Below are 72,089 nucleotides of genomic sequence, written 5' to 3'. Positions count from 1 at the left end.
TATTCATTGCAAATTTGTGCTGGCTAGGTGACCATGTTCTTGAGCTTGCATGTCAAATTTATATGGTTCCAAGTAGTTCTAATGCATGATATAGGCTCTAGGCACTTGTAGGAGTAGTTGCTATCAATTTTGTTGAGCTTGGTTCACTTTTATTTGAAGTTACTAAAATTTTTAGAAATTTTTCAGAGGAAGAAATATGTTTAGGAAAATGTATCAAGGTGGTCCTTCAAGGAAGCAAGGACCCGGGCTTGCAATGCGTGATGCCGATGATGAACCACCAAGGGACGCTCCAGTGCGGCCTTGTGAATGGCCTTCAGAGGACTTCATGGATCAAGCAGGAATTAAGGAAGAATTTAACGCATATTTGCGTAACGCTGATCTTGTGAGCTTCGAGGCAGAAAAGTGCCATCAGTACCACTATCTCACTAGTTCCTTTGTGAGGAGGTTTGAATTTTCATCTTCACGCCATTCTCAAACTGTCCTGTTTGATCTTTATGAAAATTCTTATACTATGGACTTAGAGGATTTTACCACTGCTTGCAAACTTCCACAATGGGGTAGTACTAGTGAACCTCGCAAATATGAATTTAGAGATTTTCTTGCTAGTATAACTGTGGGGGAATCTAGAGACATAGCACAAGCTACCATAGGAAGCATTCATTTTCCTGCTTTACATTATTTTGCTCTCTTCATAGGTAGGTGCATAAATGGTAAGGATGAAGCATGTCACATGTGTGTCCCTGACCTCAGTATTCTCAGGAGTGCTGTGTTAGGAGATAAACATTATAATTTGGGAGCCATTGTTGCACGTAGGTTGAATCATAATAGATTTAATGGATATTTCTTTGGTGGAATTTATGCAACCCGTATAGCTAATTTCCTTGGCATAACTATACGTGAGGATGATATTGAGTTGCCTCCTGCTTATTTAGATTATGAGGCTATGGTGCGTCATCGTTTTGTTGAGAGGAACGATCAGTTCCTCCAGTACCGACTAATCTTTGACAGATGACGCACCTATCACGTCGCTCTCCCTGCTTCTACTTTCTTTGACTTTCAGGCAAAGGGGAGATATTACATAACCAGAGAGGAGGCGGATGAGTATAAGAGGAGGGCTGAGATAGCTCGCCTCCAAGCTGCAGCCCATGATGCAATGACTGTTGCATCTCAGTACGACCCCAACTACCACTATGGATACCCGTCAGGCCAGCCGTGGCAATAGACCAACTTAGGCCAAAAGCCTAAGCTTGGGGGAGTACGTATTTCTCACCGACATTACATTTATGTTTACACACTCATTGCTAGTTGTCGGTGCTCATACTCTTTCATTGTCACATCCATGCTAGTTTATTTTCCTTTTTATGCCTTCTTCTTGTGTGTTTAATAAACCTTAAGAAAAACAAAAAAAAATAGTAGTAGCTTTTAGCTTGTTTATTTTTCTTGTTGTAGTAGTAATAATTAAAATAAACCCTAAAAAGATTTCATGTTCTTCTTTTTGCCTGTTGGGAGCTTTCCCGTGTAAATAGTTTTATTTCTTTTCTTTTCTTTGGGGGTCGATAGGAGAAGATCATGATGAAATTGTTAAAATGGCTCTTATATGCATTATTGTTGATTTAACCAAGAGCCCATATTGCCTTGTCTTCTCCTGTTTATTGAATGCTTGCAGATTCCAGCTTAGTCCAATGCACGTGCATTATTATTATTATTCACATCATTCGGTCATGCAAGTGAAAGGCAATTATGACGATATATGATGGACAGTTTGAGATGAGAGAAGCTGGTATGAACTCGACCTCTCTTGTTTTTGTAAATATGATTAGTTCATCGTTCCTGATTCAGCCTATTATGAATAAACATGTTTGCAATGACAATTAGAGATTATAGTTACTTATGCCATGCTTAATTAGCTAGGAGCTTATAATGGTTTACCTTGCGTGCCAACATGCTATTAAAATGGTTGTGATGTGGTATGATAGGGTGGTATCCTCCTTTGAATGATTCAAGTGACTTGACTTGGCACATGTTCACACATGTAGTTGAAACAAAATCAACATAGCCTTCATGATATTTATGTTCATGGTGGATTATATCCTACTCATGCTTGCACTCCATTTTTATTAATTTTAATGCAGGTTCATGACTCTTGTCGCTCTCTAGTTGGTCGCTTCCCAGTCTTTTGCTAGCCTTCACTTGTACTAAGCGGGAATACTGCTTGTGCATCCAATCCCTTAAACCCCAAGGTTATGCCATATGAGTCCACTATACCTTCCTATATGCGGTATCTACCTGCCGTTCCAAGTAAATTTGTATGTGCCAAACTCTAAACCTTCAAATGAAATTCTGTTTTGTATGCTCGAATAGCTCATGTATCAACTAGGGTTGTCCGTATCTTCCATGTTAGGCGGGTTATTCTCCAGATGAGTGGACTCCGCTCCTCTCTCACGAGAAAATGGCTGGTCACCGGGATGCCCAGTCCCATGCTCTAAGCAAACCAAATCAAAATAGTTGCAAACAAAACTCCCTCGGGACTGTTGCTAGTTGGACGGTACCATTCTGTTTGGGAACCGCCTAATCGGATGGCTGTGGAGTGTGCTTGTTGGTGGAGGGGGAGTATAAACTTTACCATTCTGTTTGGGAACCGCCTATAATGTGTGTAGCATGGAAGATATCGCCATCTCTTGGTTGTTATGTTGACAATGAAAGTATGCCGCTCAAAATATTATTTATCTCTATTTCAAAATCGAGCTCTGGCACCTCTACAAATCCCTGCTTCCCTCTGCGAAGGGCCTATCTATTTACTTTTATGTTGAGTCATCACCCTCTTATTAAAAAGCACCAGCTGGAGAGCACCGCTGTCATTTGCATTAATTACTATTAATTTATATTGGGTATGACTATGACTGGATCTCTTTTACCATGAATTACAATGTCTAGTCAGTCCTTGATCTTTAAAGGTGCTCTGCATTTATGTTTTGCGGTCTCAGAAAGGGCTAGCGAGATACCATCTTGTTATATAATATCATGATTGTTTTGAGAAAGTGTTGTCATCCGAGATTTATTATTATTGCTCGCTAGTTGATTATGCCATTGATACGAGTAAACATGAGACCTAAGTGTTATTGTGAATATGGTTAGTCATAATCTTTGCTGAAAACTTGAATGCTGGCTTTATATATTTACAACAACAAGAGCAAACAGAGTTTGTAAAAGTTTTTCTTTATCACTTTCAGTTTATCAACTGAATTGCTTCAGGACAAGCAAAGGTTTAAGCTTGGGGGCATTGATACGTCTCCGTCGTATCTACTTTTCCAAAAACTTTTGCCCTTGTTTTGGACTCTAACTTGCATGATTTGAATGGAACTAACCTGGACTGACGCTGTTTTCAGCAGAATTGCCATGGTGTTATTTATGTGCAGAAACAAAAGTTCTCGGAATGACCTGAAACTCCACAGAGATTATTTTTGGAAATAATAAAAAATACTGGCGAAAGAATCAAGGCCAGGGGGCCCACACCCTTTCCACGAGGGTGGGGGGTCCGCCTGCCCCCCTGGGCGCGCCCCCTGCCTCGTGGGCCCCCTGGAGCTCCACCGACCTCAACTCCAACTCTATATATTCACGTTCGGGGAGAAAAAATCAAAGAGAAAGATTCATCACATTTTACGATACGGAGCCGCCGCCAAGCCCTAAACTCTCTCGGGAGGGCTGATCTGGAGTCTGTTCGGGGCTCCGGAGAGGGGAATCCGTCGCCATCATCATCATCAACCATCCTCCATCACCAATTTCATGATGCTCACCATCGTGCGTGAGTAATTCCATCGTAGGCTTGCTGGATGGTGATGGGTTGGATGAGATTTATCATGTAATCGAGTTAGTTTTGTTAGGGTTTGATCCCTAGTATCCACTATGTTCTAAGATTGATGTTGATATGACTTTGCTATGCTTAATGCTTGTCACTAGGGCCCGAGTGCCATGATTTCAGATCTGAACCTATTATGTTTTCATGAATATATGTGAGTTCTTGATCCTATCTTGCAAGTCTATAGTCACCTACTATGTGTTATGATCCGGCAACCCCGAAGTGACAATAATCGGGACCACTCCCGGTGATGACCATAGTTTGAGGAGTTCATGTATTCACTATGTGTTAATGCTTTGGTCCGGTACTCTATTAAAAGGACGCCTTAATATCCCTTAGTTTCCATTAGGACCCCGCTGCCACGGGAGGGTAGGACACAAGATGTCATGCAAGTTCTTCTCCATAAGCACGTATGACTATATTCGGAATACATGCCTACATTACATTGAGGAATTGGAGCTAGTTCTGTGTCACCCTATATTATGATTGTTACATGACGAACCGCATCCGGTATAATTCTCCATCACTGATCCAATGACGACGAGCTTTTCGCATATTGTTCTTCGCTTATTTACTTTTTCGTTGCTACTGTTACAATCACTACAAAACCCAAAAATATTACTTTTGCTACTGTTACCGTTACTTCCATACTGCTTTGCTACTAAATACTTTGATGCAGATACTAAGTTATCCAGGTGTGGTTGAATTGACAACTCAACTGCTAATACTTGAGAATATTCTTTGGCTCCCCTTGTGTCGAATCAATAAATTTGGGTTGAATACTCTACCCTCGAAAACTGTTGCGATCCCCTATACTTGTGGGTTATCAAGCTTGCACACTTTGTTAGCACCTTTAGGATCGAAAAAACCTTCTAGTTGCATCATATACAACTCTTCTTTAAGAAATCCATTAAGGAATACAGTTTTGACATCCATTTGCCAAATTTCATAATCATAAAATGTGGCAATTGCTAATATGACTCGGACAGACTTAAGCATCGCTACGGGTGAGAAGGTCTCATTGTAGTCAACTCCTTGAACTTTTCGAAAACCTTTTGCAACAAGTCGAGCTTTGTATACAGTAACATTACCGTCAGCGTCAGTCTTCTTCTCGAAGATCCATTTATTCTCTATGGCTTGCCGATCATCGGGCAAGTCAACCAAATTCCACACTTTGTTCTCATACATTGATCCCATCTCAGATTTCATGGCTTCAAGCCATTTTGCGGAATCTAGGCTCATCATTGCTTCGTCATAGTTTGTAGGTTCATCATGGTCTAGTAACATTACTTCCAGAACAGGATTACCGTACCACTCTGGTGCGGATTGTACTCTGGTTGACCTATGAGGTTCGGTAGTAACTTGATCTGAAGTTTCATGATCATCATCATTAGCTTCCTCACTAATTGGTGTAGGAATCACTAGAACTGATTTATGTGATGAACTACTTTCCAATTCGGGAGAACGTACAATTACCTCATCAAGTTCTACTTTCCTCCCACTCACTTCTTTCGAGAGAAACTCCTTCTCTAGAAAGGATCCATTCTTAGCAACGAATATCTTGCCTTCGGATCTGTGATAGAAGGTGTACCCAACAGTTTCATTTGGGTATCCTATGAAGACACATTTCTCCGATTTGGGTTCGAGCTTATCAGGTTGAAGCTTTTTCACATAAGCATCGCAGCCCCAAACTTTAAGAAACAACAACTTAGGTTTCTTGCCAAACCACAGTTCATATGGTGCGTCTCAACGGATTTAGATGCTGCCCTATTTAACGTGAATGCAGCCGTCTCTAAAGCATAACCCCAAAACGATAGTGGTAAATCGGTAAGAGACATCATAGATCGCACCATATCTAATAAAGTACTGTTACAACGTTCGGACACACCATTACGCTGTAGTGTTCCAGGTGGGGTGAGTTGCGAAACTATTCCACATTGTTTCAAATGAAGACCAAACTCATAACTCAAATATTCACCTCCATGATCAGATCGTAGAAATTTTATTTTCTTGTTATGAAGATTTTCCACTTCACTCTGAAATTCTTTGAACTTTTCAAATGTTTCAGACTTATGTTTCATTAAGTAGATATACACATATCTGCTCAAATCATCTGTGAAGGTCAGAAAATAACGATACCCGCCGCGAGCCTCAACACTCATCGGACCGCATACATCAGTATGTATTATTTCCAATAAGTCAGTTGCTCGCTCCATTGTTCCGGAGAACGGAGTCTTAGTCATCTTGCCCATGAGGCATGGTTCGCAAGCATCAAGTGATTCCAAAAGCCCATTAGCATGGAGTTTCTTCATGCGCTTTACACCAATATGACCTAAATGGCAATGCCACAAATAAGTTGCACTATCATTATTAACTTTGCATCTTTTGGCTTCAATATTATGAATATGTGTATCAATACAATCGAGATTCAACAAAAATAGACCACTCATCAAGGGTGCATGACCATAAAAGATATTACTCATATAAATAGAACAACCATTATTCTCTGATTTAAATGAATAACCATCTCGCATCAAACAAGATCCAGATATAATGTTCATGCTCAACGCTGGCACCAAATAACAATTATTTAGGTCTAAAACTAATCCCGAAGGTAGATGTAGAGGTAGCGTGCCGACGGCGATCACATCGACTTTGGAACCATTTCCCACGCGCATCGTCACCTCGTCCTTAGCCAATATTTGTTTAATTCGTAGCCCCTATTTCGAGTTGCAAATATGAGCAACAGAACCAGTATCAAATACCCAGGCGCTACTACGAGCATTAGTAAGGTACACATCAATAACATGTATATCAAATATACCTTTCACTTTGCCATCCTTCTTATCCGCCAAATACTTAGGGCAGTTCCGCTTCCAGTGACCAGTCCCTTTGCAGTAGAAGCACTCAGTGTCAGGCTTAGGTCCAGACTTGGGCTTCTTCCCTTGAGCGGCAACTTGCTTGCTGTTCTTCTTGAAGTTCCCCTTCTTCCCTTTGCCCTTTTTCTTGAAACTAGTGGTCTTGTTAACCATCAACACTTGATGCTCCTTCTTGATTTCTACCTCTGCAGCCTTTAGCATCGCGAAGAGCTTGGGAATTGTCTTTTCCATCCCTTGCATATTATAGTTCATCATGAAGCCTTTATAGCATGGTGGCAGTGATTGAAGAACTCTATCAAAGACACTATCATCAGGAAGATTAACTCCCAACTGAGTCAAGTGGTTATGGTACCCAGACACTCTGAGTATGTGTTCACTGACAGAACTATTCTCCTCCATCTTGCAGCTATAGAACTTGTTGGAGACTTCATATCTCTCAACTCGGGCATTTGCTTGAAATATCAACTTCAACTCCTGGAACATCTCATATGCGCCATGACATTCAAAACGTCTTTGAAGTCCCAATTCTAAGCCGTAAAGCATGGCACACTGAACTATCGAGTAGTCATCAGCTTTAGCTTGCCACACGTTCATAACGCCCGCAGTTGCTCCTGTAGCGGGCCTTGCACCTAGCGGTGCTTCCAGGACGTAATTCTCATGTGCAGCAATGAGGATAATCCTGAAGTTACGGACCCCGTCCGTGTAGTTGCTACCATCACCTTTCAACTTAGCTTTCTCTAGGAACGCATTAAAATTCAAGGGAACGGTAGCACGGGCCATTGATCTACAACAACATAGATATGCAAAAACTATCAGGTACTAAGTTCATGATAAATTAAAGTTCAATTAATCATATTACTTAAGAAATCCCACTTAGATAGACATCCCTCTAGTCATCTAAATGATCACATGATCCATATCAACTAAACCATGTCCGATCATCACGTGAGATGGAGTAGTTTTCAATGGTGAACATCTCTATGTTGATCATATCTACTATATGATTCACGTTCCACCTTTCGGTCTCAGTGTTCCGAGGCCATATCTGCATATGCTAGGCTCGTCAAGTTTAACCCGATATTCTGCATGTGCAAAACTGGCATGCACCCGTTGTATGTGAACGTAGAGCTTATCACACCCGATCATCACGTGGTGTCTCGGCACAATGAACTGTAGCAATGGTCCTTACTCAGGGAGAACACTTATACCTTGAAATTTAGTGAGGGATTATCTTATAATGCTACCGCCGTACTAAGCCAAATAAGATGCATAAAAGATAAACATCACATGCAATCAAAATATGTGACATGATATGGTCATCATCATCTTGTGCCTTTGATCACCATCTCCAAAGCACCGTCATGATCTCCATCATCACCAGCTTGACACCTTGATCTCCATCGTAGCGTCGTTGTCGTCTCGCCAACTATTGCTTTTACGACTATCGCTACCGCTTAGTGATAAAGTAAAGCAATTACATGGCGATTGCATTTCATACAATAAAGCGACAACCATAAGGCTCCTGCCAGTTGCCGATAACTTTTACAAAACATGATCATCTCATACAACAATTTATATCTCATCGCGTCTTGACCATATCACATCACAACATGCCCTGCAAAAACAAGTTAGACATCCTCTACTTTGTTGTTGCAAGTTTTACGTGGCTGCTATGGGCTTCTAGCAAGAAATGTTCTTACCTACACATCAAAACCACAACGATTTTTCGTCAAGTGTGCTGTTTTAACCTTCAACAAGGACCGGCCGTAGTCAAACTCGATTCAACTAAAGTTGGAGAAACAGACACCCGCCAGCCACCTGTGTGCAAAGCATGTCGGTAGAACCGGTCTCATGAACGTGGTCATGTAATGTTGGTCCGGGCCGCTTCATCCAACAATACCGCCGAATCAAAGTAAGACGTTGGCGGTAAGCAGTATGACTATTATCGCCCACAACTCTTTGTGTTCTACTCGTGCATATCATCTACGCATAGACCTGGCTCGGATGCCACTATTGGGGAACGTAGCATGCAATTTCAAAAAAATTCCTACGATCACGCAAGATCTATCTAAGAGATTGATAACCCACAAGTATAGGGGATCAATTGTAGCCTCTTTCGATAAGTAAGAGTGTCGAACCCAACGAGGATCTAAAGGTAGAACAAATATTCCCTCAAGTTCTATCGACCACCGATACAACTCTACGCACGCTTGACGTTCACTTTACCTAGAACAAGTATGAAACTAGAAGTACTTTGTAGGTGTTTTTGGATAGGTTTGCAAGATAATAAAGAGCATGTAAATAAAAACTAGGGGCTGTTTAGATAAAGAAGCAATAAATTAAATATGGCGAGTATGGAAAAGTGGTGGTAGGAGTTGCGAAATTGTCCCTCAGTAATTGACTACTTTACTAGACCGATAGCAAGTTTTATGTGGGAGAGGTCACTGCTAGCATGTCATCCCTGACTTGGAATTCTATGCACTTATGATTGGAACTATTAGCAAGCATCTGCAACTACTAACGTTCATTAAGGTAAAACCCAACCATAGCATTAAGATATATTGGTCCCCCTTCAATCCCATATGCATCAATTTCTATGCTAGGTTGAAGCTTCTGTCACTCTTGCCCTCCAATACATAGTCCTATCAACATACAACTAACCCTATGGTGTGTTCCACGCACGCGCTCATATGATGGGCACCAAAGGACAGCAACATAACCACAAGCAAATTAAACCAATCATAGCAATTCATCAATCACCGATAGGACAACAAAAATCTACTCAGACATCATAGGATGGCAACACATCATTGGATAATAATATGAAGAATAAAGCACCATGTTCAAGTAGAGGGTACAGCGGGTTGCGGGAGAGTGGAGCGCTGTAGATAGAAGGGGAAGGTGATGGAGATGTTGGTGAAGATGGCGGAGGTGTTGGTGAAGATCGCGGTGATGATGATGGCCCCGGTGGCGTTCTGGCGCCACCGGAAGCGAGGGGGAGAGAGCCCCCCTCCTTCTTCTTCTTCCTTGACCTTCTCCCTAGATAGGAGAAGGGTTTCCCCTCTGGTCCATGGTCTCCATGGCGTGGGAGGGGCAAGAGCCCCTCTGAGATTGGATCTGTCTCTCTGTCTCTCTCTGTTTCTGCGTTCTGTCCTTTCACCGTTTCGTATATATATGGAGATCCGTAACTCCGATTGGATTGAAACCTTCGCCGAGATTTTTTTTTCTGAAAATTAGCTTTCTTGCGGCCGAAGAAGAGCAGCAACCGCCTTACGGGTGGCCCACGAGGGGGGCAGGCGCGCCCCCCTGCCTCGTGGCCACCTCGGGCACCGTCTCGCGTTGATTCTTCCTCCTAGATTCTCCAAATATTCCAAAAATATTCTCCGTCCGTTTTTATCCCGTTTGGATTCCGTTTGATATGGGGTTTCTGCGAAACATAAAACATGCAACAAACAGGAACTGGTACTGGGCACTGGATCAATATGTTAGTCCCAAAAATAGTATAAAAAGTTGCCAAAAATATATGAAAGTTGTAGAATATTGGCATGGAACAATCAAAAATTATAGATACGACGGAGACGTATAAGAGATGCATAGGAACGAGACGGGGAGAGTGTGTCCACGTACCCTCGTAGACCGGAACCGTAAGCGTTAGGTTAACACGGTTGATGTAGTCGAACGTCTTCATGATCCAACCGTGTAACGCCCCGAGACCGACGCTCCAGAAGACTTCCAGATGCTCTGAGTTTCGTCGTGTGATTTGCTTTGTTTGTTGCATCTCTTGCATTGCATCATGTCATCATGCAACCTTTTTTTTTAAATATTGCATTGCATCATGTCATCATGCAACCTTTTTTTTAAATACTCAGATAAATAAATTGTATGGATCTTCGATCCATTTAAATCGAGGGAATTCACATGGTGTTTTCTCTTTATAACATATCCTCCCAATATTATTAGGGAGCTATAACAAAGTATTCCATTCTTTGGGAATCACCATAACACACTTGCAAAATAATTCCGTGCCTTTTCTGCTTCAAGTTTGGTCTCCAAACTCAGCCCTAAATTCTTTCTTCACTTTCCGGAGCTCCACCAAAAATCCGAACATTTTTGGACCTTCCCAACCCTCATTTCCTATGCAAATCATTTGAATTAAATTCAAATGCATTTGAATTTATATCTTTCAATCATGCCACTTCTATTTTTCCTGGATCAAGCGCATTTTTATTAGCCCGGGAAAATTAACCGCATGCGCAAATCCTTTCCCTAACCCTTCCTTTCTTTTCTTCTCTCTAATTTCTTTTCTATTAAAAGAAATATGAGGGAGAGAGAGAGAGCGCAGCCTTGCAGCCCAGCCGGCCTCTTGGGCCTAACCAACCAGCACAGGCCCAGCCACATGCCTATCTAACCCTAGCCCCTCACCACGCTCTCTCCCGATCCCCATCTCCTTCCCCTGCTCGCGCCGCTAGAGAGGAGTGAGAGCCTCTCGCTCGATCCCGCAAGCAGGAGCTCGCGCCCAACCTTCCCCTCGTCGCCTCCTCCCCCCGCTACACGCGAGGCCGTTCAGCCCCGTGCCCTTGATGACCCTGCCGTCGCCCGGTCATCTGTCCTCCCTCCGTTTGTTCCTGCTCCGCCGCCGGAGATCGCCAGGTCCGGTGACCCCTCGTCCAGCGTGCCCTCTCCTTCCTCGCCGGGTTTCTCCTCTGCCCGTGTCCGCACCTCACCGCTCCACTTGGTCTCCTGCGGCTGCTCTGTTGCCGTCTCCTTGCTACCCGCACTCCTCCTCTGCATGGAGCTCCACCACTTCCCTGGCCTCGGATCCGGCTGGTTCCCGCCGACCCGGTCACCGTCCCGTGGTCGCCGTCTTCATCTTCGGCGGATCTCGCGCCGCTGCAAGCCCCTGCCTCGCCTCTGCTTCGTTCGAGCGGGGTGGAGGACGCGTCTCTGCTCGCCCGCATCGACCAGCGCCAAGTCCCTGCTGCCGACCTCTGTTTTCTCTGCTCGTCGCGTGAGCATCAGCGCCCGCTCTCTTGCCCGTGCGTGAGTGCTCGCGTGGGTCACTTCGACTGTTGACTTCCTCAAGTTAAGGACCAAGACCCGAGACCCATGTACGATTACGCAACGAACGGTGAGTTACACGAGCTACAAGTACCGCGACGACCCCGGGGACTGGATTCTGTCATGTTCCTCTTTGATATGTGTACCACTACTTCCACAACATGTCGTGTACGACTACCGTCACTCGGATTCGACAAGACAACGTGTACCACTATCGTCGCCAAGTTCGACTACCGCACGGTTACGCCAAGTTCATCTACGAAACGTGTACAACTACTTCCCACGACGACCCGTGAAGGACTACTTCCTCTACATCGTACCGAACTTGATCCGTCCCGAAACGCACGCTTCAAAGGTATAACCCCGAGACGACGCCCATGAACGAATGCATGTGTGTTGTATGAGATGCTCGTGTTTGCACCGTGTCCGAGAGAGGTCTTTGCACGTTCCTCGATTGCCATGCCGCCGTACCGTGGGAACCCGGAATCCGGGAGCACCCCACCATCCTTGCATGACACGCTCACACCCACTTCTTTTGCACCGGTATCTCCGTGAGCTATCGGAACCGATATGTTGTCCTGGCATCATTTTCGGATTCATTGCCGTGGCACCCCTTTCTTCCACCACGGTGACAAATGCTTCATAACATGCTCATGTCAACATTTCCATAAAATTGCTTAAAACTTGCATATGTCATCCGCATCATGATAATAACATTTAAAACGTTTAAAATTGTTGTTTGCTTTAAATTGCTAATGACATGAGGATTTATCGGAACTGTTGTTTGATGTTTCCGGCCTTATTTAAATTGCCTAAAATGTGTAGTTTACTTATGTCTCACCTCTTGCCATGTTAATCAACATTTAATATTGTTGGGTACATAAACGGGAGAGAACTAAATAATCGTATGTGGTGTTTCGTCAATATGCAACTCGTTGCATATTGAGATCCACTTAATTTGTAGTATTGTTTGTTGCACTTTGCCATGCCATGCCTCATTAAACCGGACATGCATCATACTTGATTGTGCATCATGCCATGTGTATGTGGTGGTTGTTTACTATGTTGTTTGTTTCTTTCCGGGTTGCTTCTCTCGTTAGCTTCGGTTTCGTTCCGGAGTTGTGAGGATTTGTTCGACTACATCCGTTTGTCTTCTTCATGGACTCGTTCTTCTTCCTAGCGGGATTTCAGGCAAGATGACTATACCCTCGAAATCACTTCTATCTTTGCTTGCTAGTTGTTCGCTCTATTGCTATGCCACGCTACCTACCACTTGCTATATCATGCCTCCCATATTGCCATGTCAAGCCTCTAACCCACCTTTCCCAGCAAACCGTTGTTTGGCTATGTTATCGCTTTTGCTCATCCCCTCTTATAGCGTTGCTAGTTGCAGGTGAAGATGAAGTTTGTTCCATGTTGGAGCATGGATATGTTGGGATATCACAATATCTCTTATTTAATTAATGCATCTATATACTTGGTGAAGGGTGGAAGGCTCGGCCTTATGCCTGGTGTTTTGTTCCACTCTTGCCGCCCTAGTTTCCGTCATACCGGTGTTATGTTCCTTGATTTTGCGTTCCTTACGTGGTTGGGTGATTTATGGGACCCCCTTGACAATTCGATTTGAATAAAACTCCTCCAGCAAGGCCCGACCTTGATTTTACCATTTGCCTACCTAAGCCTTTTTCCCTTGGGTTCTGCAGACTCAAGGGTCATCTTTATTTACCCCCCGGGCCAGTGCTCCTTCGAGTGCTGGTCCAAACCGAGCGATGTCCGGCGCCCCCTGGGCAACCAGGGTCTATGCCAACCCGACGTCTTGCTCATCCGGTGTGCCCTGAGAACGAGATATGTGCAGCTCCTATCGGGATTTGTCGGCACATCGGGTGGCTTTGCTGGTCTTGTTTTACCATTATCGAAATGTCTTGTAAACCGGGATTCCGAGACTGATCGGGTCTTCCCGGGAGAAGTATTATCCTTCGTTGACCATGAGAGCTTATAATGGGCTAAGTTGGGACACCCCTGCAGGGTATTATCTTTCGAAAGCCGTGCCCGCGGTTATGTGGCAGATGGGAATTTGTTAATATCTGGTTGTAGAGAACTTGACACTTGACTTAATTAAAACGCATCAGCCGCGTGTGTAGCCGTGATGGTCTCTTTTCGGCGGAGTCCGGGAAGTGAACACGGCTTTTGGGTTATGTTTGACGTAAGTAGGAGTTCAGGATCACTTCTTGATCACTACTAGTTGACGACCGTTCCGTTGCTTCTCTTCTCGCTCTTATTTGCGTATGTTAGCCACCATATATGCATAGTGCTTGCTGCAGCTCCACCTCACTACCTTCTCCTACCCATAAGCTTAAATAGTCCTGATCTCGCGGGTGTGAGATTGCTGAGTCCTCGTGACTCACAGATTCTTCCAAACAGTTGCAGGTGCCGATGATACCAGTGCATGTGACGCAACTGAGCTCAAGTGGGAGTTCGACGAGGACCTTGGTCGTTACTATGTTTTCGTTTCCTGATGATCAGTAGTGGAGCCCAGTTGGGACGATAGGGGATCTAGCATTTGGGGTTGTCTTCTTTTCTTTTGGTTCCGTAGTCGGACCTATGTGTGTATTCTGAATGATGTATGAATTTATTTATGTATTGTGTGAAGTGGCGATTGTAAGCCAACTCTTTATCCCATTCTTGTTCATTACATGGGATTGTGTGAAGATGACCCTTCTTGCGACAATACCTACAATGCGGTTATGCCTCTAAGTCGTGCCTCGACACGTGGGAGATATAGCCGCATCGTGGGTGTTACAAACCGATCCTAGTACCGAACGTACGGCACCTCCGTGTTCAGCACACGTTCAGCTCGATGACGTCCCTCGAACTCTTGATCCAGCAGAGGGTCGAGGGAGACTTTCGTCAGCACGACGGCGTGGTGATGGTGATGTGATCCGCACAAGGCTTCGCCTAAGCACTACGACACTATGACCGGAGGTGTAAACTATGGAGAGGGGCACCGCACACGGCTAAGAGAACTTTGATGTGCCTTTGGGGTGCCCCCTGCCCCCGTATATAAAGGAGGGGAAGAGGAGGCCAGCGGCCAGGAGGGGCGCGCCATGGGGGGGAGTCCTACTAGGACTCCTAGTCCTGGTAGGATTTGCCCCCCCTTTTCCTTTCTCCACCGGAGGGAAAAGGAAGGAGAGGGGGAGGGGGAGGGAAAGGGGGTGCCGCCCCCTTCCCCTAGTCCAATTCGGATTGCCATGGGGGGGGGGGGCGCGGCCACCCCTTGCGTCCCTCCTCTCTCTCCACTAAGGCCCAATAAGGCCCAACATTCCCCCCCCCCCCGGGGGTTCCGGTAACCCCTCGGTACTCCGGTAAAATACCCGAATCACTCGGAACCATTCCGATGTCCGAATACTACCTTCCAATATATGAATCTTTACCTCTCTACCATTTCGAGACTCCTCGTCATGTCCGTGATCTCATACGGGACTCCAAACAAACTTCGGTCACCAAAACACATAACTCAGAATACATATCGTCATCGAACGTTAAGCGTGCGGACCCTACGGGTTCGAGAACTATGTATACATGACCGAGACACATCTCCGGTCAATAACCAATAGCGGAACCTGGATTCTCATATTGGTTCCTACATATTCTACGAAGATCTTTATCGGTCAAACCGCATAACAACATACGTCATTCCCTTTGTCATCGATATGTTACTTGCCCGAGATTCGATCATCGGTATCATCATACCTAGTTCAATCTCATTACCGGCAAGTCTTTTTACTCGTTCCGTAATGCATCATCCCGCAACTAACTCATTAGTCACATTGCTTGCAAGGCTTATAGTGATGTGCATTACCGAGAGGGCCCAGAGATACCTCTCCGATACACGGAGTGACAAATCCTAATCTTGATCTATGCCAACCCAACAAACACCTTCGGAGACACCTGTAGAGCATCTTTATAATCACCCAGTTACGTTGTGACGTTTGACAGCACACAAGGTGTTCCTCCGGTATTCGGGAGTTGCATAATCTCATAGTCAGAGGAATATGTATAAGTCCTGAAGAAAGCAATAGCAATAAAACTAAACGATCATAATGCTAAGCTAACGGATGGGTCTTGTCCATCACATCATTCTCTAATGATGTGATCCCGTTCATCAAATGACAACACGTGTCTATGGTCAGGAAACTTAACCATCTTTGATTAACGAGCTAGTCAAGTAGAGGCATAGTAGGGACACTCTGTTTTGTCTATGTATTCACACATGTACTAAGTTTCTGGTTAATACAATTCTAGCATGAATAATAAACATTTATCATGATATAAGGAAATATAAATAACAACTTTATTATTGCCTCTAGGGCATATTTCCTTCAACATGCAACAGCTCCATGAACTCCTTCCACTCAGCAGTCATCCTCTTCCCATTTGTCATCCAAGTCATGGTCCGCTTCTCATCCGTGTGGAAGTGGACAGAAGCAAAGTACCGAGCCACAATCTCCGGGTCAAAGTCAAGGTGGAACGTGAGGATCCCCTCAATGCCAAACTGCTCCACCAAATCCAGAGGCTCACCAAAATATGCCCGGTTCTTCTTCAGATGTTCCAGGTCAATCCACTAAACTGGTACATAGATGTTCTGCTTGGCCTTGATCACATCTAGGAAGATGAGATTTTGTTGCTTGGTCCAAAACAAGTCATTTCCCCTGCTAAGTTCCCTAGGTTTGATGTAGGGGTTGAGCTTTCTTCAAATCCATGCCAACAGTTGGCTCCTTGATCTTGGTAGTTGTGGTCTTGACATTGTTTTGTGGGGCACTGGAGCCCTCAGGAGCTTCTTGGTTGCGAAGACGCTTGGAGCTCGTGTCACGGCTAGTATTTGAGCGCCTTGCACCGGACCCGGAGCCACCACCTATGACACACAACACAAACACACGAGAAGAGCGAGAAGGATTATTGCAAAGACCAAGGCCAAAGCCGAACAAAACAAGTAGAAATGAGATTGGGTGTGACAAAACAAAGTAAGTTTTAGGTCTACGGTAGTACTGGACCAGGATGCGGAAGTAAAAATTTGCATCTGCTCTAGCCGCGGTAGTACTGCGCCGGGTTGGCACGGTAGTACCGCGCTTAGAGCGGAAGTAAATTTTTACTTCTACGCGCCGGGCGGTAGTACCACTCTAGCGGAGCGGTAGTACCGTACGAGGCCCACAACGGGCGGTAGTACCACTCCAGGCAGGCGGTAGTACCGCACGGGGCGGATCTAGCACAAAACGCATCTAAGAACATCTGTCTAGATGAAACGGTACTACCGTTGATCAAAACTATGTTGTTGTATCACACCAAATAGCATATCTACTGCACTAGCACTCTCCAACAATCTCCTCTTGCAAAGATTTAGCCAAAAATCACAAGAACTACACATGCATCTCCCAAAACCTAGAAGGACAACAACGGGGCAAAGAGAGAGGGACTAAGGGAGATACCGGGTTCCATGGCAAGAGGGCGAGGTGGGGATCGATCCCACCGATTGGAATGCATGGAGAGTGGCCGCAGACGGAGATCCGGTGAGGTCCTCCGATGGCGTTCTTGGGCAAGAGAGAGAGAGAGAGAGAGAGAGAGAGAGAGAGAGAGAGAGACGAAGTGAGGGGAAGGGATGAATGTGTATGGGGGAATTGGAACTCCCCCTGCCTCACTTAACCCCCACGCGCTCGCTACAGCACGGTAGTACCGCGGGTCATCGCGGTAATACCGCCCAGGCAGAAGTACCGCACCCAGGGCGGTGGTACTGCTCTATCAGCGGCAGTAAAAAATTATTGCGGTGATGGAAGCGGTAGTACCGTGCCATGGTCGCAGCTGTGCAAGCACAGATGCCACCCACCTCCAGCGGTAGTACCGTGGTGATCCACGGTAGTACTGTACACCCAAGAAAGTGCAAGTTTCGACAAAACAGAAGAACACGGCCTTTGCAATGCAAACTTCGAGCAACCGGACACGCAAAAGAGCACACACAAAGCAACTTAAACACAACCACGGCCCAAAAGAAAGAAAAAAGACAACGAGGACCAAACACGAAACACAACCTCTCAAGAAGAGAGGGCGGTGGCCAGAGCCACCTATGTTTGAGTCAATTGGTATGGCACCGCGAAGAATTATCCTTGGGCCCATGACCAAAACTCGTCTTTGAAGCACAAGTACCATCAACAATGGTGAATGTGAAAGAGTTGATCAATTTATGCATAATGGGGGGAGGGAGAGTTCATTGAGAGAACAACACTCCCCCTATGTCCATGCCTACACCTAAACAAGTCATCAAGATGAGTATGGTGGGGTGTGCAAAGGTTCAAGGCACATTGCTCAAATCAATGATATTTAGCTCATGCCTTAACTCGCGAAATCTTGCTTCATCCAAAGGCTTCGTGAAAATATGTGCAAGGTTATCATGAGTGTTGACATAGTTGAGCTCAATCTCCCCTCGCCTAATGTGATCCCGGATGAAGTGATACCGAATCTCAATATGCTTCGTCTTGAAGTGTTGCACCGGGTTGAGAGAAATCTTGATGGCAATTTCATTGTCACACCAAAGAGGCACTTTGTCACAAATGACACCGTAATCCTTTTAAGTTTGCCTCATCCATAGAAGTTGAGCAAAACAACTACCGGCGGCCACATACTCGGCCTCGGTAGAGGAGAGAGACACACAACCTTTCTTCTTAGAAGACCAACTCACCAAAGAGCAACCAAGGAATTGGCACCCTCCGGAGGTTGACTTCCTATCCACTTTGTCTCCCGCCCAATCCGAGTCCAAAAAGCCCACAAGGTTGAAATTTGCTCCTCTTGGGTGCCATAAGCCAAAGTTTGGGGTATGAGCCAAATATCGAAAGATTCGCTTGACCGCCACATAGTGGCTTTCCTTAGGTGCAGCTTGAAACCGTGCACAAATTCCCACACTCAACATGATATCCGGTCTAGATGCACAAAGGTAAAGCAAGGAGCCAATCACAGAACGATATACCTTTTGATCCTCTGCTTTACCATTGGGATCTATGTCAAGTTGTCATTTGACGGGCATTGGAGTGGAATCCGACTTGACATCACTTAGCTTGAATCTCTTGAGCATGTCTTGAGTGTATTTGGCTTGACTGATGAAGGTTCCTTCTCTTCTTTGTTTGATTTCGAACCCAAGAAAGAACTTCAACTCTCCCATCATGGACATCTTGAACTTCGAGGTCATGAGAGCGGCAAACTCCTCAGTGAAAGCTTTGTTAGGAGAACCAAAGATAATATCATCAACATATAGTTGGCATACAAACAACTCCCCTTTGACCTTCTTAGTAAAAAGAGTGGGGCCGATTTTCCCAATTTCAAACCCACGATCTTGCAACAACTCGATAAGGTGCTCATACCACGCACATGGGGCTTGTTTAAGGCCATAGAGTGCCTTATCGAGTTGGTACACATGATTGGGGAACTCGGGATCCTCAAACCCCGAGGGTTGTTTGACATACACCAACTCATTTATGGGACCATTAAGAAAAGCACTCTTCACATCCATTTGTTGCAACTTGAAGTTATGATGAGAAGCATAAGCAATCAACAAACGAATAGATTCAAGGCGGGCAATGGGAGCAAAGGTTTCACCATAGTCGATACCCTCGACTTGGGAGTAGCCTTGTGCTACCAAACGAGCCTTGTTGCGAACGATAATCCCATGAGCATCTTGCTTGTTCTTGAATATCCACTTTGTTCCAATAACATTATGGTTCTCCTTTGGCCTTGGCACCAATATCCACACCTTCTTGTGCTCGAAGTTGTTGAGTTCTTCATGCATGGCATTAAGCCAATCCGGATCCTCGAGCGCCTCATAGACCTTTTGGGGTTCAACACAAGAAACAAACGCATGATGTTCACAATAGTTTGCTAATTTTCTACGAGTGCTTGCCCCCTTTCTTAAGCTTCCAAGCACATTCTTCATCAAATTATCTTTGGTAGTGAGCTTGGACGCAATCTTGGTGGCACGACGTTCCAATTCCTCCTCAAGAGAGAGTTGAGGAGCGGTAACTTGATCATCTTGAGCGTCGTCTTGAGCTTGTTCTTGATCTTGAGCTTGCTCTTGATCTTGATCTTGAACTTGCTCGGTGGTAAGAACTTGACCTTGGGCATCACTTGGTGGATCACCACCATCTTGAGGTTGATCTTGCCCTTGATCTTGTTCATTTGGTTGAGGGCCTTCACTTTGTTCTTAGGAAGCATGTGGGTCTTGGGTTGGTGATGGTTCCACTTGAGTGGAACATTGTCCTTCTCCTTCGGCCACAAGGGGTTCCTCAATGGGTAGGATAAGACCAACACCCATTCTTCCTATGGCTTGGGGAGGATTCATCACCTACATCACAAGTACCACTTTTCTCCACTTGTGAGCCATTATCTCATCAAACTCCACGTTACACGTCTCCTCAATGAGTCCCGTGCACTTGTTGAGGACACGGTAAGCATGAGAGTTTGTAGCATAACCAACAAATATGCCCTCATGAGCTCTAGCCTCAAATTTAGACAAACGAACACCTTTCTTGAGAATGAAACACTTACAACCGAACACCCGGAAGTACTTGAGGTTGGGCTTGTTGCCGGTGAGTATCTCATATGGAGTCTTGTTCAAGCCTTTGCGGAGATAAAGCCGATTGGATGCATGACAAGCGGTGTTGATGACTTCGGCCCAAAAGTTGTATGGAGACTTGAACTCCGCTATCATGGTTCTTGCAGCGTCCATCAAAGTCCGGTTCTTCCTCTCCGCTACACCATTTTGTTGAGGAGTGTAGGGAGCGGAATATTGATGCTTGATCCCCTCATCACTAAGAAACTAATCCAAGGTGTAGTTCTTGAACTCGGTGCCGTTGTCACTTCTTCTCATCAAGATCTTTGCATTGTGTTAAACGTTGAGTGATGCGGCTTGAAGCTATGTTGGTATTTCCCCAAAGAGGAAGGGATGATGCAGCACAACGGCGGTAGGTATTTCCCTCAGTGATGAAACCAAGGTTACCGAACCAGTAGGAGAACCAAGCAACACAATGTAATCAGCCCCTGCACACAAATAACAAATACTCGCAACCCGACGTGTTAAAGGGGTTGTCAATCCCTTTCGGGCAACGGCGCCCGAAATTGGCACGTGGACGGGAGAAAGTTGTAATAGATTGATAGATCGAATGCCAAATAAAATAAATAAGAATAAAACACAGCAAGGTATTTTTGTATTTTTTTGGTTAATAGATCTGAAAATAAAATCAAAGGAAAAGTAGATCGCAAAGGCAAATAATATGAGAAAGAGACCCGGGGGCCGTAGGTTTCACTAGTGGCTTCTCTTAAGAAAAATAGCAAAACGGTGGGTAAACAGATTACTGTTGGGCAATTGATAGAACTTCAAATAATCATGAAGATATCCAGGCAATGATCATTATATAGGCATCACGTCCAAGATTAGTAGACCGACTCCTGCCTACATCTACTACTATTACTCCACGCATCGACCGCTATCCAACATGCATCTAGTGTATTAACTTCATGGAGAAATGGAGTAATGCAATAAGAACGATGACATGATGTAGACAAGATCTATCTATGTAGAGATAGACCCCATCGTTTTATCCTTAGTAGCAACGATACATACGTGTCGGTTCCCCTTCTGTCACTGGGATCAGGCACCGTAAGATCGAACCCACTACAAAGCACCTCTTCCCATTGCAAGATAAATAGATCAAGTTGGCCAAACAAAACCCAAATATCAAAGAAGAAATACGAGGCTATAAGAAATCATGCATATAAGAGATGAAAGAAACTCAAATAACTTTCATGGATATAAAAAGATAGATCTGATCATAAACTCAAAGTTCATCCGATCCCAACAAACACACCGCAAAAAGAGTTACATCATGTGGATCTCCAAGAGACCATTGTATTGAGAATCAAATGAGATAGAGAGGAATCCATCTTGCTATTAACTACGGACCCGGAGGTCTACAAAGAACTACTCACGCATCATCGGAGAGGCACCAATGGAAGTGGTGAACCCCTCTGTGATGGTGTCTAGATTGGATCTGGTGGTTCTGGACTCTGCGGCGGCTGGAATTGATTTTCGTCGACTCCCCTAGATTTTCTGGAATATCGGGGTATTTATAGAGCAAAGAGACAGTCCAGGGGCACCCGAGGTGGGCAGAACCCACCAGGGCGCACCTGGGCCTCCTGGCGCACCCTGGTGGGTTGTGCTCCCCTCGGAGCACCATGCAGAAAACATCAACTGGCACTTGGCACTATGTCAATAGGTTAGTACCAAAAAATGATATAAAATGATTATAAAACATCCCAGATTGATAATATAACAGCATGGAACAATCAAAAATTATAGATACATTGGAGACGTATCAGCGTTCCCAAGCTTAACTCCTGCTCGTCCTCGAGTAGGTAAGTGATAAAAACAGAATTTTTGATGTGGAATGCTGCCTAACATGTCATATCATATTCTTTTCTTTATAGCATGGACATTTGGACTTTTATGTGATTCAAAGCAATAGTCTAGTTTTGACATGATAACTTAAATACTCAAGCATATCAACAAGCAACCATGTCTTTCAAAATATCAACGCTAAAATAAGTTATCCCTAGCCCATCATGATCTATCATTGATCCATTTATGAAATACACTCGCATATTAACTACACCCAATGCTCAAGTACGATCATAGTGCCTCCTAGTTGGTGCTTTATAAGAGAAGATGGAGACTCAAATTCAAAATAAAAATTGCATAAAGTAAAAGAAAGACCCTTCGCAAAGGGAAGTAGGGATTTGTAGAGGTGCCAGAGCTCAAAGCGAAAAACTTAGAGATAAATTTTTTTTGGGAGGTGTGTCCTTCCCACCAACGAAAACGATTTAGATTTCCCAACACTTTCCATGCTAGATATATCATAGGCGGTTCCCAAACAGAAAATAAAGTTTATTCCTTTTTTCACCATACTTTCACTTTCCATGGCTAGCCGAATCCACGGTTGCCTTCCATACCAACACTTTCCAAGGAATTTATTATTTGCAACATAAAGTAAATTCATTTTTCATTTCGGGATTGGGCATCCCTAATACCTTTGCCTTACTCTCGTGCAATGACAAGTGAATAAACACTCATCGTGAGAATAACACATCTAGCATGGAAAATATTAGCCACCCCTCACCACCTCGCAAGCGGTACGAACACACAAAAGAGAAGTTTATTTTTAAAAATTAGAGATGGGACATACAAATTTGCTTAGAACGGCAGAAGAATACCGCATAAAGGTAGATATAGTGGACTCATGTGGCAAAACTGGTTTAAAGGTTTTTGGATGCACAAGTAGTGATCATACTTAGTGCAAAATGAAGGCTAGCAAGAGATTGAGAAGAGACCAACCAAGAAACAAATAATCTCATAAGCGAGCATCATAATTAACACCGAATAATGCACCACGAGTATGATATAAATTTATTGCATAATTACTGACTTTCGTGCTTGCATAGGGAATCACAAACCTTAACACCAATATTCTTACTAAAGCATAATTACTCATCATGATGACTCACATATCACATCATCATATCTCAAAACTATTACTAAGGATCGAGTTTATTTTGTCCAGTGATCTTCATGAAAGTTTTTATTATATCCTTCTTGGATATCTATCACTTTGGAACTATTTTTCATATGTTGCTTTTGATAAGCTCAAACAAATATAAGTGAAGATCATGAGCATAATATTTCTTTATCTCAAATTAATTTAAGTGAAGCAAGAGAGAATTTCTTGAAAATCTTACTAACTCTCAAATAAATCTAAGTGAAGCAAGAGAGAATTTCTTCAAAAACTTAAAAAACTTCACCCGCTTTTGATCCAATTTTAGTAGCAAAATTATGCATCTTTTTATCCAAAATTTCAATATGCTCTTCAGTAAGCATTTTATATTCAATAGCATCTAATCTTTCCATGACATGCTCAAGAGTCAAAGTTATTTCACTAATCATAAGGGGTGGTCAGCCTACTAAATTTCCCGTAGCACTAAAAGCATCAAGAGAGGGACACATCCAGAAATTTCCACCGGTAATCGTATCAAGGACGAATCTATGCCAAGTGGTGATGCCCACATAAAAATAACGAAGAAGAACAACGATAGATTGCTTTCTAATAGATCTATTATGAGCATTGCAAATTCTATACCAAGCATATTTTAAATTTTCTCCTCCTCTTTGTTTAAAGTTGAGAACTTCGTTCTCGGGAGTGCACGCAATAGAGGAAGAACTATCCATGACGATAATAAAAGCAAACAAGATTGCACTCAAGAACAGATCCGGCAAGAAAACGGCGAACGAAAAAGAGGGGCGAATAAAACGGCAAATTTTTGTGAAGTGGGGGAGAGAAAAACGAGAGGCAAATGGAAAATAATGTAAATTGCGAGGAGATGAGATTTGTGATTAGGAACCTGGTTTATGTTGAAGATCCTCCCAGACAACGGCGCCAGAAATTCCTTTTGATGCGGCTTGAAGCTACGTCGGTATTTCCCCAAAGAGGAAGGGATGATGCAGCACAGCAACAGTAGGTATTTCCCTCAGTGATGAAACCAAGGTTATCAAACCAAGCAACACAACGTAATCAGCCCCTACACACAAATAACAAATACTTGCAACCCAGCGTGTTAAAGGGTTGTCAATCCCTTTCGGGAAACGGCGCCAGAAATTGGCACGTGGACGGGAGAAAGTTGTAATAGATTGATAGATCGAACGCCAAATAAAATAAATAAAAATAAAACACAGCAAGGTATTTTTGTATTTTTTTTTGTTTAATAGATCTGAAAATAAAAGCAAAGGAAAAGTAGATCGCAAAGGCAAAGAATATGAGAAAGAGACCCGGGGGCCGTAGGTTTCACTAGTGGCTTCTCTCAAAAAAATAGCAAAACGGTGGGTAAACAAATTACTGTTGGGCAATTGATAGAACTTCAAATAATCATGAAGATATCCAGGCAATGATCATTATATAGGCATCACGTCCAAGATTAGTAGACCGACTCTTGCCTGCATCTACTACTATTACTCCATACATCGACCGCTATCCAACATGCATCTAGTGTATTAACTTCATGGAGAAATGGAGTAATGCAATAAGAACGATGACATGATGTAGACAAGATCTATCTATGTAGAGATAGACCCCATCGTTTTATCCTTAGTAGCAACGATACATACGTGTCGGTTCCCCTTCTGTCACTGGGAGGGCACCGTAAGATCGAACCCACTACAAAGCACCTCTTCCCATTGCAAGATAAATAGATCAAGTTGGCCAAACAAAACCCAAATATCAGAGAAGAAATACGAGGCTATAAGAAATCATGCATATAAGAGATGAAAGAAACTCAAATAACTTTCATGGATATAAAAAGATAGATCTGATCATAAACTCAAAGTTCATCCGATCCCAACAAACACACCGCAAAAAGAGTTACATCATGTGGATCTCCAAGAGACCATTGTATTGAGAATCAAATGAGAGAGAGAGGAATCCATCTTGCTATTAACTACGGACCCGGAGGTCTACAAAGAACTACTCACGCATCATTGGAGAGGCACCAATGGAAGTGGTGAACCCCTCCGTGATGTTGTCTAGATTGGATCTGGTGGTTCTAGACTCTGCGGTGGATGGAATTGATTTTCGTCGACTCCCCTAGGGTTTCTGGAATATTGGGGTATTTATAGAGCAAAGAGGCGGTCCGAGGGCACCCGAGGTGGGCACAACCCACCAGGGCACGCCTGGGCCTCCTGGCGCGCCCTGGTGGGTTGTGCTCCCCTCGGAGCACCCCAGGCGCTGCCTTGGCCCATTGGGTGTCTTATGGTCCATAAAAAATCTTCGTAAAGTTTCGTTGCATTTGGACTCCGTTTGGTATTGATTTCCTGCGATGTAAAAAACATGCAGAAAACAGCAACTGGCACTTGGCACTATGTCAATAGGTTAGTACCAAAAAATGATATAAAATGATTATAAAACATCCAAGATTGATAATATAACAACATGGAACAATCAAAAAATGTAGATACATTGGAGACGTATCATTGAGCTTCATTTGCAAAGTCGATGACGGTTTGTTGGGTCTCACTCTTCCTCTTGAAGAAATATACCCAAGTGTATCTTGAATAATCATCTACAATCACCAAGCAATACTTTCTACCCCCAAGACTATCAAAGGATGGAGGCCCAAATAGATCCATGTGAAGGAGCTCCAAGGGCCTCTTCGAGTAGATGATAGTCGTGGGAGGGTGAGCCTTCTCATGTAGCTTTCCTTTGATATAAGCACTGCAAGCACGATCTTTGGTAAAACTAACATTCGTTAGTCCACGGACATGGTCCCCCTTGAGAAGACTTTGCAAAGATCTCATATTGATGTGGGCTAAACAGCGATGCCAAAGCCATCCCACGTCAACTTTAGCCATTAGGCATGTCGCGGTCTTAGTGGGTCGCTCCGAAATGTTAATCACATAAAGACCGTTCTCGACATGCACAACAAAGGCTACTTTAAGAGTCTTGCTCCACAAGAGGGCCACGGTATCAATATCCAAGAAAGTGGCAAAGCCCATGAGTGCAAGTTGACAAACAGAAAGTAAATTGTATGCAAGGGACTCAACAAGCATGACTTTCTCAACCGTGAGATCATGAGAAATGACAACCTTGCCAAGACCCAATACCTTAGAAGATGAAGCATCACCCCATTCGACATTGGTGGGCATAGATGAAACTTGGTGCACGTCCACCACCAAGTCCTTGCTTCCGGTCATATGATTTGTGGCTCCACTATCGAGCAACCATGATCACCCACCGGAAGGAAACACCTACAAGAGATCAATGTTTGGTTTTAGGTACCCATTTTGTAATGGGTCCTTTGATGTTAATAACAAGGGTCTTAGGAACCCAAATAGACCATTCAATGTACTCATAAGAAGAACCAACAAATTTGGCATAAACATGCCCATCACTAGCACGGCATAACACATAAGAAGGGTTAAAGTCGCCCGCTTTGTTGGAAGGGGTGGCATTGCCCTTCTTGACACCACCACCCTTCCCATTGTTCTTCTTCTCCTTAGAAGCACCCTCTCCCTCCTTCACAAAAGTTTGCTTGAGAGGAGGAGGTCGTTTGGCCTTGTCATTCTTCTTCTTATTCTTGGACTTGGGTGCAAACCCAATCCCCTCCTTGCCCACAACTTCCTTTTGATTGCTCAAAAGGTCGTTGAGGTTCTTCTCACCTCGTATGCAAGACACAAGGCCTTTCTCAAGTTGCTCCTTCAACTTGGCATTCTCCTCCATGAGATGCACATGCTCACAACATAGGTTAGTAGCATTTGCATTATCAATTAAAACCATATGAGGAAATGTGGCTTTCTCCTTGGTTAGCTTCACTTGGAGTTGATCATGAGACTCTTTGAGGCTAGCATGAGCACTCTTCAAGACCTTGTGAGCCTTGTCAAGTAAATCAAAATCCTCCTTGAGTCTAGCATGGTCAGCCCCAAGTTTGGCCTTCTCGGAATTGAGCACACGAGATACAACAAGAGCATGATCAAGATCTTTCTTTAATTTAGCATGATCATCGTTGTGTGACTCCTCAAGAGCCAAACGATGACCAGCTCTTCCTCAAGCACATTAGAGAGATCCAATATCTCATCGGCATAGTCACGACTATGCCCTTCCATCTTAGAGATGGTCTCTTCATGAGCCTCGATCATGTCATTGGCTTCACCAAGTTGTTCCAAGAGAGCAACAAAGTGCTTCTTGGATTTACCCTTGAGCTTACTCATAAAAGACTCAACATTCATTTTCCTCCTCCTTCGTCCCCTCACTTTCATCAATGCAATCCGTCAAGGAAGGATTTGTGGTGATGATAGTTTTGATGTTGGGGTTTACCTTGTTGGTGGCTTTAGCCATGAGGCATTTGGCGGTGATGTTCTCGTTGGGTGAATCGAAGAGGGACACCCGTGGAGTTTTTGCAATGGCAACGGAGTCCATGTCAACCGTCTCATCGTCATCATCCTCATTGTACTCTTCTTGTGCCACCAACCCCTTGGGAGGAGTCTTCTTGGTGAAGTTGTTCTTGTTGGGGAAAGACTTGGCCTTGTCTTTTCGGATAAGCTTGCCACCATTGTCTTCCCTCTTCTCATATGGGCAATCCGCAACAAAGTGGCTCACATTGGCACAATTATAGCATGTCCTCACATGTTGCTTGCCCTTGGCGCCACTTGAGTTGTTCTTGTTGAAGTTGGGCCTTGAGTTCTTGCTCCAAAATTACCGTGAAGCGAGAGCCATGTGCTCATGATAAGCATATTTGGTATCTTCGGGGCAACACTCCTCTTCGTCCTCTTCACCCTCTTCTTCCACACTAGCCTTGGACTTCAAAGCAAGGTTGGGCTTCTTTGATCGTTGAGAACGCAACACCGCATTGTCGGCGGTCTTGTCCAAGATCCTCATTGCAACAAACTCATCCAACACTTCACTTGAGAACAAGGCGTGAAAGTCCGGCCTTTGACGGATGACGGAGGACATGGCCTTATGGTAAGGCATCATGGACTTGAGAAACTTGCGCTTGATCCAATTGTCATCTGTATCCTTGCTCCCATGATCTCGGAGTGAGACCGCGAGAGTGGTTAATCTCCGGTAGAGCTCTCGAGGTTCTTCATCTTCAATCATTGCAAACTCATCGGCTTCATCTTGCACTACTTCAAAGTTTGAGCGTTGAATGCTTGTGCTTCCCTTGTAAATGGAAACAACATGTTGCCATGCTTCCTTGGCCACGGTGAAAGGACGGAGGTGCGCAATATCTTCGGGAGGAATGGCTTCTTGGAGAATGAAGAGAGCAGACTCGTTGAATTGATGATCCGCGGCTTCTCTAGGAGTGAAGTTGCTCGGGTCATGCAGGTAGAAACCTTGCTCAATAATTCTCCAAAGATTAGTAGAACTATGATTTAAATGACATTTAAAGCGGTACACCCAAGAGGCAAAATCCTCATTTTTCACAAGCTTAGGAGGAGGACCAACATGATTCATATGCGTGGAGGGAACCGGTCCTCCATAAGTAAGTGGAGGTTCAACATGGGCAAAGATGCCATTTCCACTTCTACCACTAGTCAAAGGAACTTGATCACTAGTAGCTTCCCCCTTGTTGGAGTTAGCATCCGTCACCTTGTTGGTGGGATCGACCACTTCCAACGGTGCGGTGGATAACTTAAGACCATCAAGAAAATTCTTAAGCATGCCTTTGACCTCGGCCGTCATGGAGGTTTTCAATGTGTCCAAGGCCACATTGAACTCCTCACGAGAGACCGAGGATCCCCTATCGACCACAGACAAAGTGGGACTCGCACCGGGGTGCTCCTTCACCTCATCTATGGTGTCAACCATATTCTTCGGACGGCAAAGTCCTTAATAAAGAGACGAGGCTCTAATACCAATTGAAAGGATCGATATGGTTGACTAGAGGGGGGTGAATAGGCAACTAACAATTTTTAGCTTTTCTTTATCAAATTAAACTTAGCATCAAAATAGGTTGTCTAGATATGCAACTAGGTGAGCAACCTATATGATGCAACAACAACAAGCACACAAGCAAGCAAGTAATACAACACAATATAAGCTTGCACAAGTAAAGGTAAGAGATAACCAAGAGTGGAGCCGGTGGAGACGAGGATGTGTTACCGAAATTCATTCCCTTTGAGAGGAAGTACGTCTCCATTGGAGCGGTGTGGAGGCACAATGCTCCCCAAGAAGCCACTAGGGCCACCGTATTCTCCTCACGCCCTCACACAATGCGAGATGTCGTGATTCCACTATTGGTGCCCTTGGAGACGGCGACCGAACCTTTACAAACAAGGTTGGGGCTATCTCCACAACTTAATCGGAGGCTCCCAACGACACCACGAAGCTTCACCACAATGGAATATGGCTCCGCGGTGACCTCAACTGTCTAGGGTGCTCAAACACCCAAGAGTAACAAGATCCGCAAGGGATTAGTGGGGGTAATCAAATTTCTCTTGGTGGAACTATAGATCGGGGCCTTCTCAACCAATCCCTAGAAAATCAAAAAGATTGATTGGCTAGGGAGAGAGATCGGGCAAAAATGGAGCTTTGAGCAACAATGGAGCTTGGGGAGGGAAGAGGTGGTCTTCTTGGGGAAGAAGACCCCCTTTATATAGTGGGGGGGATCCAACCGTTACCCCCTCACTCAGCCCACGACACGCGGTACTACCGCACACGCTTGCGGTACTACCGCTGGACGATGCGGTACTACCGCTTGCGCGGTAGTGACCAGACGAGGCCCTGTTGCACATGGCAACGAGCGGTAGAACCGCCAGAGCGGTACTACCGCGCGCCCCTGCGGTACTACCGCAAGGCAGGGCTCTACTGGGCTGGAAAAAGCACAGACTAAATAAATTACATCCACGACTACTTCAGCTGAGTTTAGGACTGTGCGAAAATCCGGCATGGTACTACCGCTCGTAGGGAGCGGTACTACCGCGTAGGGGCGGAAGTAAAAATTACTTCTGCGCCTACTTCCACATGCGCCAGTGTCAGGGCCAGAAGCAGCGGTACTACCTCTCACCAGGAGCGGTACTACCTCTGGTCTCTGCGGTACTACCACTACCATGAGCGGTACTACCGCAAGCCCCTGCGGTACTACTGCTCCATTGAGCAGTACTATCGCATGCCACAGACACTTTAGCATTTGAAAGCCTTCATTTCGCAGAGACAAGGATAAACGGACGGTGCTCCAATGAAGCGAAGGAAAGGTGGTGCGAAGGAACAGACGTGTGCGTGTTGATTCCACCCTAACCTTTCCGATGCGGACCCCCTCTTAATAGCACGACTTTCCTGACTCAAATCCACCGAAAAGAAACGTAGAGAACCGTTGTCTTCGATAGGCTCCGAGGGGCACCGAAATCGTCTTGTGCCTAGACATGAGATATCTGAAATGCTCAATGCACACGATTAGTCCACAAATGCACTGTCATCAATCAGCAAAACCACATAGGGAGAAATATGCCCTTACAACTCTAATAATGATGAACAATACACTTTGCATTATTTGCAACTCAACTCAATGATAATAAACATGATGTATGGCAGTACCAGGATGTGCAATAATCTAGCGTAGCATGTATGAATCGGTAATAACTGTGTTCTTGCCACAACAATATCATGTCAACTCTATATGATCATGCAAAGCAAGATGTCAATGAAAAATGGCATCTCTAGTCATGTAATGCAAACGATGATGAGTGTTACACTACAATATATCTTGGATGGCTATAGAACATTATAGCAAGAATGGTTGGCTTTTTTTTAATATAGGAGTTTATGTGTGGAAGAACTGAAGGAAGCGATCCCACAAGGTTTGGATGTATCAACGAAGTATGCATCATGTCTTAATGTGAGAGTGGGCAATATTCAATACCAAACAGACTAGCAATATGAAGGTAAAATGGAAGCAACATACGCAACGAGATTGTTCACAACAAAGCCCCGCCACCTATGGAAGTTTCACGCAGATTTTTGAAGAGTTACCTGGACTCTCTCATTGGCATAAAATCTAATCTTGCAGCTGATCCTTCCAAGGGAAAGTCCCTGATGTCATATGGAGCAATTCGGCCTCTTATGGACAAGAGTGCAGACCACAAGTGGGCTGCTCCTAGCTTTGGCTTTGTCAAGTCAAATACTGACGGCTCATTTGCAGAGAATGGCTCAGCTGGTGTAGGTATGGTGTTAAGGGATGAGAGGGGTGAATGGCTCAGCTGGTGTAGGTATGGTGTTAAGGGATGAGAGGGGTGCCATCATTTTCTCTTCCTGTACGCAATCGTTTCATTGTCGGGACGCGCTCAAAGCTGAGCTATGTGCATGCATGGAAGGTCTATCTTTTTCTATCCAGAGAAGCGACTTGCCAGTGCAGGTTGAGATGGACTCCCTAATGGCAGTAAAATTGATTCAAGCTTCAGATATTGATAGATCGGTTTACTCGTCCATCATCAAGGAGATTAGATATCTTTTGTCGCTCCGTGATTTTTGTATTACTCATGTAAATTATAGCCAAAATAAAGTTAGTGATAGTTTAGCATATTTTGCTCGTAGCGAGGGTAGAACCATGACTTGACTTGGTTCGGGACTTCCAGATGCTTTGAAGTTGGCTGTGATGGATTGTAAGGACTTGAGGTTTTGAGTAATACAAATTTCTACCCGCAAAAAAAATGGAAGCAACATGATATCAATATCACATTAGTCATAAAAAATTCAACATTTATTACATACTCCCTCCGTCCGGAAATACTTGTCATCAAAATGGATGAAAATGGATGTATCTAAAACTAAAATGCATCTAGATACATCCATTTCAATGACAAGTATTTTCGGACGGAGGGAGTACTAGTTAAATGCCCGTGCGTTGCTACGGGGCAAGCTGTTACTATGGGGGAACAAACTTATGTATAGATATTGATAGAAAAATGTCATTGTAATTCACGAGCATGTGCTTATGAATGCATCAGGATAAATATCGCCTTAAAATTGCTACCGTTATATGGGAAAGAATCTTGACTGAGGTGAGTCGACCACATAAACATAATGCACTTATAATTCACATAAAAATTGCATGTGTTCAGAAAAAATCATCATATAGTATTTCATCACATAACGATTCCTGTTCAACTTGAAATATGCCTTTTTTTCGCGGGTAAACTTGAAATATGCTTTGACATCATATGAAAGCAAAAGCAGAGGTAACTATCACTTACTCCCTCCGTCCGGAATTACTTGTCAGCAAAATGAATGTATCTACAACTAAAATATATCTAGATACATCCATTTCAATGACAAGTAGTATTTCCGGACGGAGGGAGTATTAAGCTATACGTTCCTTAGCGACCTGCTTGGCTATTACACAATTGCTTCTAGCAAACAAATTGCAAATATAAGCATACTACAAAATAATAATAACAATGCACTTATGTTCTCGGAGCACACCGAGCCACTTTTACCCCTTTTTTAAAAGTTGGAGGATGTGATGCCATCGTCACAATTTGCTCGATGATAAAATGGATATTTTCGATGATAAAAGTAGAACCACAGACCAATTAAATGGATATTTTAGCAAGATATTACTACAAATTTTCGATCTTTTGGACGATCAATTCATATATGAATATCAAAATAATAAATTACTAATATAGCATTTGTGTTCAGATATGAACTACATGTCAAGTATGTGAATTTCCAAAACTTAGTAGGTTCTGTAACAAAATGCGCATTAAATCCTTATAACTAACTTCAAAGTATACTATATATTAATTGCTAACTCCAAAATAAAGTGTGTGTTAAAAATATATCCATTTTTGTCCTCATGTTGAAATTCTCAGTACCAAGCACCAGCTAGCTGGATAACATCAATTTCGGTTTCTCTTGTCCAAACAGCACAATGATGTTAAGATTTTTGAATTAAAAGTAAGGAACCAAAATAAATGGCCATTTGGGCTAGCCTAAAATGATGGAGGATTTTTAAAAGTGTAATTTCAAATATATTACCTACTAATGTGAAAGTATCAAGCATGGTTTGAGCAAAAATCCATATGACCATGCCTGCAAGTTCCAATATGTTTTAGATGGAAAATTCCAACATTTTTAGAATCAAATTCATGACCTTCCAATTAGGAAGCATCCACAACATAAACCAGGTGATATACTCACAGACATCTCTATAATATGTAAAAGGCATAAGGCTAGATAAGTGGACTATCATCTATACCGAAAACAAGAATAAATACATACCCTGCCAAAGTTAAGTGCCTCCAGGAGTAACACTATAATGCCAGATACTTTCCAACATGTGCCACTGAAAACATGTTGAATGATCAGGAGCTTGGTTACAACTGTGCAATTATATCCTAATGATTAGGCGGGCATTGTTGGTTGAATGATCAGGAGCTTGGTCATAGTGCCATGTCCAATATCATGTGGTCGGAAGTAGAAAATATAATTGGATTAGTTATTCACCAAACAAATAGGCGTAAAAACAAAGGTAATAAATTATTTGTAGAAGCATAACACACGAAAAGAGTTATGTACATACCGGTTCATATATGGTTCCTTAAGTAAACAAAAGAAGTTGTCTACATGACAAATCAAGTAGAGAGAAGAGGAGAAAGCATATGACAAAGAACAATTCCAAGATTACTCAAATCTCGTTTAATTCCACTTTCCACCTAAATATTAATAGAACGACAATGTAGTCATGCAGAAAAATAAGAGATACCAAATTGGACATACGAACCGTACCACTTACAATTAGTGTTCCGTATCAAAACATTTGTTAGCCCTTGTGCATGGAGAACCTGCAAGTCGAGGAATGATTCTTTCTTCTTTTGTTGTACTGGAAGTTTTTTCCATTAGAACCAAATAAAGACCAATCAAAGGAGATACGATAAGTACTGATGTAAGATGAGCCGACTGTCTATTTTGTACTCAAGAGGCTCCTGTAGTTTTGCAACACCTAGGTGTTGTGAACTTGAACAATTGAACATGCAGCTAGACGCATGCCTTTGGTTTCAGTCCGGAAGGTAATGCTTGGGCCGGCAACAAAGGCAAAACTGCAGAATTTTGATTACCATGAGTCAGCTGCCACTTTCCCTTTGAATTTGTTGCCTTAGATCGTTCCTACTCCTGATGCATAGCCTCTAATGAGGTTCCTATCAGGGTGACTTCAAGCCTCGTTGGAGACTTATGGTCGCGCAACCCATCTCCATCACCATCGCTTTGCACCTGTACGATGGGACGCCCCTGTACAACATGCTTACATTCGCCGCCGCCACCTCCACTGTTCCGGCTAAAGCTTTGATGGATTTGTACACCAACGACATATTAAATAGTCAGACATTGTTGAAGGAATTTCTTTGTTGTGTACAACCATTAGAAAAGAGTTATGTTGATTCTTCTGCGCAATGTCATATAAACACTACGCTGCAAACAATTACCATGCTTGCAAGGTACGACAAATCGCATTTTTATGGCTGGAAGCAGAAACATAAAATGGGTCACCTTTCACCAACCGTACATATGATAGCTTTTAATAATATAGAAATATACGAAAAAGGGTTTTTCCCCGCTTTATATTATAAAGCAAACACCCGATACATCCAACTCGCTGGGGCTGCAGCACAGATAAGCCCAAAAGAAAACAAGAAGAAGAAAGAGAAATAAATGCCGACACCGGCAGATCAACAAAGAAGGGAAGTCCGGCAACCGCTGCACCCTCCGAAGAAGTACCACCACGCTCCCAGCATCCCGAAGCGCCGCGCCCCAAGCAACACCCTCAAGAGGGAGTGCGACGATGCCGCCGCTGTTGCCCGAACAAGTTCTAGGGTTTCCCCTGGTACGCGAGGGATAGTGGGGAAGGGGTATACCCGATGCCCCTCAGGAAGGTCCGACGGCGCCCGCAGGCGTCATCGCATCGGTGCCAGCTAGGCCGACAGGGATTTCTCCCGATCCACAACCACCACCACCACCTCATGCATTTCGAAATGCACCACCTCCTCGGCCACCCACCAGCTTGTGCCACCACGATTACCGGACAACCCTCCCCGCTTCACTGGAGCTGTCAACACGAGGCTTGGAGAGGAAGAGGAGACACCAGCCACGGGAGCGACCACAACTCGACCGGAAGGAGGGGACAGCCTCCACCACCACAGCGGAGCCGACCGGACGCGGCGACGAGGACTTGCCAGGCCTCGATGGCCCGGCCAGGCCCACATGGACCCGGACAGTCCTGTCACCACGCTGCAGCACGCCGGCCAAAGAAGTCCTCACCGCCCGAGACCGCCGCCACCACGCCACCACCAAGGAACGTCGCCGCCGAGCACCAAGCCACTGGCCCGCCCCAACCCAGATGGGCCCAAAGGCGGGCGCCGCCAGCCACAGCGCCACCCCACGGCCAACGGCCGCACCGCCGCGCCAAGAGCCACCGGGCCCGCGGCACCACCACCAACGGGCCGCACCGATGTCGGCCGAGGAGCACCGCCGCAGGCCACCACCGTCCGAGCAGGAGGAAGCCGCGCGCGGGGAAGGGCAGGCCCGCCGCCGCCAGCACCACGCGGCCGAGGCCCGGCGGCGCTCGCTTGCGGCGGCGGGAGGAGGCAGGGGCGGGGGAGGGGCGCTGGAGAGGAGCGGCGAAGGGGCCCCCGGTCGCCCCGCTCGGGGAGGCGACGCGGGGTACGGGGAAGGGAGGGGAGAGAGGGGAGGGGTAGGGGAGCGGGCTCCGGCTAGCAGCGGCGACGGGCTCCGGCAGCGGCGGCGGCCCCGCGCGGGGGAGCCGCCGGCGGCGGCGAGGGAACCCTAGGAGCGGGGCGTTCGCGAGAGGGGAGCCGTCTAGGTCTAATCTAGAAATATACTCTGGCCCAAGACTTTGAACAAGTATGAAATTAACGTTTGGTGCAAGATAATAGTGATCAAGGAACTTACCAGTCAGGCTGCTGCAATCTAGCAGAGGACGATGAGATGGAAGGACGCATCCGCCGCTCCCATCTACACAGGCTGCGATCTGCTTCCGCTGGAGGTCGCCGTTGGCGGGGAACCGAGGAAGTTCGCGTGGACGATGATGACGACGGGGGCAGTCGGCGGGATGCAGTGGTCGCGGTGGAGCTATCCACCGTTGCCTATGGTCGTCTAGCCGAGCCGCTGTACGCACGTTCCCGCCGCCTCGGTGAGGGCGCCGTTGTGGAGTGCCGCTCCCGGTCCGCCGTGGAAGGCGACTTGGAGATGGAGGACGGAGGCGAAGCACGGGTCTATGGCGAGAAAAAGAGACCGTGCGAGAGGGCGGTCGGACCTCATCGCCTTGGCCAAGTTGAGCGGCGAACAGGAGGCCGGTGGCGGCGATTTTTCTCGGGAGAGAGACACGAGATATTGGGGGCGAGGGGTTCGCGTTAGCGGAACATGGGGGCGTGGGAGGTGAGGCTTGCGTACGTGGGCTTTTTTTTTTCATTTTTTTCGTCCTTCTCTATCGAGCGACGAGGGATGTAGTTTTTTTTTTTACTCTTTGCGTGCGTGCGAAGGGGAGGCTGGGGAGCGAGGTGGAAGAGGTCGAACCATCACGACGTTCGATTCTTTTTTTAGGGAAGGCCATCATGACTAGCTTTATTAAAATTAAACAATGTTTACATCGTCTAAGAGCTTACTGACAGCACAGTCAGGAGGCTCATCTAACCAACTGAAAGAAGATTTATTACAGAAATAAAAATTAGCTAGAGCATGAGCTGCTTGATTACACGAATAATAATGCTAAAAAATGACCTTCCCAATCAAGGAACTAGTATCCACACATTCCGCGAAGATTGCCGCCGCTGAGTCCCAACATCTAGTTTGACCATTACAGAAGTTAATAACCTGTAGGGAGTCTGATTCCGCTTCCAACCGATTGAATCCAAAAGAATTAACAAAAACTAGACCGTCTCTCATTGCCAAAGCTTCTGTAGTGATCACATCTGCAGCGAAAGGGATAAATTTGCATTGTGCCGCCACAAAGTTTCCTCTAACATCCCGTAGTATGGCCGCTGTAGCCCCCGCACCTTCATCTGGATAAAAAGCTGCATCAACATTCAATTTAATAAATTGAGGGTCTGGCTTACTCCATTTTGCTTCAGGGAAACTAGGGGTGAGCGATGACGCCCTCTGATGATTGCTCGCAATGGATAGCACTGACAACGCCCATCTCCACTGTGGTGGAACCGATTCATTATGCGTTATTTGTCTTCTGATCCACCATAGGTACCAACCTCCCACGGCTATAACCTGTTTGAAGTTCAAAGATGGATGCATAGCTACTTGTTGATCCGGCAGTGAGAGTATATATTCAAAGATGGCCGAACCTGATCTGTCAACATGTATCGCTTGGTCAATGATATGAGTTAACCCAAGATGGGACCACAAGGACTGTGCATTAGTGCACAAGAATAGCAGATGTCGGATGTCCTCAGCGCCTTGATGACAGATGGGGCATGCACCATTTGAACCAACATGCCTATTAGTAAGGATAGCTCGAAGCGGAATAATTCCTTGCAAAATTCTCCAACCAAAAATCTGCACTTTACGTGGACATTGCAGCTTCCAGAGAGTACTCCATACAGTCAAAGGGGTGGATCCACTTGGGCGCCCCATCATATTTGCATGCCCCCGAAAAGTATGCATCCACTGCATATGATAAGAACTTCGAACTGAAAAAATCCCAGTTCTGTTTGGTTGCCATGCTATAAAATCATCAAATCCTTGTAAGTGAATAGGTATTTGGAGTATCCTGCGTGAATCAACCGGGTTGAATAAATTTGAGATCAAAGTCTCATCCCATGTTCCACTCGTAGGGTCAATTAGTTCACAAACTCTAGTTAATATTGTCTGGCCCCGTGGCGTGATTACCTTTCTATTCGGGCTAGAAGGTATCCACGGATCCGACCAAATGTTCACATGCTCTCCAGACCCAATTCTCCAAATATAACCTTTTTTGAAGGTATCTAACCCCTTCAGAATACTTTGCCATGTAAACGAGGATCCATTTTTTGGTGTAACATCTAGGATACTGCCATTTGGAAAATATTTAGCCTTCAGAACTCTTGCAACCAGTGAGTCCGGGTCAGTAATTAACCTCCAGCATTGTTTAGCCAACATCGCCAGATTAAAAGAATAAAGATCCCGAAAACCCATACCTCCCTCACCTTTTGGGATACAAAGCTTCCACCATGCCATCCAGTGCATCCTCTTATTCTCCTCATCATCACCCCACCAAAACTGTGCAATTATATCCGTGATCTCTTTACATATTCCTTTAGGTAGGCTGAACACGGACATGGCAAAAACAGGTATAGCTTGAGCAACAGCTTTTAACAAAATCTCCTTACCCCCAACAGACAATATCTTCTCCATCCATCCCATCAGTCTAACTTTAATTCTCTCTACAAAGTGCCTGAAGCAATCACTTCTGTCTGCACCCACTAAGGCTGGGAGACCAAGGTACTTATCAGAGAGCGCTTCTGTATCAATGTGTAAGATTTGACAAATCTCTGCCTTTGAAACTACACTTGTATTCGGGCTAAAGAAAATGCTTGACTTGGCTAAACTCACCATCTGTCCTGAGCTTTGACAATAGGTATCTAGTGTTTGTTGTAAGGAAGTTGCATTTAACACATCTGCTTTCATGAGAATTAGATAATCGTCAGCAAATAAAAGGTGTGAAACTGACGGTGCATTCCTGCACACTCTAATCCCATCCATGCCACCAACTTCTTCTTCATACTGCAACATACTAGAGAGCCCTTCTGCACAAAGAAGGGACAAGTATGGGGAGAGGGGATCCCCCTGCCGAAGACCCCTAGATGGGGTAAACACTTCTGTTTCTTTAGAGTTAAACCTCACTCTATACCTGACAGAAGAAACACAAGCCATGATCATCTCTATCCAATGCTCATGAAACCCCAACTTCTGCATCATGCTTCTCAAGAAAATCCACTCCACTCGATCATATGCCTTGTGCATATCCAATTTTACTGCACAAAGTCCTGATTGTCCAGCTCTTTTATTTTTAATCTTATGAACACATTCATAAGCTATCAAGATGTTATCAGTAATAAGTCTACCAGGAACGAAGGCACTTTGTGTAGGAGAGATGATATCCGGCAGAATGCTCTTCAATCTTGCAGCCAACATTTTTTAGATGATCTTATACAAAACGTTAAATAGGCTTATGGGTCTATACTGAGTAATCAATTCAGGGTTGTCCACCTTAGGAATAAGAACTAAGGTAGTATCATTCCACTCGGCTGGTATCTGACGGTTATTTAGAGCAAACAGTACCTCTTGAGTGATGTCATCCCCAAGAACATGCCAAAACTTTTTGAAAAATATTGCGTGTAGTCCATCGGGCCCAGGTGCCTTGAGATCGCCTATGCTGAACACTGCCTTGCGGACATCCTCTTGAGTAAACGGCGCAATCAAGGCCTCATTCATATGCTCTGTCACTTTAACCTGAACTTTTTGCAGAATCGAAGGATCTACCTGCTGTACCTCTGAGCTGAATAAGCCATTAAAATAATTCTGAATATGTTCGCTTAGGGGTGATGTACCTTCCACAATATTACCAACAGTATCCTTCAGTTTTTTTATTAGATTTCTCTTCCTTCGCGCCGATGCATATGCTTGGAAAAATCCAGTGTTTCGGTCGCCAAATTTAAGCCAGTTGGCTCTAGACCGCTGCATGTAATGGATCTCTTCCAGTTCTAACAGGAATTCGATTAATTCTGCCAGCCCTTTTCTTTTTTCTTCCGACTCATCAGTAATCGGACCTGCCATCACCTTCTCTAACTCCCTCTGTGCCCTTCTCAACCTTTTCTTAGGTTTCTTTAGCACACGTTGGTCCCAGTCATGGAATATACCATGCATGCGATTAAGTTTCTCTTGGACAGTGGATAGGCTCGGGTAGGTTCCTACCTCTTGCCACGCTTCCTGAACAATGTCAGCGAAGGCATTCTCACGCAACCAACGCGCTTCAAAATGCTTTACATTATTGCCTCTCTCATTCACCTGTGCATAGTAGTCTATATCTACCAGCAAGGGCCTATGGTCCGAGTGGTTGTAATTTAAATTCTGAAGAGCTGCATGAGGGTGCATCACACTCCATGGATCATTGATCAGTCCACGGTCAAGACGTTCTCGGATCCGTCCACGTTGCCAGGTAAAACGATCTCCCAAGAACCCCATATCCCTTAACTCACAATCCTCAATTGCAGATTGGAAAGCCTGCATATATTGCTGCGGTCTTGGGTTGCCTCCATCTTTCTCACTCAAGAGCTGAATTTTGTTAAGATCCCCAATGAGAAGCCATGGGTAACTATGATTCTGATGGAGTTGTCTCATACGTTCCCACGTTCTGTACTTATGTTCCCATTTAAACTCACCATACATGCCAGTTAACCTCCATGAGTTCTTATTAGCATCTTCCACCCTAACATCAATGAACATCGGGTCAAGTGCCAACCCGTGAATCCTTACTTCCTTTCTCCAGAACAAAATCAATCCACCTTTCCTCCCATCACTAACACAAACCAACTTCTGATCCATCTTCAACCTTCGCCTCAAACATTCAGCCGGATAGCTCTCCAAGTGTGTCTCCGACAAGAACATCACATCGGGGTTACATACTTGCTGGACATCCAACAGAGCTCGCACAGCCGGGGCGTTCTCCAGTCCGTTACAATTCCATGCTAAAATCTTCATGGCGGTGAAAATACGAAACAAAAACCTCTCGGTCGGCGACGCCGCCGGAGTACAGCAAAACCCTAGCCTCAACTGCTAGGGGGACGATGAATATGGAGACGGAGCCCCCTCCTGGTGAGGGTTAAGAGCAGAGTCTCGGAGCCTAAAAACCCTTCGATTCCCCTTTAATAGTAGAGGAATGTCACATTGTTGTCTCATGGCATCATATAGCCAAGCAACTCCCAGGGGCATGACGTCACATAGCCAAGCAACTCCTAAGGGGCAGTCTAGCGTAGACGTGTGCATGGATAACCTACTTGGAGGCCCTAGCCTGAAAGCCCGGAATCCGGGCCAGGCCCAGCTCCACTTTTGCACCCAAACCTGACCTCAAAGCCCCAAAACAGGACCGGAATGACCAAAATATATATATTATTGAAAAATAGGTATAATATATTATTTTAACATCACAAAAATAACTCTTTTAATTGAAAAACTGCATTGCTCGTGTGTTTCCGGCTGTGCCAGCAAAATCTGCTCCGACCTGGAGGATTATCACATCTTAGTCTGGCGTCCCGGCTCAACCATGAGGAAAATGTCTTAGGTTGTTGTAAAACTGTCTTTTGCAATGCTGGAGCTCCAGTCCAAAATTGCAGCTGCGGCTTCTCACCATTTTCCTCGCAGCGCTCCAGGGAAGCGCTACGTGGAACCAGCCCAAAAATTGGGTTTCCCTAGGAGCAGTTGGAGCAGTTGGACCTGTTGTTTGGGCTTCCACTTCCCCGGCCGAAGCTGTTGGAGCTGCTCCTAGGAGCCCAAACAAATACTCCCTCTGTTCAGAAATGTAAGATGTTTTGGCAGTTCATATTAAACTACCAAAACATCTTACATTCATGAACAGAGGGTGTACATAAAAAACACCAAAAATAATGAAACTGAATAACGCACAATATTTCCATACTCCGATATATACAAAAAAAGTGTGCACAAAATGAAAACAGACTATCTGCACAAAGCAATTGCACCGAAATGCGACTCCTGTGCTCCTAAATCCTAATCACCACTGTGCCCCCCACTGTCATCTTCTGCGGATTGATATGTTCCATCGTCAGTAGAATCCCATGTATGCTGCAAAGCATGGCATACAGTGTTTCGTCGTCAAATAACACACGAAAGAAAGCCGAATTTGATGGAGTAAATGTACATCTAGAACCGATGAAAAAAATAAGTTTCACTAAGCGTTACTTTCATTATTCATCTCAGGATAGACTTAGTGTGCAGCGACCCCCCAGGGGAGAAGAGAGAAATGAAAGCCACACAACCGATGCAACATGTATAGCAAGATTGCTTCGAGGCAAAGCATGTTGTAGTATTAATGACTATCCACTGAAAAAATGCACATTCAGAAGGAAGAGCGAATATGAACATCTACCTCGTGTGATGCCTCGTCATCCTCAGCCCCAGGTCCAGCTGCTGAAGCATGCTGCAGACAGGCACATCAGTATGAAAAATATGAACCTTTATTTGGGCAGTAAATCAACTAAAATTTACCTGTCAGTCGCAAAAAAAAACTAAAATTTACCTGTGAAATATCCGCTGACACCATGCCACGCATACTCTTTTCCAAAGACTGAAACCTGTTCTCCCAAGTTTCATTCATCTGCCGTGTGGCGTGATTGATCATCTCCTGCACCTGATCCTGCGTGAACAGCTGCCTTCTCTTTCGACCTGGAGAACTTGGGATGGACTTTGACAAGTGGCCTATACGGGCTTTGTCAATGATACCAGGGAGTCCATAGTACCTCCCTCGGTGACGGCCCCCTACCTCCTCTGACCATACAACATGGGGGTCTAGTTCAGTATCACCTGCCTCCTCTAAACGCCGCTGGAAGGCCTCCTATGAAATATAGTACACAGATTCATTGAACTGAGTTCTGTGATATCAGTATAATTATTAATCGACTTATGATGCAAATGACTGAATACATACCACGGTTCGCCTCGCTTTTTCGGTAACAAATTCCCCCTTACCACCGCCATGTTTATGGGTCTTATTAAATAGTTCAACTTCCGATACCGGCTTCCCACCATTCTCTATCATCTATTTCAATTCAATAAGAGTCATATGTAAGTGCCTAAGTGTGTATCAGGAAAAATGTCAGTCTTACCATAAGTTTGCGATGCATGGTTATGCTCCGGGAGCCTGCTGTGTGCCGGGCGGAGCCTCCTGTGAATCGATTCTTCCTCATCAGGGCAGAGAACTGCAAATTTTCTTCTGAAGCCCAGTGCTCACATAGCATCTCCCACCACTTTGGCAGCATCCATTCAGGGGGGAACTGCTTCCACTGAAGAGGGTCGTCATCCTCATGCCCTACACCTGCCGGGTCTCTGCGCGGCAGCTTCGACTTTTTGCTAGCACCCTTGTCATCCAAATTTGACTGTCCATTGGACTTGGTAGCATCCGAAGCTCCTTTCACTTTCCTTGATGCAAACAACTTCACTCTAGCCTTTCGCTTCTCATCACACAGGAGTCCAGTAAACTGTCTGGTTGTTCTGCGGTTGAATAGCTTCAGGCACTCTGCCTCCCGCCCAGAGGCCCACTTGTAACGTCGCTGTGGTCATCAAAATAGAAGGGTGTTCAGACATACTTGATGAATCTACAAAGACATTCTTGGATAAACTTTCTTACAAGGAACTCATCCAAGATGATAGCCCTTCTATCCGAATGATACTGGTGAAAGTGGAGAACCAATTGTTCTGGGTGCACTTCGTTTGTTTGCTGACAAGCCATTACGTAAGTTGACCCTGGGTGCCACTGCTTGAGAAGTAAAGTGATGGTAGAGGCCACCTTGGGACAAGGAGGGTCGATATCCCATGTGCTGCCAGTACAAGTCAATATGCTAAGTACATGAAGATTATATAGTACAAGTTGACCCCAGGCATCTGATGAAAATGCAATAATCTGAGAAGACTTACTCCACATTAGTCGGAGTCAGCATAGGCCTGTCAGCTACCCTACGTGGTTCAGTGAGTTTTGCAGGGCCCCTCCCCTTGCGCACTTTAGATTTCATATATCCTATGCCAGGAGCATGAGCATCCTGCATGAAATCAATTATGCAATCACTTAAAAAGAAGAATGTTTGTGAACACATAATATCGGTTACTCAAATAAATTTCATTGATAATCATGAAGAATCACAATTACTGAAAAAATAATGATGAATTCACAATCAGGACTTAGCAACCAAATTGAGGAAATTATATTGCTACTTGCTGACAGTGCATCACAGAAACAACACATGACCCTATGGTAAAACTAAATCTGGGCATGGGCAGCCCGGGCCAGGCTGGGCTTGTCAGTCAAGGTGCACTTGGGCTTTAATGCGCAGCCCAGTATATTTCTTAGGCCAGGCTCGGGCTTCAATTGTCAGCCTGAAATTAGCCCAGCCTGGTCCGAAAGTGGATAAAACATGTGCAGTGTTGGGAGCCTGCGCCTATGGGCTGTGGCCCAGACCAACAAACTAGCAGACCAGCACCATATCCCTCCGTTTCCACCGTATGGTAAGGGCATCTCCAACGCAGACCCTCAAACCAGCCCCATCCGCTCGGACCGCGCGGTCCGGACGTGTTTTGCCATCCAACATGGTCATGTATCTGCCCGCTGGCTGGTCGGGACGTCCTTTTTCCCGCAAACCGCGCCGGGGGGCTCTTTGCGGGCGTCTGGACAGTAGCCATGCACGCATCCGACAACCCTGGCCCACCCAAAGCCCTCTCCCTCGCCCACGCCCTTTCCCGCCCGAAGCAGTCAACGCCGCATTCATGCCGGCCCAGAGCAGACGCAACCTCTCATTGGAGCCGGCACTGAAGCGGCGCGGCGGCCGAGAGCGCCACCCGCGCCGCTTCCCGGAGCACGCGCCTTCTTTCCGCATTCAAACGACAACCACTCGTCTGCCCCCCTCCATTAAACATGTGTGGTTGTCGAGGAACCTTCGGCGCCCACATGCGAAGGCCACCAGTCCGTCCATCTGCTGGCCACCATTAACCACCTCGCCGCTTGGCCTGGCATCCGCCTGCTATTTAAACGCCAGGCCCGGCAACAGTCGCATCCAACCTCCTCCAGTCCCTATCTCCTCTCGGCACCACACCCGCCATGGCCTTGAGCTCCAAAGCCCTGTGGGAGAGCCTCTCAGACGAACACAAGAAGGAGATTGCCGGCATTGCTGCCGGCTGGCAGGCGGATGAGCTCTCCGAAGGCCAGCGTTGCAAACAAGCTAATGGAAGAGGCGGCCGACGACGAGCCGGCGCCACCGTCCTCGCCGGCCCATGCCGGCACACTACACCGACATGGTGTTGGAAGAGCGGGAGGCCGCATTCCAGCAGGCACAGGCCGACCAGAAGTCGCCCGCTCGCCCGCGCCGCCCGCGACATCCGCCGCGAGCGATAGTGGCACCGCATCCTGCAGGCGGAGAAAGAAGCCATGTACAGGGAGGTCAACGAGGCGACGGCGGAATTTTACGGCGGCACGAACGATGTCGGCCGCGCCCCGACGCCACGACGACGAAGCTGACACATCCGTTGGCACCGTCGGCAGCAAGGAAGAGTAGAGCATGGGAGGCCGCCAGCGCTTGGGTCCCACGAAGGCCACTACTACTCCCCTCCCATTGCAACCAAGCTCGCCGGGCTCATCATCGTCGGCCGATTAGCCGCTTGCCCACTTCGCGGAGGTGGAGCTTCAGTTTCCGGCGCTAATGGCCGGCCGACGAGCTTGCTGCAGGACATGGGGAAGGCATGTCATGGGAAACATGCACCAGCGATCATTTAGACTAGGTTAGAATAGGGTTTAGTTCAAATATGTCAAAAATGTAATGCATGTGCTCCAGTTTGGGTGAAAATCATCCAGTTTTATTTAAATATTATCAAAGTTTGAATGAAATTTGTCTGGTTTGTTTAAATTTGCCTCAAATTTGTTTATTTTCATTAAATTCCGTTCGAAATGTCTCCGGACATTTGCGGCTACAGTTGGATGGCCAGCTCCTACATCAGTTTCCGATACGGTGTCCGGTTTGGGGGTCAGCGTTGGAGATGCCCTAACCCTAGCCGTCACATGCATCTCCCCCCAATCACCTCTTCTGCCCTCCTGTCTGTGTGTTGGCGCTCCCCTATGCTGCCTGCGCACCTCTGTGCCGTCACCAACGCTGATTGTATGTCTCCATGGCTCTGATAGACTTACTGGATCGACTAGGAGTAGATCAGTGGGATATTGTCTGTATTCGGGTGTTTACCTTAGTGTTCCGGCCATTGCTTGTTCGTCGATGGAGGACTGCGCACGGGCAGCGACGGTCGGTGTAGAGGTCGACGGTGAAATGCATGAGTGGCAGCGGTGGAGCTTCCCATCGCTTCAGTGCCTCCCTCTGGATCGGATAGGGTTAGGAGTGGGGAACAGTGGCGGTGACGAACCTCGTACCCCGTGCCCCTGGTCCCCACCTCCTCTTTATAGCACTGCGCGACAGGGGCCCACCAGCCTTGCTTGGGCTGGACGCCCCCGATCAGGGCGTGGGTCAAGGGCCCAATGAGCCGTTGGGCCCATTGGTGGAGAGATCAACCTAACATTCTCCCCCTTGATCTCATCATTACACTTTTAACTTTATACTTTGAAATAACTCTTTTCAAAGTACTCGTTCCATCACAGATTTGCATGTAGAGCATGTCTCATCATCACGGTTCATTCCCGATAGAATCAACACCTACAACACACTCCTCTGTTTTGAAACAGATTATTTAACCTTGGGCCCTTTTATTGTCCGGAAATCTTAGACTATACCATAAAACCCATGTCGACTGAGTGTTCTCCGAACACACTGGGCGGCAAGCCTTTAATAAGCAGATCTGCAAACACTTGTCTGTTGCTTTTATGCTTCAAGCATTTCTACATGATTCCGGAATTTCTCCTTTACAACGCATAACTCTATGTCAGTGTGTTTGGCATCAACACTTGACTCGTTGTCATAGGAGCGAAAAACTTAAAATGGTTATCGCTGTTGTCAACCATTATCAATTCCGGGTACTTGTTTCTTTAACCTTTTTGCCTGTCCCTCAGCCTCATATCATGTTGTACATTATCTTTACATCATATTAATGATAATTGATTCATTCTTTAGAGTTTTTCCACACAAAAACTGCAAGTGTGAAAGTCAGCGACAATTGTGGATTTCGCTGTATATTTCACGAGTCCTGTCTTTGTACTCACAATCTTTTGAGAGCACTTATTTCTTTCAGCATGAGGCCGATATCCTTGACTCCATTCCAGTGATCTATATCTGGACTGGACATTACCAAAACAACCCGGTTACGTGAACCGTGTCACGGTAATGTTATACTTTTGCATTCATTAAGCTTCCAACAGCTGAAGCATATGGTACCATATTCATTTGGTCTATTTCGTATTGACTTTTGGAACACTAAAGTTCCCAAAATCATTACCCTTTACTATAAGAACAGGCGTAGGTTTTCTCGCATGCATACTTTAGAAACTTTCCTTAGCATGCCCATGCGACACACCTAATACCCCTTTTATTCTTTTCTCGGTGAATCTCGATCCTTATAACGAGAGACATTCTTTTAAACTTTGAGGACAAGAACTTCTTTTCCTCCTGCAGTCGAATTAACATCACTACTAACAAGCAGAATGTTATCCGCATGTACAAGATATAGGAAATGAAATTCCCATTCTATAACTTTATACAAACACAATTGTCCTCTCATTTTCTTTAACCCAAAACAACATTTGATTGCTTTAGTCCATAAAAGACTTCTTCAGGCAGTATCTCCTGTGTTCTTTACTTTCATCTGATGTAACTCAGATCATAATATCTTTCATCTGATGTAACTCAGATCATGATGTGCTACCAACACTCATTGTAATCTATTCAGTGTAAAATGCGCAAAAAACCTTTCGATTTTAGTCGTGTTTTACACCTTTACATATTTCCTTTGGAGTCACATTGTCCTTGTAGACTCTTTACAGCCTACTGTTTTGGCTCCATTGGAAATTACTCATGAGTCCCGAACATCGTCAGAATTCACCAATTTCATTTCATCTCACATAGTCTCTTATTATTTAGATAAGCAGACACTTCTCAAAACTCGATTGAGCGCTTTAAATGAGGTGGGATCAACCTCCATTTGAATTTCACTAACATAGACTTTATAGTAATCAGAAGTATCTGATTTTCTCATTCCTTGAGACCATCTGTGTCTCAGGTACTGGCACTTCTTTCATATGGGGCTGTTGTTGCTCTGTCATTGCCAAGAGGCAAATTAATTGTAGTCTTTCACTTCCAAGAGGCAATAGGTTTTACAGGACCTGTATCACAAGATCCATGTTTACTCATTCCTCCTTTATGGAGCTAACAATAGGTGTTGTATAAGTCATACAACATGCTCCCCCAGATACAATCTATTCGAGTCTTAGGTATTTTCATACCATGCTCCCCCAGATTACTCCATCTTTACTAAAAAATGGCGTATCTTTAAACTTTATTATTTGGGTTTAATCTGTTAAAACTTTCTTCTTTATGGCACTTTAAGCACCGTCTTAGTATTCCTTAGTCTGCTTTCGGAACTGTAAAAGATCCAGGAATACATCTATTTCTTTTCTTTAGGGGTATTATTATGATCGTCGTACTCCCCCAGATGATCACATTCTTCATTAATGGATATCTCATATTTCTTTCTCCCCCTCGAAATGTGGCAAGAACTTTTCTGCCACAATTTCGAAAAACCATTCACAACTCTTGTGAATTGAGGAAACTTTGAGTATCTACTTCATGTATCTTATTACTTCATATGTAATGAAGTTATCTGTTAACGGTATGGGAGTACTTTTTCCTTATTCCTCATTCCATTTCGGAAACTCAAAATAGTTCTTTATCATTAGTACTTTTGCAAGTCACACTTGCATATCATTCTTATCTTTAGGTTCGTCTGTAACTTTTATTCTCTTTGGATTTATTGAGTGCTTAATGACCGTTACACATAAGGTGTACGGTCGATACTAGGAAAGCATAATAGCTACTCCGTACTTTTCTCCCAGAGTGGGACACATCAAAACGCACATGAGTCATCATATCTTTCTCCCGTCATACAGGATAAGTTCTTTGCCAAAATTTCTCCTAACGTATAGGATTTTTGACATAATACTATGTCAACTTTACCCAGTTACGCAGGTATTTTCCCAGACTTTCCCCGCCATGCGGGTTTTATCATAGTCCTCTTTTCCCGCTATGCGGGTAATTCCCTGTAAGGAACATAAATGCCAGAATTGGCTCTTTTGACTGCATATGCAATCATGAAATTCAGAAATAAATCCGAACGCTCTTTGACACACATGCTTAATCCGACGTGGGTCAAATTAAACACGCATGTTGCTTGTTTCATCTCAAATCGTGTTGACTGAAAAGTCTTCTTCATATAGAATACATGAAAGACATTCGTCAACCAAGACTCTCAATGATCTATTTGTTTTCTTTTCTTGGATTAATATCCAAAAATTCTTTTCTTTTGAAGCCATTCTTTAGAGAGAACATACTCCCTCACGTTATGACCTTTCTTGGTCATCTTTCGGGTAACGAGTACCCAGCCATTCGCTTTCACGAATGAAAACATGAAAAACTTTTAGTCTGAGAAAACTTAGCCAATAATCAACAATAATGAGCATAAAAAATAACCCCATGTTGGTCTGGTTAAAATAAATATGCACATTAAACTTTGAAAAACTTTCTTTTATATTCTAAATCACCGTTGGGCAGAATTAGAATAAAACATCATCGTTCTACATTAATTCCATATCACCGTTGGGCGGAAATGGAAATAATGCATATAACTCGTAAATAATGTGATGATAAAATTTCTATTAAGCGACTTTGCTAAGAAAATAATCATCATTATCAACTTTATTGCAGCGGAAAACTTTTAATATACATTTCTCAATCCTTATCAAATGGTCTGAATATTGGCCACTTTGATACAAAAATTATCAGATATTTGAACTTTTAACTATAAGACTCATTGAATTATAATATTGTCATCATCAACGTTGGTCAGAAAATAACAATACCATAATTAAACTTTAATCAAATATCTTTCTACTGTCATAGCAGAAGCTATCTGAATCTGATTTCACCCACAAGTGAAAAAACTTCTCTCAAAAAACTGTTCATCCAATTAAATTTTCCGGTTAGTTCCAATTTAATTGGAGGATAAAACTGTTACTTTCTTTGTAAAAGAGCACTATTAATTATTTACGCAGCGGAAAACATGAATAAAAAATTCATGGGCTTTATTCTTTTTAGAAACAAATTCTTTTACTTTTCGGTTTTCTAAACAGACATCTCATTGGATTTGTTTGAATAGAATAAATCTGAGCAAAAAATAAAATAACAGAAAAACTTTCTGACGGGCCCTTTTAACTGCGCGGCCAGTCCCTCGGCCTGCCAGCGCGTTCGCCGCTCGCGGCCCACGGCTTGCTGGGCGAGCTCCACTCGTCCGCCCGAGCTCCTTGGCCCACGGCCCACAGGGACAGCGCTGCTGCGGCCTGGTCCGTTCTCGCTTTCGGCCCACTGGCCCGGAGCAGAGATTAGGGTTTGCATCTAGGCCGTTCGTTTGCATCGGACGGTCCTGCGATCTTTTCGCTAGACCAAAACTGGGAAAGAGCAATCCCCCGACAGAAAGCCTAGCCACATTCGCCCTTTCCCCTCGCGCGCCCCCGCTCTCTTTCTCGCTTCGCTGCGGCGGCCCCTGTCCAGGTCGACGGGCCACCGCGCTGTGCCCGGTCGCCGGCGACGGCGACGAGCGGCACCGCGCCGCGCTGGCCTCTTCTCTTTCTCACCTCCTTCAATTTCTCCCTTGTCCTGCAACAAAGATCGAGAGAGAGAGCAGAGAGGCGCAACGGCTTTCCTGATGCGGCGGGTTGGGGCCACGCCGGCCACCGGCGACGGCGTCGAGCCGTGCCGCGCGAGCCTGCGTTTCCTTTTGGCCCTCCCCGTTCTTTCCTCCTCCTCCTGTGACAGAGAGGGCGAGAGAGAGGTGCGGCCGAGCCCTCTGCTCCCCTACGCGCCCGCTCCTCCTCTGCTTCGCTTGGAGGCGACGACGGTGGCGCCGTTGCCATCCCCTTCGCTGGCTGCGCGTTCGCCTTGCCGTGAGCGCGTCGCCGTCGAACGGTTTGGCCGCGGTGCCCTTTTCCCCGGTCTGGGTAGAGTTCTTCTTCCCGAAACCTCGGCATGCCGATGCGAGTCGGAATCGAGAGGAACGGCGCGGCCGTTGCGGCGGCGCAACTTTTCCGAGAGGAGTTCTTTTCCCTCTTTCTGATTCGATTCGAGATCAAAATCGTATCTGTGTTTGTTTTCTTTTCTCTTTTGATTCGTTCCGAATCTTTCTTTCCGAACTTGATATACTCACTAGATAGGCTCTAGATACCATTGATAGACTTACTGGATCGACTAGGAGTAGATCAGTGGGATATTGTCTGTATTCGGGTGTTTACCTTAGTGTTCCGGCCATTGCTTGTTCGTCGATGGAGGACTGCGCACGGGCAGCGACGGTCGGTGTAGAGGTCGACGGTGAAATGCATGAGTGGCAGCGGTGGAGCTTCCCATCGCTTCAGTGCCTCCCTCTGGATCGGATAGGGTTAGGAGTGGGGAACAGTGGCGGTGACGAACCTCGTACCCCGTGCCCCTGGTCCCCACCTCCTCTTTATAGCACTGCGCGACAGGGGCCCACCAGCCTTGCTTGGGCTGGACGCCCCCGATCAGGGCGTGGGTCAAGGGCCCAATGAGCCGTTGGGCCCATTGGTGGAGAGATCAACCTAACAGGCTCCACCTCGGACCAGCATCGACTGCGCAGTCGCGCGCCTGTGCCTCCTCCCCAACGGCGACGGCACACCATTGCCAATCGTGTCCGCCTAGTCCCCAGCACAGGCTGTTTGCCTCGTTGGCAACCTCACCTAGTTTCTGGTAGCTACCTGGCGCATCGTCGAGGAGCACATCAGTGATAGGTCTGCTCATTATTTACTAGCGCATGGATGTGTGCGTTTCTTGTATAGCTTCTCCTATATAATCCATGTGACTTTTGTGGATGCTTTGTCTGCAATTCATGAAATATTGTTGGTGTGTAATGATGATAGTACTTGCTTTCATAGCATAAACAGTATGCATTTCATGTGTGGATTGAATGTTTATTGTGACTTGGACTCCAGGCAGGGCTTCCAGGCTTTGAGCTTTTGATCAGGCTAGGCTTGGGCTTGAGAAGAGAGAAATTTTCAGGCTTCGGGCTGGGCTCAAGCTTGTTCTGAAGGCCAACATTTTGTAAGCCCTGCCCAGCACAACGAATGCCCAGGTTTAGCTAAGATCATGCGAGAGGGACATACCTGGGAATGGATAGTTTCTGGTGGTTCGCAATACGGTGGTGATCGATGAACTGATGATCCTGCAAGAGACCAAAAGGTACAACAGTGTTAGATATCCTTTAAAAAAAGTGTTGGAAAGATATCTATATAGTTGGGTAGAAACATACTTGTGACAGAAGTAACAGTGGTACTGGGCAAGCGGGTAGCGGTCAACCGCGGTGATGGGGTAGGATGACAGCAGGCAGTAGCTACGGCCACCTGCTGGAGAATACCAGTGCGAGACCGGTTTTCAATATAGTCCCTCTCATTTGGCGAATGCACGCGGCCTTTTGCTACACTCTTGTGTTGTCCTGCAGCTTTGTTGTGGTGACACTCAACTTCCACCTGCACAGGATGACTGTCATCTTGTACCTGTTGCCCTTGTGCACCATTTTTACCATGAGGGCAAATCCCATTGGAACTTCCCTGAGGAATCTCATGCTCCTGTTCTGAATTGAAACTCCGGTTAGCAAGAGCACCCATAGCATCTGCTGAGCATTGACAGTGGCACCGTGAAACATTGTTCACTGGAGATATACCATGATCTCTAGAGACAGGAGGCAAGGTTGCATCAATGTTGTCCAACTCGTGTGATCCCGCTCGAGGTGCCTGCTTCTGAGATAATGAAGTAGGGTAAAGATTGGCAATTATTCTGTCAACATCTGCAGGATTAAACTGATTTTCATCTGGGGAAGAAACTGGCTCCTGAACAGTATTGCTATTTGGAGTATATTCTGGCTGGGCAGCTGAATACTTATTACATTTAGGATGAAGCTCTTTGCCTGAGCCCATATGTTTTTTCTTGCGCTTCCCACCAGTAGTCCAGCTGCTCCTTTGCCTCTTCTGATTCCGTACAGTTGTGTTACCATGCGACTCAGTATGCACCTGTTTTCCAGAAGCAGTGTGACTCGGAGGCTTTACTATTTCCTGCTCCACAATACTAGCCACTGAAGCATGTCTAGCTTTCTGGTTTTCATGATTTCCAATGATGTTACTTTGATGCTGCCCATGTACCTCCTCTGTATGAAATGAATGAATGGAAGGCCCACCTTGTGATCGCAGTGCGTTGCTGACCTTACTAGGATGGTCCAGCACTATCCTCTCTGCACAAATGGATCCAGGACTAGCAGATAGATCACCTTTCTTCTTAAAACCATGCCTGGGAACAGTTCCATTGGGTAATTTAATGTGTGACTCATCTCTATGAAATAACTGATCAACAGGTGCATCTTCTGCACATCGTACATGAACTGCTATCTTTGGGTTTGATCTGGGTGAATTGGTTGACTCTTCATGAACTGAACGATCAAAAGAGGGTTCGCGTTCCTGCTCAAAATGGATTGGCTTATTGTACCTTCCTACTTGCACCTGTCCCACGTGAATTGCTTGGCTTCTGGGCTCTTCCTGCACCCAATCCATGACAACACATGAAAAAAGTATGAAGAAAATGTCACTAGACATCACACGATTGCACATATACATATATATCGTAAAAGGGAAGTATCCCACTCTCAGTTATGACGTTTCCAGAAAGAATGACCCTACGGAATGTAATACTCAGAGTACTGTCATATAATGGAATGTTTGGATACCAAAGAGTCAGAAGCTGCTCGAAGGGCAAGAAGCAAAGCAATTTAATAATGCTTGGAAGGACCGGGTACCAACGGAATTATGTGATGTTGTACTTATTCAATAATGTGTACTTAATATAGAAATATATATGTTTGCTAAGTGCAGACGAACCTATAATCTTCTGAATTTTATTAAGGTATCACATATATGTGACAGGATTCCTCACGCAGTCACGCCAAGCTAGTAAGTAAAAAAAATAAAGACTGAACAATATGTACCTAAGCAGGAGTTACGAAAATAAATACTACTAGGATGCATCAGATAAAGGATGGAACCTCTTGGTCCCATCCAAGATCTCTACTGCCAATAGTTCAAGCAATCTGTACCTGCACACATCGAGACTCAACAAAATATGCAGTCACTCCTTTAGTCCATTTTAAATCTACAACTTTCGCTCTCAAGACAAGCACCCCATTATTTTAGAAAATTTAGATGCTCTGACACTAGGATTATACAGTCTTTCGTTTCTACTATCCATTAACCCCATCAATCAGTGAAATGCACAATGTAAGAGCTACAGGCCAAGCACCTCCGACCGCCGCAGGGACGTGGGCGCGATAGAAGCAACGGCCGCAGGCGAAATGACCTGTACGCCGGCTTGGTGCAGCCGGAGGGGGTCGCCGTCGACTACGAGGTCGGATGCGCACAGCGGGCAGGTGATGCGCCGGAGGCCCCGCGGCACGGCAAGCACAGCGCCGCATCCACCGCACGGCATCTGGTCCCTAGCACCCCCGCCGTGGTGGAGCGGCAGGGCGCGGCGCGGGCGCGGCGGCGGATGCGGCATGAGCTCCGGCGGGAGGGCCTGCGGCATGGCGCAGCCGGGGCAGGCGAACTCCGTCATCCCCTGCTCTACCTCCAGCGTCTCGCCGCAGCCGGCGCACCGCACCTCCAGGATCTCCGGCGCCGTCATCGGGACTTCGGGAGTGAGGGGGCTTAGGTTTTGGGGTTTTCGTACTCTTTTTGGTTTTCTTATTTTTGAGGGTGTCGTTGGGGAAAGTGTGAGAGTGGGGAGAATGTGTGGTGGATCCGTGGACGCGCGACGGATGAGAGGCGCTCTGACTCGCTAGCTCCGACGGGGTAAGCTGTCAGTGAAACGGAAGCAGAATTTCGTTGCCGGCTTCAAATTGTTGGCGCCAAAGCTTTTTTTCTCGCATCTATTTTTTTTCTCATATATGCACAGTGTGCATATCATCATATATTAAAGGAGAGAAATGGGACAGAGCTCAGTTCACCGGCCATCTATTTTTCTAACACACTACAACCCAGATATATACATACACTCATTCATATGAACACACGTATGCATACCCTATCCCTATAAGCACATTGTAGATATTGAACTGGTATTTACATCTTGAGATTGACGAAGTTAACACACGTGTCTCGTAGTCGACGAGAACGCCTCCTACCACCGAACGAACGTTGCCTGAAAGGCTGAAATAAATTCAAAAAATGAAAGCATAACTGCCAAGTCTAGGACTTGAATCCTGATGGGCTGGTTCCACCACAAGGAATCTAATCATCTGATACGCTCAGTTCATCTAAATACCGAATAAAGTTGTTAACTTAAAAAAAGGTTTAGAAAAGTGCGACAATAATTCATGTACTCGTATTACACTTGGAAGGTTAATGTTTTCATGTTTATATCCTGGTAGTGCATAATATTCCACATTTTCGCTCTAGGTTTCTGTCGAAACTATGCTGAGGGCTGCTTTGATTCATATGATTTAACTAAAAACACACATATGGAGGAGAAAAAACAACAACTAAAATCATAAGAGGTTGAACTTTTTTTTTAAATTGATGTTGAATGTCCAACTAGCCAGTGACAGGCCAAATTAGCACAGGTCCTTATGGGTTGTAGGACCGGGGTTGTAGATGGTTTATCTGCAAGCAAGTCTTTAGTGGGCCAGCCCCCTAATTTTTGTCTAAATCTTGTGGGCCTCTAACCGGGCCAACCTTTTTAACTAAACGGGTCACTGTTGGGTCGTGCCAAGTGTCGATGTTTCCTAGGCACATATCATCTGTTGGATGGGCGACACCTGTCACAAGGTAGAGCTGGCGCGTGGTTTCATTGACGAATGAGAATCCGACACCTAAAAGATCATCATTAATCGAGGCTGTTAACGGGTATCAGATCCGAAACCCTCCTCTGATAGCTTAACGGTGACCTGTTACGGTGACTGTCAGGTGTTCGTTACCCTTCACGAAAACACTTTCATGACGTATCATTCATCGTGGAAGTGAACATTTTCATGATGAGAAAATGATTATTGGCATGGAACACACCCGCAACAACACATGTATAACTATCTTGAATATGTCATAAAACCATCAAAGATGTAAATGGATGACAAAAACATGACCTACTGTGATAAACACATATCATCGTGGATGTGTCTTTTTTTGTAGTGACATACTTATGTTTGAGGGGAGCACGTAACCTGCAATGAAAGTTGCAATTCGATTAGGAGTAAATGATGATACTACTTACATACGTATGACATTTTCAGTGGGTCCATCATGTCAGCCTCTGTACTGGGCTGCCATGTGAGCGTCTCTGCCCTAGTAAGTATGGGCTCTTGTATTGGGACTAAATCACTGGGTTGCCGTGTCTCATACTACCTCCGTCCGGGTTTATCAATCCCCACCATATTTTGGGTCAAATTTGACCGGATATTCTAGCAAAATATTAATGCATGTCATTCAAAATTATATTGTTGGTTTTGTATTGAATGTAGTTTTCAATGATGTTATTTCTGCTACATATAATTCATATTTTATTAGTTAAAATTATGGTCAGAAACAAAACCCAAAATATGAAGGGGACTAGCACTCAGTCATAACAATGAACACACTTTACTGCTTCATGGCTCCTCCCCTGTCATCAAAATCATTCCTCTGACTAGTCGCCCTCATATTTTGTTTCACCGACATGTGGGCCATCTAGCACCCAGACCCACATGCCATCCACCAAATCATAGGGAAGTACTGCATGGGAGACTCACCCCAGCCGTAGTGTGGCAGTAATGAGGCATTATATCACAAAACCCCACATTTACCAGTAGTAGAAAGAGTCTGGTAAGTTGGGCGGACGAAGAAACCATCATTTCAATGGAAAGCTCATTGAATCCCTTTCTCCCCTGTCTTCAAGGAAACCACACTCCATAATACTCTTGTCATTTTTCTTCTCCAGCAATGAAGGAAAGGTGAGCAATCAGTGATGTTGCTATATTTCCTTTCCAAGATTCTTATTTTTGCGAAGCACCTACTGATCCTCACTTTCTATTCATTTTCTGTTGTCATTGCGATTGTGTATCTTTTCGGTTGCTTTCTATTTGTCGGTTTATTGATGAATCCTGGTGAAAGTGCTAGTTATCGACTAGAGGGGGGTGAATAGGAGATTTTTATGAAAGACTTCAAAACATGAGGACTTTGAAGACAAACAGATGAAATGAACCTATTGATATGCAGCGGAAGATAGAACACTAGACAAGCCATAGTCAAGTAAGCAATACAGTGAAAGTACGAAGACTATCAGCAGCTAGGTAGAATGGATCCGAAAGGAAGACAAGATGAAGCCAAACAGGTAATAGTCTTCACACAGTGAAGTCAATTAGATCAGACAGGCAAGCAATGACTTCACGAAGACAAATTGAAAAGTAAAGGAAGTTGGGGATAGAACCAGTTGCTTGGTGAAGACAAGGATTTGGTAGACCGGTTCCAGTTGCTGTGACAACTGTACGTCTGGTTAGGGAGGCTGAGATTGAACTTAGAAGACCGCGTCTTCATCTTATCCCCCTTGAGCTAAGGACACCCAGTCCTCACCCAATCACTCTGGTAAGTCTTCAAGGTAGACTTCCAAACCTTCACAGACTTCGTCCACCGGCGATCCACAATGGCTCTTGGATGCTCAGAACGCGACGCCTAACCGGTTTGAGGATTCACAGTCCTCAAGTGTAACAAGTCTTTAGGTCACGCGGACAGAAAGACTTCAGTGATGCCTAACACTCTTTGGCTCTGGGTGTTTTGGGCTTTGTCCTCGCAAGGATCTCTCTCTCAAAGTCTTCGGACGGGGTTGCTCTCAAACGACAAAAGTCGTGCACTAACTCTGAGCAGCCACCAATTTATGGTGTAGGGGGTGGGCTATTTATAGCCAGGAGGCAACCCGAAGTGATATGTCCGAAATGACCCTGGGTCACTAAGGAACCGACACGTGTCCAACGGTCAGATTTCAAACACACGCGGCAACTTGACTTGGGCTACAAGTAAAGCTGACTCATCCAGCTCTGGATAAGATTTGCTCTCATTGCCTTCGCTCGAAGACATAGGATTTTGGTTGAGCATCACATCAGTCATTCTGACTTTGTTCACTTGGACCCCCGCTTAACAGTACAGTGGTTCATATGACTCAATAAAGAAGAAAAGGAAACTACGAAACAACTATGTCTTCGCACTCCATAGTCTTCAAGTAAATGTCTTCACATGTCATAATCTTCATCGTGAATGTCTTCACGAACCAACATTGTCTTCAATGTCTTCACACATTCTTAGGGGTCATCTCTGGTAGATAAACCGAATCAATAAGGGACTACTACCTGTGTTATCCTGCAATTCTCACAAACACATTAGTCCCTCAACCAAGTTTGTCGTCAATACTCCGGAACCAACTAGGGGTGGCACTAGATGCACTTACAATCTCCCCCTTTTTGGTGATTGATGACAAACTGGTTGAAGTTTTCAAGGGGGATAAAAGTATGTGAAAGTGTCGTGGTATTCTCACGGGGGGGGGGGGGGGTGTGAGGCGACAGATGCCACAAGGGCTTAGTGTGAGGGTAAGACTGCTGGTATGCGAGTAGCACGCGCTAGTTTACCCAGGTTCGGGGCTCTCCGGAGAGATAATACCCCTACTCCTGCATGTCTGAGCATATATATCTGGGGTGTACATCGGGCAGTACAAAGTGCTCCTAGAGCTGTATCTGGGGCAGTGCCATGGGCATCTGGCTCCATATATGCATGCACAAGGCATGCTTTGGTGGCCGGCCATGCTCATGGCCGTATGTGTGTGCTTGGGCATGCTTGCCCGTGGGAATGGATGGATGGATGGCTAGCTAGCTCTCTTGCTAGCTAGCTTGCTTGTGTGTGTGTGTGTGAGTCCATCCCATGGATGGATGGATGTGTGTCTCCTTTTATAGTGTGAGGTAGCTTTGTATGTAAGCTAGCTAGTGGCATGGGGGGCATGGGTGAGTGTCATGCTTGTCTCCTAGGTCACTTCATGAATAGTGCCAGGGGACAAGTGACACTATACATGATGGCTGGGGTGACGCGTGAATAGTGCTCGGGTACGACCGTCTCGTCGGTGTCTTGTCGATGTCGAGTCGGGCTGCAGTCGGCAGCCGGCTGGTGGGCGCAGTCGGCAGCCGGCAGCCGGCCGGGCAAAGCAGTCTGACGGGGAGCCGGCAGGAGCAGCCGGGCAGTCGGACTGAGGGGCTTTGCTAGCCCCGATGTCTTGAAATATTGTCTTGCCGTCTTCGGGATACCCGTGTCCAATTACTCCGACAGTAGCCCCCAAGCCTCCGGGCAACTTGGCAAAGTTTGGCGGAGGTTTTTTCGCGAGTATTCATGGAAATGATCATGCAAAAGGACAAAGTTAGTCCACGCAGATATATCAAATGATTGCTTTTAGCATTGCAAGTTTTATGCGGAGGGTGCCGACTCGGTTTCGTCCGAGCCCCCTTCAATCTTTTTCATGTTCCCTCCACTCTTTGGCTTGCTCTCGCTTGCCGGACAGCCACTCTGCGGTCTGTGGCTGAGAGTGGGCCGTGGAGTGGAGTGTACAATACTCAGACTCTGGGAGCGAATTTAACCGAGTAGATACTCATAAAGAAAATGGCTGGGTCGCCCGAACCGCTTCTCTTCCCGGACGTTTTTCGCGTGGGTAGCCTCCAGCGTTCACTCTTGCTAGCCGGACAGCCGCTCTGCGGTCTATGACTAAGAGTGGGCCTTTGGTACCGCGCACGCTACTAAGCTGTCTGTGGGAACAAACGTCTCAGGCCAAGCGGCCAGCCCCCGGGCCAACTCTGGCTGGCGCCGGGGCGAACAGTGGTGCAACTGTAATGAAATGCGGAGATAGCCCCCGAGCATCGCTCGAGGTTATCCGTGCTCTCGCGGTGAAAAAATATGCGGGTAAGGAGCTCACATTAATTTTCGTGTAGCCGAGGCGGAGTTTGCCGAAAAGAGTCGGCGCACCCGCTGGGTGTAGCCTTCGAGCCCCCGGTCGCTCGAAGGAGGGTCCCGGCCGGTCAGGCTCGACCGGCCAGGCGGCGAGGCGTCTTGCAGCGCCCTTTTTCTTCTTCTGCCGGCTGCTGGCAGCCGGACGAAACTCTTCTCTTGTCTCTGTGGGGGCGCGCCAGCGCACCCACTGGGTGTAGCCCCCGAGATTCGGGCCGACTGCTGAGCAGTCGGGCCGGATCTTCCGGCAACGACTTTGTCTTCTTTCCTCGCGGGGGCGCATCAGCGCACCCGCTGGGTGTAGCCCCCGAGATTCGGGCCGACTGCTGAGCGGTCGGGCCGGATCTCCCGGCGACGACTTTGTCTTCTTTCCTCGCGGGGGCGCGTCAGCGCACCCGCTGGGTGTAGCCCCCGAGATTCGGGCCGACTGCTGAGCGGTCGGGCCGGATCTCCCGGCGACGACTTTGTCTTCTTTCCTCGCGGGGGCGCGTCAGCGCACCCGCTGGGTGTAGCCCCCGAGATTCGGGCCGACTGCTGAGCGGTCGGGCCGGATCTCCCGGCGACGACTTTGTCTTCTTTCCTCGCGGGGGCGCGTCAGCGCACCCGCTGGGTGTAGCCCCCGAGATTCGGGCCAACTGCTGAGCAGTCGGGCCGGATCTCCCGGCGACGACTTTGTCTTCTTTCCTCGCGGGGGCGCGTCAGCGCACCCGCTGGGTGTAGCCCCCGAGATTCGGGCCGACTGCTGAGCAGTCGGGCCGGATCTCCCGGCGACGACTTTGTCTTCTTTCCTCGCGGGGGCGCGTCAGCGCACCCGCTGGGTGTAGCCCCCGAGATTCGGGCCGACTGCTGAGCAGTCGGGCCGGATCTCCCGGCGACTACTTTGTCTTCTTTCCTCGCGGGGGCGCGTCAGCGCACCCGCTGGGTGTAGCCCCCGAGATTCGGGCCGACTGCTGAGCAGTCGGGCCGGATCTCCCGGCGACTACTTTGTCTTCTTTCCTCGCGGGGGCGCGTTAGCGCACCCGCTGGGTGTAGCCGTCGGAGCAGGAGGCAGACCAGCCAGCTTGGCACTGCCGACAGCGCGGGTCACGAGTGGCCGTCCGAGTGGCGAAGCAGGCGGACGAATCATCCGGACGGGTGTTTCTTTTCTTCTCTTTGTCCCGGCCGACTTCTTTCTCTCTCTTTTTTATTTGGGTAGTCGGCCCTCTCTTCCTTTGCACGAGCAGCCGGCTACAGCAGGCGGACGGCCCTTTTCCTCTCCTTTTTCCTTCTTTCTCTTTTTACATCCCGGCTACTTGTGCAGCCGGCTGCGGGGAATGATGGCGGGATGCAGCCGCCACGGGAGCCGGCGAGCGCACGGGGTAGGGGCCAGCCAGGGCCTGTAGGCGCACAGGGGGACGCAAGCGCGACCGGGGGAGGCCGGAGCCAGCAGGCGGGCGGGTCGACAAGGCGGCGAGCTGGCGGAGCCGGCTAGCGCGGAGCCGGTGCTGGGGAGGCCGGGATGCGGAGACGGCCGAGGCCGAACCGGGGCGACTCGGCGGGGGCGGAGGCGACCCGGCGGCTGGCGCGGGAGTTGCGAGTCGGGCCCGGCAGGCGGAGCAGAGCAGCTGGCCAGTGTCGGAGGCGGTCGTGCGGGCGGAGCCGAACGGGGCCTGCAGGCGTGGTAGGCGGACGCGAGCGCGACCAGGCGGAGGGGGAGGCCGGAGCCGGCCGGGCCCGGCGCAGCCGGCGCGGGAGCGGGGCCGCAGTCGGCCGGGGTGGCGGTGGCCGGCAGGTGGTGGAGTCGGCTGGGTGGCAGGAGCCGGCAGGCGGCCGGCGCGCACGGAGTCGGCCTTGGTGCGGACGCAGCAGAAACCAGCGCAGGCAGAGCCGGCGGGCCGGGTCGAGGGGGGAGCCGGCGGTTGGTCGGGCCGGCCTGGGGAGCCGGCGGCCGGGTTGAGGGACGGGGCGGCCACCGGAGCCGGCGCAGGAGGTGGAGAGGCCGGCGTGAGGGTGGGCAGGAGGCGACCCGGCGGGGACCCGGAGACGGCCGAAGCGGGGCGCCCGGCCGCAGGCGGAGGCGACTCGGAGCGGGGACCCGGAGCCGGTTGGTGCGGGGCACCCGGCCGCGGCCGGAGGCGACCCGGCGGGGATCCGGAGCCGGCGGGCGCAGGCGACGGCCGGGGCACATGTTTGTGGAGGTGCGGGCCGATGCAGAGGGGCCGAGCTCGGGGTTGGCCGCGCGGAGGCCGCGGAAGCCGGGCGCGGGGCAGGGGGCGGATGGGCCGGGCGGCAGCCGGTGGTCGAGGCCACGGGGGCACGCGCAGGCGGAGGAGCTCGGGCGTGGCACGACGCTGGTGCTCGTGCGGAGTAGGAGGAGGCCGGGGCCGCCCGCTGGAGCAAAGCGAGGCAATGTATGGCTAGTGTACGGGATATGGTATGAGTAGCGTATGGCTACGGATGGAGCAGCAAACGCGCACTCCAGCTCGAGCTAGGCGCAGCCCGGAGGGGAGCGGACGCGGGCGACGTGGCACGGCGCGCGCACCGATACGGCCGACCGAAGCGAGGCACCGCACGCGCGGCGCGTGCGCGGACGGACGATCGGCGTTGCAACGGTGATGATGACGAAGGAGGCGAGGCCGACGATGAGGACGCGCCGTCCCGCGCGGCCGCTCCGGGGGCGGGTCGAAGTCGAGCCCCCGAGCGCTACCGGAGAGACGGCGCGACGCCGCGGCGGTGATGGCGAAGATGGTCCCGACGGCGAGGACGCGCCGCCCCTCGCGGCCATTCCGAGGGCGTGTCGATATCGAGCCCTCGACCGCTATCGGAGGGACGGCGCGACGCCGCGGTGATGATGACGAAGGCGAGGCCTATGGCGAGGACGCGCCGCCCCTCGCGGCCATTCCGAGGGTGTGTCGATATCGAGCCCTCGGCCGCTATCGGAGGGACGGCGCGACGCCGCGGTGGTGATGGCGAAGATGGTCCCGCCCGGACTGCGAAACCAGCAGCAGCGCGGTAGCATAGTACCGACCCACGGTGGGCGCCAACTGTCGTGGTATTCTCACGGGGGGGTGTGAGGCGACAGATGCCACAAGGGCTTAGTGTGAGGGTAAGACTGCTGCTGATAGGTCCGGGAGCGGGTATGAGAGTAGCACGCGCTAGTTTACCCAGGTTCGGGGCTCTCCGGAGAGATAATACCCCTACTCCTGCATGTCTGAGCATATATATCTGGGGTGTACATCGGGCAGTATAAAGTGCTCCTAGAGCTGTATCTGGGGCAGTGCCATGGGCATCTGGCTCCATATATGCATGCACAAGGCATGCTTTGGTGGCCGGCCATGCTCATGGCCGTATGTGTGTGCTTGGGCATGCTTGCCCGTGGGAATGGATGGATGGATGGCTAGCTAGCTCTCTTGCTAGGATGGATGGATGTGTGTCTCCTTTTATAGTGTGAGGTAGCTTTGTATGTAAGCTAGCTAGTGGCATGGGGGGCATGGGTGAGTGTCATGCTTGTCTCCTAGGCCACTTCATGAATAGTGTCAGGGGACAAGTGACACTATACATGATGGCTGGGGTGACGCGTGAATAGTGCTCGGGTACGACCGTCTCGTCGGTGTCTTGTCGATGTCGAGTCGGGCTGTAGTCGGCAGCCGGCTGGTGGGCGCAGTCGGCAGCCGGCAGCCGGCCGGGCAGAGCAGTCGGACGGGGAGCCGGCAGGAGCAGCCGGGCAGTCGGACTGAGGGGCTTTGCTAGCCCCGATGTCTTGAAATATTGTCTTGCCGTCTTCGGGATACCCGTGTCCAATTACTCCGACAGAAAGTTAAAGATCAAAGTCATTATCTTCATAAGTTGCAAAAGGCTCCCCCTAAAGATGTGCATATAATTAGTTTGCTTTTGAATGCAAATTCACATGGCATGTTTTACTTTGTGGAGATCCTCTTCAACTCATGAAGACAATTCATCATGCATATAAAAGAATAGCGAAGATAATGAAATGCATAATGAGAAATGGGCGTCTGCAGAATGACTTCACACGGAATTTATCATCGCGTCACAAAGTAGTAGCAAGAGTAGCAGACGACAATCAAGTTTAAGTGTTACAACTCAAGAGCCAAATAGTTTCAAAACGAGAGTTGTAAGAACTTCGCAAAAATAATGCAACCAACCCATATGGACCCGCTTGAAGACTATCAACCTCATATGCTTCTCCCCCTTTTGTCAGTAAGGACCAAAAAGGTTTGAAGACATAGAGAATCTACTCGTTCCCAGTTGGAGAAGATGTTGCAACAGGGTCGATGTTGGAGTTGGGCGGTGCAGACGGGCCTGGTGCAGAGTCGAGATGCGGTGAAGCCGTAGTTGGTGAAGTGGCGTCATCTTCTTCATCGACGACTCTCGCAACAACAGCTGCAGCCGAAGATGAATGTTCAGAATCTTCAATTGAAGGTGTTCGATGCCAACTTGCAGATTGTGGAGGCCTGGAGTCAAACTTGAAGTTCTCAGTGAATCCATCTTCACGAAGATCATCTTCACAGCAGAGCAGTGTGAGGCTTTTCCAGGACCGCCGACGGGCTTCATGCACGACAAATGAGTTCTTGGTCGCCAAGTTGCGAATGTGATTTACATCTACCAAGAGACTCTGCATTTGGCGCTTCAGCCAGTCATGATGCCTATCCTGCTTTTGATGGAGTGATACCAGAAGCTCACGGTCGTTGAGGACACGGGGACGCTTCTGAGGCCTTTGAACAATTGTGCCGGCAGTGGCTTCAGTATTGGCACGATGCGGCAGACGCAAGTTGCCAGCCAGAGGATAAGCAGGAGTAGCAGAATTTGGCACATGAATGCCTTCAATTGGCTGTGTGAAGCTTTGGTGTTCTGCATTTTGAAGATGGGGTGGCTTCTTGGCAGGCTCAGGGTAGATGGCTTCATAGTCCATATCAACATCAGGCAAGAATGCGACATGGTTGCGCGCTGAAGGCTGATAGTTGATAGTTGAATGAAGCTTGATTAGGTGCATGACCCACGAAGCATAAAACTTCAGTCCAAAGAGATCCTGAGTATTGAATCTGATGCCATTGATGATATAGAAAACCAATGTCTTCATGGCACCTTCGAGTTTGGCTTCAGACGAGTTGCCTTTGATAGGCCAAAGAGTACGCCTCAGAATGTGATATACTGTGTGGGGCAAGTACTCGAGGTCCTTAACAAAGAACTACTTGGGGTATTCGGCGTCATGGGGCAAAGGCTTCACCATACTTAGCATCTGGCTCATGTTGGGCTTTGGCTTCTGGAATATGCTCTGCAGTTCATTCTGATGAAGCTGACAACCAGGTTCAAACAACTCAGCTGGAGTCGGCAGGGAAGTAAGCTCAATGATGTCCTGAGATTTGGCTTCATGATGAACGTCACCTGTCATCCACTCAAGGATCCAAGTCTTCGGATCCCTGTTGTAGCCTCGAATGTGCAATGTGGCATAAAACTACAGCAGAAGCTCTTCGTTCCAGTGCTCTTTGTCAGTCACAAATGGCGGCAACCCAACGTCCCTGAAACAATCAAGGGTCTCTTCAAGGCATGGCAGCCCAGCCATAGCATCACAATCCAGATGCTTATGAAGAAAAATCCGGTCTTGGTTGTATAAGATGCAGGAGTAGTAGCATCGTTGCTGATGGCTCCAAAACCTGTCAGAGGAGATCTTGGGCTTCGTGTATGGGTTCTTGGCGATGTCAAAGAATGTGTTGTGCTCTCTGAAGCTGAGCACACTAAACGAGCCTTGAGTTGTTGCAGCACTGGGAAGCCTAGGCAGTCTTGGCTCTGGCTTCTGAGTTTGTGGCCTTTACTCCACATGATAATCATACTGAGGGCCGGGAGCAGTGGGTGGAACCATGATAGCCATCTCACCGTGACAAGCTCACCACCATGATTGAACGCATGTTCCATTGTATGAGGCCTTGGTGGAGGAACGACTTCATCAGAAGTGATTGGCTGCACAATGTTGTCAGTTGCAGCATTGGCTTCGGGCTCCACATTGTCTTCAGCCATGACTGTGTCACGCCCAATATGCGACCCTATTCGAGAGGAACTCGAAGGTCCCACCAAGGATAGACCCGCATATTGAAACGCTTTTGCAAGGTGGATATCATTACATCATCATTACATAAAAGATGGGGATACATACAAGGCATACAAATGCCGCAAGAATACATCAATACATCATACATAAGATCAACATCCGACTACGGATGAAACACAAACAGAAACTCAAACGACATCCACCCTACATTAGATCAACATCCGACTACGGATGAAACACAAACAGAAACTCAAACGACATCCACCCTGCTAGCCCAGGCTGCCGACCTGGAACCTATCCCAAGATCGACGAAGAAGAAGAAGGATAACTCCAACACAAGTAACATCGCTCTCGCGTCATGATCTTCGCAAAACATGTACCTGCAACTGTTGTTGTAGTAATCTGTGAGCCACGAGGACTCAGCAATCCCATTACCATGGGTATCAAGACTAGCAAAGCTTAAAGGGTAAGGAAAGGATAGGTGGTGAGGTTGCAGCAGCGACTAAGCAAGATATGGTGGCTAACTTACGCAAATAAGAGCGAGAAGAGAAGCAATGGAACGGTCGTGAAACTAGCAATGATCAAGAAGTGATCCTGAACTCCTACTTACGTCAGATATAACCCAAAAACCGTGTTCACTTCCCGGACTCCGCCGAAAAGAGACCATCACGGTTACGCACGCGGTTGATGCGTTTTAAATAAGTCAAGTGTCAAGTTCTCTACAACCGGACATTAACAAATTCCCATCTGCCACATAACCGCGGGCACGACTCTCGAAAGTTTATACCCTGCAGGGGTGTCCCAACTTAGCCCATTATAAGCTCTCACGGTCAACGAAGGATATTCCTTCTCCCGGGAAGACCCGATCAGTCTCGGAATCCCGGTTTACAAGACATTTCGACAATGGTAAAACAAGACCAGCAAAGCCGCCCGATGTGCCGACAATCCCGATAGGAGCTGCACATATCTCGTTCTCAGGGCAACACCGGATGAGACATCCTACGAGTAAAACCAGACCTCGAGTTTCCACAAGGGGGCCCCGCGGTCTACTCAGTTCAGACCAACATTTAGAGAAGCACGGGCCCGGGGGGGGGGGGGGGGGTTAAAATAAAGATGACCCTCGGGAGCGCGACTCCCAAGGGAAAAGAAATAGGTGATAGGCAAATGGTAAAACCAAGGTTGGGCCTTGCTGGAGGAGTTTTATTCAAAGCGAACTGTCAAGGGGTCCCCATAACACCCAACCGCGTTAGGAACGCAAAAATCAAGGAACATAACACCGGTATGACGGAAACTAGGGCGGCAAGAGTGGAACAAAACACCAGGCATAAGGCCGAGCCTTCCACCCTTTACCAAGTATATAGATGCATTAATTAAATAATAGATATTGTGATATCCCAAAAAAGTTCATGATATCCATGTTCCAACATGGAACAAACTTCTCCATCTTCACCTGCAACTAGCAACGCTATAAGAGGGGCTGAGAAAAAGCGGTAACATAGCCAAACAACAGTTTGCTAGGAAGGGTGACAAAATTAGAGGTTCATGGCAATTTGGGAGGCTTGAAGAGCAAGTGATAGGTAGCACAGCATAGCGATAGAACGAAGCAACTAGCATAGCAATGATAGTAATGAGATCCAAGGTTACGGTCATCTTGCCTGAAATCCCGCTAGGAAGAAGAACGAATCCATGAAGAAGATGAAGCCACGAAGACGAACCAAGCGTAGACGAACGAATCCTCACGATCGCAACGAAATGGGAACTATCGAGAAGAAGCACACAACATGGTAAACACACCACACATGAACAAGGCATGATGCTCAACCAAGTATGATGCATGACAAGGCTACATGAAGCTACTCATGGCAAGAGATGATGCATACAAGAACAACACATCAAAGCAAGTTTAAATGAGGCCGGAAGCAACATATAACAACTCCGGTAAGTCCTCATATGCAAATTTCAAAATTGGTCCAGATATGAATAAACCTTATGTTCAAGTTGTTAAACAGCAAGTTAAGATGCACCAAAATGATCTACACGAAATTCTCGTCAGGTTACATATAAAGTTCATTTAGTTCGGAGCTACGGCCTAGAAGATATGAGCAAACCAAGTTAAACATGGCATTGATGAAAAATGCATTCAAACATCAAGCAAACACTCTCAAAACAAGGATGCAACAAGGTAATATGAAACTACATGCAATTCTAAGCAAGTTTCATAAAGAGCATACTCAAAACGGAGCAACGGTGCAACACATACACTCCAAACAAGATATAACAACAATGTGTCCAAAACAGCAACTAGGCATTTGCAAGCATCAAAACAATATGCTAGAGCACCTCAACATGAAAAAAGGCATGGACATGATGTACAGGTAAAGCATGACAAAACATGAACACTGGGCTATCTCCAGAAATCACTAGAACATGCTCAAAAGGACATGGCAAGATTGCAAATAATAACAGTTTCACAGACTTAGCAGAAATCACTGGACATGGCAGAAATAACATCAGGTTGCAAAGTTTAGAGCTATCAAACAACATGCTACAGGAACAGATCATAGCAAACAAAGGCATGGCATAAATCTACTAATTGCATAGAACAAAAGTGCCTCACTGATCACGAGCCAAAAAGGCACAGAAGATATGATGGCACCCACGTAAACATAGCAAGTTTCATAAACAGATTCAGACTTGGCAGAAAAACTGAGCATGGCATAAACAGAATTATGAAGGCATCTTTGCGAGCTCAAATAACTCATCACAAAGCATTTCAAGGAATGTGAAGGCATCGAACAGTAAGATGGCATAATTATGAAGCTAAGCATAGTAAGAGCAAGTTCATAGGGTGCATGGATCACTAGCAAAACACATGTCAAAACTGAACTTCATGTTAACAGGCTGACAACAACATTATTTAGCAAGTTGAGAGCAAGATAACAACAAGCTAAAGCAGGCTATAAATGCAAACACGTGCATGGATGGATAGAGCATAACATTTATAACAAAACTTACTTAGTGAATATCTCCAGATTATGCACAGAACTCATGGTGACAGAAGGTTTACATGGCATCACAATGATACAGCTACATACTTAGCAGAAATGACCAAGTCACAGAAATCAGCAACATCATGGAGGCTACTTTGCATGCTTGTGCTAGTCACCATATATATCACAAAAATTCAAGACAAGCACCCCTGTAAAGATGGCATGATGTAGTTCAAAACACATGTAGAGGTCATGCTCATAGGATGCACACACAAAATGCAACGAAAATAACAAATCAGCAAGTTCTGTAAACAGACAGCAGTTAACATCATATAGCAATCTTGCAACGATGATTTGGGCATCAATATGAACTCAAACAAAAATGACACAATGGAACAAAATGAAGAGCATCTCACAATGAACATTTCGATATATTAAGCGCGCAAAACGGAGCAGTATGCATGAAGTCATGGCATGTAGAACAAAGCACCAGAATATGCAAAACTAGGGACTTGGAAGAATTTTAGACCTCGCGGGAAACTGGATCTCGGGATTCCGGGATGGAGATGTACGGGATGGGGACGCGCCGCGTTTGGATCGGCGGGCTGGTGGATCTGGTCCAGCTCCAGATCCGGACGGGGACAGGGACGGGCCTGGCGACGGCGGCTCGCCGGAGACCGGCGACGACGGGCGGGAGGCGAGGCGGCGGAGGGCGTGGGCCGCGGGCGCAGCACCGGCGAGGGGCGGAGGCGGCTGAGGCGCGCGGGGGCGAGGCGGCGGAGGACGCGGCGGCGGCCGGGCACCACGGCGGCCGTGGGCGGCGCACTACGGCGGCGGAGCGCGCCGGCGGCGGGCGGGGCGCAGGAGCCCGCGGAAGGAGGCGGTGGAGATCCGGGCCGGGCGGCGCGGAGGAGCCGTGGGGGAGCGGGCTGGGGGCAGCGGCCGACCGGGCCGGGAGGGCCGTGGCTGGGCCCGGCGGGCCCGCGCGGTGGAGACGGCGGCGGTGACACGTGGCGCTGCGTGGTTGGCTGGGGAGTCGGCGGCGGACGTGTCCGGCTGCGGGAGGAAGAAGATGGCTAGGGTTTGGACCCGAAAATGGAGAGGGAGGCACTTATTTATAGGTAGGGGGAGCTAGGAGACTCCAAATGAGGTGCGGTTTTCGCCCACACGATCGTGATCGAACGTCCGAGAGCATGGAGGGGGTTTTGCTGGGTTAGTGGGCTGATTTGGAGGGGTGCCGGGCTGCCAAAGAAAAGGAGGTTTCGGGGTTACACGGTTAACCGTTGGGGCATCAAACGACCTCCAAATGGAACGAAATTTGACGGGCGGTCTACCGGTGATATACCAAGGCCACTCGGCAAATCTCGGCCCATTACGAGAATGTTTTTCTCCCGCTCACGAAACAAGATCTGAGAGGTGCAACGGGTGCGTGTGGGAGAGGTTGGCTCAGAACGGACAACGGAGAGAACCGGGGGAACCTGAACGGATGCAAGTTTTGAAAAGCATGCAAATGAAATGCAGATGATGACATGGCAAAATGCAACACGCAAGCAAATGGCAAGGCAACGACGGCGAATAACTGGAAGACACCTGGCGCATCGAATCTGGGGCGTTACAACTGTGTCACTTGCTTCAGTGGTGTTGGTGGTGGCAGCCTCATTGTTTTCAACCCGCCTTTTTGCTCTTGGCACCAGACTCCTTTGCAAACTGAAAGTTGCGCTTGAAGAGATCATCATCACGACACCATTGAAGAGATGATGGGTCAGCATTTTCAGGCTGAGGCCCTCAGACCATGCACGGATAGAAGCCTTGAGCAATAGCTTCAGGCTTCGTCTTAGGTGGCAAATTCCTGTAAAGAATATCGCCCCACGGGCGCTTGACATCATTCTTTTCTGCATACTCAAGGGTGACGAAGTTATACTTGAACCATTGCTCAACCCAATATCTTCTGATCCACTGAATTCTGGTCTTGCGTTGATTGTAGTTCTCCTTAGGATCATACTTGTAAAGTTCATACAAATCTGGGGGCAGGTCCAGAGCAGTATTGCCATGGTGTTGCCTGCCACCTTTCCTTGTAGATTTTCCAGTTGCCATAATTTTCAGATAGAGAGGCTTCAAAACAGTGAAAGGCTTCCGATGACTTGTCAAACAAGAACTGGCTTCAGGAGATTCAATGTGATGTTGTAGTATTCTACAAATGAATGCAGACTATGAGAACCAAGGGATTCTCCCACGTACATGTACCTGTGACAGCATTAGAGATGCGAGGGAAGGGGAAGAGGTCATATGCATTCTCAGAAGATTTTGAAGATAAATCAGTTTGAAGACATTGACCTCATAGTGCGAAGACATTCACTTATTTGAAGTTAGTTGGTTCCAGATTTGTACGAAACCATGAATAAGTACAAGTGAGGAATCTAACTAGTTGTGAGGCATAAGTGAATATACTTGCAAGATATGAGATGCAGAAACAGAAAGATTCAGATTTGGAAGTTCAGAAACCACTTTTGGGTGAAGTGGACGGATTTGACAGATCGAAAAAGCGGTAAAAAGCGAGTTTATTTACCACTAGAAGAACTGCTAGACAGCGCAGAACGGATGCCAAGCAGTCTAATCTCCCGCGCCCTAACTTGGCAGCGGAGGACACCTACGACGGC

At 46.8% G+C, this 72,089-nt stretch overlaps 1 protein-coding gene and 1 long non-coding RNA gene across 2 annotated transcripts; both read right to left on the bottom strand.

The window, feature by feature from the left end:
- Positions 1-33,880: 33,880 nt before the first annotated feature.
- On the bottom strand, positions 33,881-37,494 carry LOC141026615 (uncharacterized). Its single transcript, XR_012189010.1, has 2 exons — positions 36,327-37,494; positions 33,881-34,701 (listed from the first exon to the last, which is right to left on the bottom strand). It is a non-coding gene; the product is annotated as an uncharacterized lncRNA (long non-coding RNA).
- Positions 37,495-42,023: 4,529 nt separating this feature from the next.
- Positions 42,024-55,169, bottom strand: LOC109786556 (uncharacterized). Its single transcript, XM_020345128.4, has 10 exons — positions 54,698-55,169; positions 52,665-53,940; positions 52,519-52,577; positions 44,073-44,194; positions 43,786-43,975; positions 43,265-43,708; positions 43,087-43,197; positions 42,679-42,993; positions 42,529-42,579; positions 42,024-42,224 (listed from the first exon to the last, which is right to left on the bottom strand). Exons 1-10 carry the CDS (start codon positions 55,076-55,078, stop codon positions 42,150-42,152), a joined length of 3,024 nt encoding a protein of 1,007 aa, XP_020200717.1. The 5' UTR covers positions 55,079-55,169; the 3' UTR covers positions 42,024-42,149.
- Between the last annotated feature and the right edge of the window lie 16,920 nt (positions 55,170-72,089).

Source organism: Aegilops tauschii, chromosome 7, assembly GCF_002575655.3.
Source record: "Aegilops tauschii subsp. strangulata cultivar AL8/78 chromosome 7, Aet v6.0, whole genome shotgun sequence".
Taxonomy (NCBI): Eukaryota; Viridiplantae; Streptophyta; class Magnoliopsida; order Poales; family Poaceae; genus Aegilops; species Aegilops tauschii.
Note: the sequence above shows the minus strand (reverse complement) of the source record. Positions and strands in the feature narration are given on the sequence as shown.

Excerpts from the sequence above, each read along its gene's own strand:
- LOC109786556 (XM_020345128.4), bottom strand. The coding sequence starts at position 55,078 with ATGACGGCGCCGGAGATCCTGGAGGTGCGGTGCGCCGGCTGCGGCGAG. Across the intron at positions 53,941-54,697 it reads CGTCCCTGCGGCGGTCGGAG|GAAGAGCCCAGAAGCCAAGC; the intron begins GTGCTTGGCCTG and ends GATTGGGTGCAG. Across the intron at positions 43,709-43,785 it reads TCATCTTGGATGAGTTCCTT|CGACGTTACAAGTGGGCCTC; the intron begins GTAAGAAAGTTT and ends TGATGACCACAG.